The 72,089-nt window shown below is 42.3% G+C and overlaps 1 protein-coding gene and 1 non-coding gene across 2 annotated transcripts; both read left to right on the forward strand.

The window, feature by feature from the left end:
- Window positions 1-14,919: 14,919 nt before the first annotated feature.
- On the forward strand, window positions 14,920-56,590 carry ZC3H15 (zinc finger CCCH-type containing 15). The gene is made up of 10 exons (XM_088466678.1): window positions 14,920-15,106; window positions 20,195-20,266; window positions 22,308-22,419; window positions 37,895-38,047; window positions 38,131-38,222; window positions 40,518-40,700; window positions 41,099-41,245; window positions 41,352-41,453; window positions 52,196-52,322; window positions 55,759-56,590. Exons 1-10 carry the CDS (start codon window positions 15,032-15,034, stop codon window positions 55,941-55,943), a joined length of 1,248 nt encoding a protein of 415 aa, XP_088322804.1. The 5' UTR covers window positions 14,920-15,031; the 3' UTR covers window positions 55,944-56,590.
- LOC148534472 (U1 spliceosomal RNA) lies at window positions 29,652-29,816 on the forward strand. Its single transcript, XR_015877655.1, has one exon. It is a non-coding gene; the product is annotated as a U1 spliceosomal RNA (small nuclear RNA).
- Window positions 56,591-72,089: the final 15,499 nt, after the last annotated feature.

The following is a 72,089-nucleotide window of genomic DNA, read 5'->3' on the forward strand; positions in this document are numbered from 1 at the left end:
GAGACCTGCTAACACCTGCAAAAGGGGACAGGAAGGCTCCCATCTGATACCCCCCAGCCTGTGCTGCAGCAAGCAACAGTGCACCCGTCACTGCTGCTGGACAGTGTGCTGGGACCTGAGACACCTATCCCAGGGACCACCAGTACAGGGAGCCACACACTGGTAACCGCCTATGTCGTTTGTTGTGATTATGCATCACAACAAACGACTGCTCACCAGCATACAGTATGCTGCTGCAGAGGTGGCTGAAACTCTGTGATTCTGTCTGACACTGACCCACCACCTGGAGCCGTGGAACAAAATTTATATATTAGGTATAATGGTATATGAGCATCTGTGACTGATTCGGTGCTGCCAAGGCTAAAAGCCACAGCGAAACGCATGCAAATGTCCTGCTGTATATCCGATGCCTCATGTACAAATTGTGAATACTACATATATATGTTTGTACCTATGAACTAATGGTAGGAGAACTATACCTGCGTCTTGACATTGCAAGAACCTGGGGCTTGGTAGCACTAAATCAGGCACAGACTCTCTTATTCATTTATACCTGATATGTAAATTATCATACACCTCTAGGCCCCATTGAATCATTGTCATATATGCTTTCCAGGTGTGGGTATATTTGTTTTGTGGGGGGGCGCCAAACTCTAAACTGCCTCCGGGCAACTGGAATAAACTTACGCCACTGATTGGCAGGTTGAAAAGATTGTAAACAGTCATATAAGGCCTGGGAGAAGATACTGGGGTTACCTATGAACCCATGGGAAACCCGTGTTCATGTGTGGTGTTCTTTACTTTGCAGTACTTACTTACGTGTCCCACTTGGTGACAGTTCAAACATAATTTTGAATGGGGTGGATGAAAAGATTGTTGTGGGATTTGAGCAAGAGGGAAAGGTGTAGGGTATGGGTAAGGATAGGGAGGGTAAGGATATTGTGGGGGATATGAGTATGGGACCTGTGGTTGTGTATGATGTGGTGAGGATGTGTAATTGTTCAGGTGCAGGTGTGTAGATTGGCTGTGATGTTATTGTCATTCCTTCCAGAGCTTGGATACTGACAGCCATTAGTTTTTCGCTCTCGGTCTCTCTCTTCTTTGTGATATTTTTATCATGTTCTATGGCAGACTCTATGAGGTTATCTATTGTAAGTCCCCTCCAGCCAGGCTGTGAGGTCTGAGCCCGAGTCTTTAAGTCGTCTCTCAGACCGTCCATGAGTACCGTGACTATCATTCCCCTGTGGTGAGTGCTATCTTTAATATCTTCTATCCCAGTGTACTGGGTGATAGCCTGCAGAGCCCGATCGCAATAATCCTCTGCAGATTCACTCTCCTTTTGCTTAATTGTGAAAATTTTGTTCCAGTTAACTACTACTGGAAAATATATACCCAATTGAGTTACAATGCGGGAACCTTGGTTTACTTGGTCTGTTAAGGGAACGTCACCATCCAATACACAATCTGTGATAAATTTTGTCACATCGGTATTGCGTGGGAGACAGGCCCTTAACGCCACACGCCAATCTATATTAGTTGGCTCACGAGAACTACCCAAATTTCTCAAAAATCTCTGACATTTGGCTAGTTCCTTTTTGGGATCGGGGAAATCATTTATGATAGAATTTAGTTCTGCTCTTGTCCAGGGACAATGCATTACTACTTCCCTCGTGGGCACTACACCGTTCGCATCTGCATTTCCATTCGGTACAGTTATCGTCCGAATGGGATGCAGACGGTAGCGTTGCTACCTCTGACCTTGTTACCTAGCTGGGGGTTTAATCTGCTGCTGCTACATATGGTATTAACAACTTCCTCTACGGGTGCAGAGTGTGTTAACACTTCCCTTGCTGTTACCGATGGAGATGGCGGCACCACCCGTGATTCTGGTGATGCAGCATCTATCATTTGCACAGCATGGGAAATGGCAGACATTACAATAGGCTCATCATCCACATCATAAACATTTTCTTTATGGTTGCTTAAGAGAGGGTACAAATTGCTTGTTACATTTTTATGGGTATTTTTGGTAACTGTACTTGTACCTCCATCCACATAAGGTGGGGGAGGTGAGCGTGAACTGCTGGCAATACTCTCCACAACACTACCTTGCTGCACGTGCGCGCCATTTTGCGGCTCACCCGTATTGCAATTTAGCGTCGCGGATGTATTTTCTGGCAATGCTCTCGCGACGCTAGTTTGCGTCGCTTGCACATTTTTAAGCCACGCATCCCCTTCATGCTGCCACAATTTTAAACATTCACAATATTTGACCTTTTTCTCTCGGGAGCGCATCAAACTGATGTGATCCCGGACATTATCTAATACATCCTTATCAAAACTACCAATTCTGAGAAACGGTCTAACATCCTTCATCGTCATTTTAAACCATACATCACAATACCTTATTGCATAAGTACCGTACTTAGTAAGTATAATACGACGGGCCAATCCAATCGGAGCTTTCATTAGCAGCACATCATTGTCTAACATCTCTACTGTTTGCATGGCTCCCATTCTGAGACAAAATCCTACGCTTTTCAATAAAGATTTAAACTGGTGAAAGACAATCTAGATACTCTCACTTACCTACGGAAGAAATTTCTAGATGCCCCCGCTCACCTACGGAAGAAATTGTAGATGCCCCCGCTCACCTACGGAAGAAATTCTAGATGCCTCCGCTCACCTACGGAAGAAATTCTAGATGCCTCCGCTCACCTATTATCTCTCAGCTCACAATCACACTTAGTGCGGCTCAACTACAATGCTCAAATATTATTGAACACTGCAGTCACACTGAGAGCCGGTCCCTAACAAAAATAACAAACCATACACCTGCTCTGTGTACTGAATGGTAAGCTGCTTACCGAGCGACTAGACTAACCCTTGCACCTAGCCCTTAAGGATCATACGATAACCTTAACTGTCCAACACATACTCACTGTTACACACTTTTTCCTGCGCAGAAAAATAAACGTTAACCCAGATATTGATAACAATTGAAAAAGGTAAACCTCAACGGCTTTGTTTAAACACGTGGCAGTAGAACCGGAAGTACGTATACACTATTGTGCGACCAGCCGCATACACAATAATGCGACTACCACACAACTGTATAATGACTTTTTAACTACGTATGCAAAAGTGCGTCTTTGCTGTGCGCAAAGCTGCGACTCAGCCGCGTATTCAATACTGCGGCACCCCTTTTAAACATTAGGTTCTATCAACAAAGGAAAACAAACTTTTTCCTTTCTTGTCCCTGGATTCTAGTCAGCTTCCTTTGCTTACACGAAAACGGATAGCGATTTTTCAGCACAAAGCGGTTGCAGGAAAACCCTGCATGTGGCCACTCCACCCTTTGCTGAGATATTGATAGCCGTATGTGCCGTGTGAGTAGGTAAGTGACTTCACTCGATGAGCCCCCAACTGACGATATTAAAATGAACCTCTATATACCCCTGCCTGTACCTTCTAAAATCCTTCCTATAAACCTCTAAGGATGACGCTAATTTGTGTATGCAGTCATACAATAAATAGAGACTCCAGACTCAGAACATGTGGTCCGAAGCACAAAGTATTATTCAAGTAAAGTACAGTCAGTTACATGCTATGATCTGTGTACAATTTAGCACAAAGGAATTATACAGACCCAAGTACAGTATACATACGCAGCGCCTCTGGACCAGATCCCGGCATTCACAAAGAAAACCTCCGTCAATCAGCATTCAGCAAGAAGACTAAAGACCCAGTGTTTGAGCACACATGTTTATACCCCCCCAGAATAGACAGGACAATAGAGAAGTTTCTTGCTTATGCCATTGGTTCCCAGGGGAGAAGCATATGTTACAGAGCATTTAACAGGCTGGTTCAAATAGACTCGCCCAGCCTCTAACAACTGAGGGTCTTTTCCCTCCCGCCTCCCCATGCTGCATCCTAACAGTTGTTCATAAAATATACATTTTGTTGCTTGTAGTCTCTGCGGTCCATAAGTTGGGAATGCATGATGCGATCTCCACACCGATAGTACCGGAATTCTGTTGAAAGAGTACGCATCAGTTCGAAACCAAACACGGCTGTCATAACATGTATAGAACCTTAGTTATCAAATATCTTTATTTCACAGAATTTAAACTAATTGAACCAACTTAAATCATATACTTTAAAGCTTATTAAACCTTATGTGTGAATATGTAATGTGTGAGTATTCAGGGTTTGATATAAAGATGTATTAATGTGTGTATGAGGAAGGGTGCACTTAACTCTCACTAAGTGAACATCTTAGCAGTGTGACATGCTGAGCCAGATAGTTCCACATGCCCACTCTGTCAGCAGTCCCCCCCACCTTTCCCAGGCTTCAAAAGAAAAACTCGTTATTCTCCCAGTCTCTTGTGTGAAATGCAAATAGCCCAGCTACAAGAGACAGACCTAAGATGACTCTCTAGTCTTTGAAGTCATGTCATTGCAGGAAGCTTGCTAATGTAAGGTGTGTATTCGAGCCAGACCACCTGTAGTGAGTCCAGACACAAGGTGGTTCTTAATCCATCAATAATGTGTCTCTGGTTGGGGACATAAAACTACTATTATACATACACCGCGGATCTTGGAAGATCATGTGAAAGGTGTGGGGATGCACCAGTCTTATAAAAGCAGTCTTGAAGGGGAATTTAGACTTTACATTATCTGAGGTGTTTTTTTTTTAAATAACATTTCAATAATACATTCTATGCATGGCTAAATATAATACATTAAATGATGGTATTTCGTAGCTCAGGGTTGTAATGCAGTTCTATTTTTACCTCGGTATTCATACTGGCCACTATCATAATTTCATTCTTTCGTTTTACTCTATTTTTTACATTTTCCACACTTCAACACAATAGGAACACACCGGACGCATATGCCAATTATTATGATGACAATCAGTATAAGGATTAAGAATTTGCCTATGCTGGCGATCACTTCCTGGACCCATTCCCCTAGACCTGAGAACCATTTCACTGGGTTCAGCCATGACACCCATCCTTCTATCTTTTCCCCTACTTCAGCCACTGAAGCGTTATGGTTCTTACGAAATTCCCACTTTAGCTGCAGAATTTCATCCATCTTCCGGTCTATCACCTCCTTAGGGTCGCTGGTATCATTGGTGACATAGGTGCAACATTTTACTCCAAATTGGGTGGCTAACATTATGCAATACCCTCCAGTAACAGCAGTTAAATAATTCAACGCTAGCCTGTGTTGCACCACTTCTTTCTTGTATGCTTGCAATTCTCTCCCTGTATACCTGAATGTGTGTTGTACATCTCGGTGATATTATCTATCAATTTAGCAAGTTCCAAAATATATCTAAATTTTAATGTACCCCGAGCAATTCTGGTGGGATCCAGTGCGACTAAAACTTGAAAGCCAGTTGTCTCACTAATTAACTGAGTGGCATTATGGCTATACATAGTGTTTCAAATGACAATAACATAGTCAGTCACTTGCCTTAATGCTGACGCTGTGTGAATGGACAGACATGACACTTGGCTCTCTCCCTACACTTTTCAGCTGGACCACTAAGGAAGAGGACTCTGGGCCTGATTCAGAACCGGACGCTCTGACCAGAGCGCTCGCTCTGAATCAGTGCCCTCCTCCATTAAAATGGAGCATCCTCCTGGATGCTCGTATAGCTGTGGGTGACCACCCACAGCATATACGAGCATCCAAAAAGATGGTCGCGATGGTCTTGACCATCTCGACCATCGGACTTGTGACGGAGACCCTGCGGTAGGGTCTCCCTGCCACAAGCCCTGGAGTGATTTTGGCTTTATCAGAGCCAAAATCACTCCCACTGACATCACTAGTGATGTCAGTGGGGCCGGCTTCAGACGGTAGGCGTTCCCATGGGAACGCCTCCGTCTGGCAGGCACGCCCCCGGCACGCCCACCAAAGGGGGCGTGCTGTCAGTCACCATCGACAGCACGCCCCCTTTGGTGCGAGACCCGGAGCGACAGCCTGGTTGTCGCAGTCCGGGTCTCGCGCATGCGCACGACGGAGCTCCCTCCGTCGTGCGCATGTGCAGTGGGGAACATTGACCCACTTGCGAGCGTACTGCTGCTTGCGAGTGGGTCTGAATGACCCCCTCTGTGTGTGTGTGTGGGGGGGGAGGGTTGGGGGTGCAGCGAGAGGGGAGTTAAACAACAGGGGTGGAAGCTGATGGGAGAGGAACAGGAAGGAAGCAGGAGAGGTGAGAACTGATTACTGTCGGTGGCGGTGCTGGAGTTGGGTGCAGTGGGACGCAGGCCCAGGAGGAGGAGCACTGGCCCGTGAGAGTCACAGGGGGGATTTCAATTGTTCTGCCGGCAGCTTTTTTTTTTACGACGCCCGACAGAGCAATTAAATTGTTGCTCTGTCAGGGTGCGATAGTCGCCGGCGTCAGCATTTCTGCACGCACTCAGGAGGGTGTGAGCAGAAATGTGTCTGAAACACCTTGGTTAGGGCGCGCTAACCGCAGATAGCGCACCCTAACCAGAAATTAAGAAGGGTTTAGCCGTTTTAGATGGCTAAACCTCGTCTTTTAGGCGGCAAAGAGGGCGATAATTAATGAGCGCCCAGAACAATTGAATATCAAACTGGGCGTTCATTAATTATCACGCCAAAAAAAAACATATGAATCTTCCCCTCAGTGTAACCCGGAGTTTGACTTGGGAAGGAAGGGAGAAGGGTTTCAGTGGGCGGGGCTTTGGCTTTACAATACACCTCCATCCACCCTCCTAAAAGAGACTCATTTGGCATGTTTATCCCAGAATTCTTAGAATTCTGTGGAGATCATCCTAATATCCTCTGTTCTGATTCTTACAGATAAGCAAACCCTTGTTTTGTGTACGTTATTTCCAGTGTGTTTTGTATTATAATAAATGTTCACATTTTGTACTGTAGAAGCCATTTTGGAATAAGAATCCATTTTGTATGCCATGTATGCATGAAGGGTGGGTGCACAGGACAGGATGGAGTTAATTCATTGTACAGACCCTGTTATAAGTGCACAGAAAAGCATATGTACATATATGGTAAGGTATGCGATTCCAATGTTTAAACAGAGCTATAGTCTCACTGCAGATAATGCATACCACATGTGTTAGACGGAATCTATAAATATGGGCTGTTCTGTTAAAAATAAAGCAGAGATGGAGATGCGTGTGGTGCATACAGCTGTGTCCCGTGTCTTCTTCCTTACACACATGAACATATGTAGCCTTTAGCAAACAAGACTCTGAGGGTGACCAATAAAGAACTAATTTGCTGGCCATAGCTAGTGAGGAGAATTAACAACATGGAGGTCCCACCGAGATGCCCAGCAGTGTTGACTACCACTGGACAGAGCAAGTGAGATTGTGCTCAGGGGACAGAGTTGCCAGGACACTTTTCCGGGTGAGTAAACACAAATGTGCTGGTCTCCTGGTAGCTGTGTCCCCATTGCAGTTGATGGTCTGTCCTGCTGGAATCAATCCTTGGGTAATTATTGGTCACCCTAAAGGTGTTGTTATTTAAACATGTTATAATCTGTTATATGTTCAGTGAATGATAGGTGAATGTTTAAAGTCTTGTTTGTCTGTTTGTTATGTACCAAACCTGTCCTAATTGTGTTTTTAGAGTAACTTTGATTTAGCCACTGATTTAACTTTAGAAGAGAGCCCCATACAGTGATTTGTTTATGAAATAGAAGAATGCAATGAAATTCCATTAGATTTAGAAAGGTACATCAGAGAAGGATTGGATACATTTACAGAAATGTGTTTTCATGTATTAGTGTATGAAAGAACAGAAAGGGAGACTCTGTCAGGCAGTGTGTTCAGAAATAGGAGGAACGTTACATCCAGTCAATAGTGTTAATAACTGAGGCAGGAAAAGTCAGGGCGTGGATGTGCTTATAGATAAACATTTGATGATATTATTCTTGTGCACGAGAATAGTAATAGTAAGAGGGGGGACCATTAGGTCTGATTTTAGTCATAAGGGACTTTGACTAAGAATGTTCTAGCGAAGCTTTATGGGAATCATAAAGCAGGATATTTGATGAATGTTTAAAAAAGCTGACATCCATAGACTGACTGGTTTAAACCTCACAAAATGAGATATGAGAAGCAGAGGTTAATAAATATAACCTAGATGACACACTGAAAGGTCTGATTGAGAAATGTAATAAACGTGAATAAGAATATAGAAATGACCCCCAGATGCCCACTTACTTAATTATCACTGAAGAGGAATGTTGTTTTATATAACTAGTGTTTTGTTTGTTTTGTTTTTCTTTTCTTCTCAAAATGTATATTTCATTTGTATTGTGAAGGCATGCTGTGATAGAGGTGCTTTGCTGATGACAATGGAATGCAGGATGTCACAGAAAATGGCTGCCGTGCTGTAACTGAATGTTTGCTTGTGAATGAGATGGGCCCATATGCATGTGATAAAAGAGAGTTGAGTGAACTTGAGAAAGTAGAGTTGTGTGGAACAATTGTGTTGATCAGATGTGACGTGTGTGAATGATTGTGCGTAGTGAAGGTGTACTGGGAATTGTGGAGAAGTTGTGAAGGAATTGAAAGGGTTAATGTGATAGTGCGAGTGAGTTGCCATTTTTTTCATGGGGACGCCCATAAATAAAAAATGTGCATTGCAAGATTGGAAAAAGGATTGATGTTGAATGCATTAATAACAAAATGCTTTATTTGTTATTTTCTAGGAAGATGGATATTGTTTCTGTAACTTGTGAGATCAAGAGCCATATTGTAATTCTAAAAGAATCAGTAATTATTTTTGATTGCTGCAGAAGGGATTAATAATAGTAAAAGTGATGTAAAATTTCCCTAACAAAATGTTTTATCAGTTCATGATTTCTTTAAACTGTTGAATGATGCATGCTTACAAATTAAAATGTTAATGGTTTTAGACAACCAACAAGAACATAATTTTACAAATCTAAGAATATAGGTAGAATAGGGGCTGTTTAGATATGACTGGAATGAATTAATTAGAAGGAGCCATAGGAATGCATATTGCCAATACAGTTGCGCAGGTCAAGTAAGCTTTAAATGAAAAGGAAAAAATCCAATAATCCACTCCAGATGTTCCAAGTTCTGGAGTGTAAGGGAATGTGGTAATATACCCATTATAGAAGAGAAATTATCCTCAGTTGTATAATATCATGAGAAACTGTTAAAATAGACATAGATTAAGGGATTGATGGATTGATAGGTACTTTCACCCTTGGAAATGTCAGGATGTTGAAACTTTATTTTGTTTACAGGCATGTAACTAGAATTACACTGACACTACTTAAAACATACCAGGATGTTTTTTTGTATGCTTCTATCTGATTTGGTTAAGATACTCAGATCAATATTAAAGTTTAGGATTAAATAAAATAAACAGAAACAATTTTTTTTTGTTTCAAAGCTCCAACCCAACCTAACCAAAAGGGTATGTCTGGACCCCAAGGGGGGAGGGGGGGGGGCAGGGAAAAAGTCATACAAAAAGTGTCTGTACTAAAGATATTTAAACAATTGAGAGGATTTTTAGGTCTTATTGTATTGTACTTAAAAGGTGATAGACAGCAGGAATTTAAAAGTACCGTAACTTAGTTCTTGTGTTAGCTCTGCTACATTACAGCAGTTAGGTAAGATTGAATCCAGATGTCACTTTGTTTCTCATGTATTCAAGAGGAGGGAGGAAATGTACTGTGGGGGATGATGCTGGCATATGAGAGAAGATCCAGCAGCACAGCATATGCAAATTGGAAGGGTCCGAGTCTGCACATCCCTAATGCAAATACTATATGTAGTTCAGCTAGCAACCACAGGGGACTAGTGAGACACAGGAAGATGAAAATTATGATTACTTTTTTTTATTTTTCATCTTTCTTTAATGATAATGATTGTTTTGAATTAATGTAATCTTTTTCAATAAGTTATGTTATTGTAAATTATAGATAGATTATACATAGTTTGTATTAGATTTTTTGTTTGCTGCTTTTCAAATGCCGACAAATTTAGTTTTAAGTAAGGTCAAAAGCACATATCAGAGAACCTACCCCAGAAGAGGAACTGCTCCAGCAATCCAAGTTGGCCAAACAGGCTACAGTAATATACCTATCTGATATTTTGATATTGGCGACCAGAAACAGCAGAAACATTGAACCTGATTTTGTTAAAAGTTGCAGTTACAGGTTCCTCAGAAATATGACTTGGAAAGACTTGCACGACTTCGGGTGATGGATGGATGGTTGAGCACCACCTCTGTCTGCCACGTGCACTATTCTCAGTCTGAGCCCAAATACTTCATGGAAGCACTCATAAGAGATGCTATGGTAAAAATAGCCAAGAAGCACTGGATAGCCCCAAGCTTCAGTTGGGCTGCATAAGCCTATCCCTAATCGTTGCACAGCCCAGGAAAAGTGATCACGGTACTAGAAGAAGAATGAAAGGAGTACCTTACAGATGTTATTCCTTCCAGAAACGAAAGATTGATTTTATATAGTTCGTTAAGTGTTGGGTATGTTCTGTGCTCAGAACTGTTGTCAAATTGACTATGGTTTTGAATGGTAGCAAATACAATAGAAACACAATAGAAACAATATGAACAATAGGAAAAAGGAAAATAAATGACAGAAGTAATTCGTACATGTGAGGTAATAGAGTGTGACAAAGGTACACATTTTATTAAAGACATTTTTAGAATGTATCTTGGAGAATCTGAGAATAAATAGGACCCAAAGCAATGAGAGTGTAAAGACTGAATTATACAGTCAAATTGAACTATAAAAAGTTTGTTAGAATGTTTATTTTTTAATATGATTGTTAGTCAAGAACAGTCCCAGGGTGAAACGTAGGATGATAGCTTATAGAATACTATTTAGTATAGCTGCTAGAACAAGATGTGATTTCCTACAAGTGTTACAATATGAGCATAGTAACTTGATTCAATATGTGATGCATATATAATAGAAACTAACCAAAGTCCACCACCAGGTGTTCTCTTATGTTCTAGATCCCAATTCAAAAGCAGCACCTAGAAACTGCAACCAGGTGATTGGGTCGTGATAAAGAAGCATCTAAGGAGAAGTCCTAGGACCCAGTTACAAGGTCCTTATCAAGTTCTCCTAACTACTCCAATGGCAGTAAAGGCAGCAGAAAAGAAAATTTGGATTCGCCTCACACTGCAAGATCATTATATAAGGGGAGTTGGAGTAATTTGAAGTTATGACTAGATATATATGTTGCTAGGCCTTAAGCCAGACAAAGGCTTGTGAGGATGTACTGTATACTATGATTTGTTCTTGTTATAGTTTTGTTTCTAGTTCTATCAATATCCAGACCTAGTGTAAAGAATGGTCACAATATAGAAGTTTTAGCCAGACTATTTAATACTGTTATAGATGAAATATTTGATGTGTTTGAAATAATGACTAATTAATTGAAATTCCAGGTGAAGGTTTTGGGACAGTTTAGGCTGATCCTTGAGTATCTCACAGCTACACAGGGAAGTGTGTAAAATAGTGAGACCTGTTTGCTGTAATTATATAGCTGATAATTTATCTGACCCAATATATGTATACTTAGAGAAAGTTAAGAAATTGAATGACCAGTTTAGGAAGATACATAATGATCCAGAGTATAATATTGATAGTAATGGATAGTTTACACGGTTGAATATGTTAAGTTGGTTCAAGGGAACAGAAGAATATTTTTCAAGTATTTTCATGTTAATAGCTAAAGGATTGAAATTAATAGTCATTTACCTGATTGTCAGGATAGATATATGACTAATAAGGAAAATACTTACACTTGATTACTGTTCTAGGTTTAAAGCGTCTAAAGAAATGTCAAAGACAACTATGATCCTGCTACATGGACATACCCAGAACTTTTGTGCAATTTGAAAGACAAGAGAACCATTGGTTTGCAGAGACTTATGTGAACAATGTATGGAAATAATTGAAGGCTTTTGCAAGAATACAGATGAAAAGAAGATACAGGACTATAGGAACTGAGGGACTCATCACCTATGTGGTCTTGAATGGGCTCTGCCCCATGCAGCTACCTCGTTAGGAGGGATAACTTGTTGTGTGAAGTAGGGACCAGATACATAGGGGGTGGGCCATGGCTAGGTAAGCTAGAAAGACAGTATTATGTAAAATTTGAATCAAAAGGAGGGAATATGTAGAAGCCATTTTGGAATAAGAATCCATTTTGTATGCCATGTATGCATGAAGGGTTGGTGCACAGGACAGGATGGAGTTAATTCATTGTACAGACCCTGTTATAAGTGCACAGAAAAGCATATGTACATATATGGTAAGGTATGCGATTCCAATGTTTAAACAGAGCTATAGTCTCACTGCAGATAATGCATACCACATGTGTTAGACGGAATCTATAAATGTGGGCTGTTCTGTTAAAAATAAAGCAGAGATGGAGATGCGTGTGGTGCATACAGCTGTGTCCCGTGTCTTCTTCCTTACACACATGAACATATGTAGCCTTTAGCAAACAAGACTCTGAGGGTGACCAATAAAGAACTAATTTGCTGGCCATAGCTAGTGAGGAGAATTAACAGTACAAACATACTGCACTATTTATACTGAGGTTGAATGCTTATGAAGAGTGAAGCAGAGGTTGCATGACTCCCACTCCAGTATGCATTACATATGGGAAGGATAGATCTCTGCTGATATGCTATTTATTAGGGTCCCTTTGGTACACATATTTTGTTTATTGGTCTAAAATTGGAAACTTCAATTACTACACTATGAGGCGTTTGCTCTCTCCTTTACTTATCTTAGATTTTCTCGCCGTACTACCTATCAGCATATGGAATGCTTTGCACTTCGGCATACAAAAGTGTGAAGCATTCTGGAACTTGCTCTCCGCAGCTTACACTATCTTAAGATGACGTAAGCCACTGTAGCGTATGGCCTACACATCGCAATTCTAGCCAGGAGAGGGTTCCATAGGAAACCTCCCCCAGTAATGGCTGCCGTGTATGCGTGGTCAGTAGACCACACAAGCACAGGATGCCCAGCTCAGGAGTGAAGAGACTGCTGACGCGGTCATTTCACTCCCAGCACATTGCAGGGATGGGCTCCTTTCAAAGCCTCTGTCCCTGCGGGTGCCCTTTAGTACATTCGGCCTCTATGACTTTATCCTGCAATGCGATCCTGGGTGCTAATATCGCACAAAGATCTAATTTTAAAATCAGGACACGGATGAAAAATTTGTGACATTTAATAGGCTTCAGATATTAGCAGGTGCACCGAGAGGGGGCTGGAGCAGGTACTACTTACACGGGCCCGGGCCTGTTCAAGGAGCCTGGTGGGGGACCGGTTTCTGCAGCCCAAACCCCCACCGCCCGATGCCGGTACTTTTACTTTGGGTTGTCACGCTGTCTGCTGGGCTAGGGAGAGAGGCTGCTGTAGCAGCAGTCAGTCCTCTCTCTCCATGCATTATGTGCAGGGGCTTCAAGAGCTGCGCCGGGCCCAGGGGGAGAAGGGTGCATGTCCTCATTGTGGGAGGTGTGGCCACGTCCCCTTAGGGCTTAAAAAAAAATTTAACATTTTTTTTTGCTAAATGGAGTATTTCTAATAGGTCAATAAATACACTGACTCCACAATGTTAGTGATAATATATTAATAGAGAATATGGGGGTGCATTTTTCAAATGCATTAAGCTCTAAATCCTGCAAAATTGGATGATTTTCAGGATTTTGGGCAGTTATTGTACCTATTTATCAAAGCCTCGCTGCAATCAGTAGCCTGATTGCTGATCAGTAGCAATCAGGAACATTCAGCATTTATTTGCAGAAGATGCCTCATGCAGTATTAGCATAAGACACAACAGCAATGCTAACAGCGTACAACTGTGAATCAGGCCCTCTGTACCATAACTAAGTGCATGCTATGTGGCGGTCTGTTTCATAACAAAGTGCATGCTCTGTGGCAATCATTCTGTACCCTAACTAGCATACAAACCCGATGGTTTGCGTACATCTCTGATGGTGGGTGCCTGCGCAGGACCCTTTCTGCACATGTGCATAACGGGTCCTGCATCGTTGCATGCAGTGACTCCTAGGCCACAGCCTGATTGCCATTTGGGGGCAATGCCAGCCTTTGTTACTGAAAACGGGGGCATGTTTTTGGGGAGTGCTGAGACCAGGGTCTGCGTCTCTGGGGGCAAACCACAATTGGCAGACTCATCACAGCAGGGGATGTGACATCGACATAGATGGGCAGTGTGGGGGGTATAGCAGCATGATCACGTTAATGTTCCCTGCTATACAGTGCAGATAATACAGGCATTGTAAAGCAAGGGGCAGGGCTACAGCAATGCAATTTGGCTGGAATTGAGTCACTTGCATTATGCTCAGTAAGTGGACGGCTACTTGGGGGGCGGATGGTTCCAAGAGAGTAGGCAAGTATGGAGTAGTCCTTGGGTATCAAATGGCCGATGGTCTTGCAGACGATCCGATGCTGCGTACATCTCTGAATCAGGTTCATGATCCAATCAGATCTGCAATGCTGTCAGGAGGTATCTTTATTTTCAGATGCCTCCTGTTGCATTAGCATTTTAGCAATGCGCATCGATGCTGTGTCCATCTCTGAATCAGACCCTAAGTTTATGCTCTATGGTGGCCTGTACCATAACTAAGTTCATGCTGTGTTGGAGTCGGCACCATAACTAAGTGCATGCTTTGTGGCAGTCAGTCTGTACCTCTGTACCATAACTAACTGCATTAAGTGCATGCTCTGCGGTGGTCTGACTCTGTACCATACCTACCTGTCTAGTCTGTATCATAGGTGGCCTCATGACTACCTCTGTGGAACTACATGTCCCATGATGCTGGGAAACGCACTGCATGACGGGAAATGGAGTCTAGCGGCCACACTGCCGGTTACCACTCTCGCGGGGCTGGGAGCGATGACGTCTTTGTCACCTCTCTAGCCGTAAAGCGAGGAGCTGCTGCCGAGTGAGGCCGAGGCCGAGCTGCGTGCGCCGGGATGCCGCCTAAGAAAGCACAGGCGCCGACAACCACCAAAAAGACCGATCAGAAGAAGAAGGAGAAGATTATCGAGGTGACCCCAGCTGTTCCCACACGTTACCCCAATGTTCCTCTCCCACAGCACTGGCGCCTCATATCACATACACCACCGTGTCCCCGAGCCGTGGCCTGACCACTGCCCCATCCAGGGTCTACCTATATACCCTGCTGCCAGATGTGCTATGTGCTGGGGAACCCATCCAGCGATCGCACAACCTGTGCCCGTAGCTTATCTCTTCCTGAGAGGGACTGTGCGGGTGGGGAGTTGTATTTTTTGAGCAAGGACATAAGTTCAGAAAGAGACTGGTTGGGATCCATGTGGCACAGCTGTGCTGGTGCTGGCACTTTGGGTCAACTTAATTAGGAGCGAGTTTGTTTTATGAAACTCTCATACATCGCATGAATGCGTCTCCCCGAGAAACTGGTTGTGCAAATTTTCTACGAAATGTGACCTAGGAGAGGTGCATGAAAAAATAGGGACACCATCCAGAACCCCCCAAAAAGTGGCAACTGAGATAGCAGGACCATATAGCAGGATGTTAGTGGCCTTTAGCAAAGTACTGTAGGTCTTAAAAAGGTGTCGTGTGATTTTTGCAGGTTTTGTTAATGGTTTAAAATGTGTTATTAAAGCAAGTGTTTTTCATCAAAATTAAGTCTTTTCAGCATTTTGGGGTGCAGAAAAAAAGTGTACAGTAATTTGAGTGTTTTTATTCCAACTTTTTACAAAACTTGTATAAACACTTTTTTATCTCTTATCTCCACATGGGATGCGGTGAGCATCCCAACAAGCGGGATGGTGTCTGCTGGAACCCCGGCATCGGAATCCCGAGCACCGAAACAACACCGGCGCCGAAATCCCGACATGACTCTGGATGCCGACATCAGGATTCCGGCAGACGGCATCCCGATCGTAAGGACACCGCGGAAAGGTGAGTATCAGCTGTAGCGGGGGGGGGGGGCGCTTAGGTTTAGGCGCCCCGGGGGGTGTTAGCGTTAGGCTACGGGAGGTTAGATGCAGGGGAGGGGAGGGGTTAGGTTCAGGCATCACCAGGGGGGTTTAGGGTTAGGCACTAAGGGGGGAGGGTTAGGTTTAGGCACTTACTGGGGGATTAAGGTGCAGCACCGGGAGGGTTAGTATTAGGGTACAGGAAAAGAGGGTTAGGGGTTAAATAGGACAGGGGAACAGTACATGCCGTTCCCCTGTCGGTATTTGAATCTTCGGGATGCCGCTATCAGTGTACTGACAGCCAGCATCCCGTTTCATACAGATTCCACTCCACATACCTGTTCCACATCATTTAGCCCATTATTGAGCTGTTTAGAGAAATTCACCTGAAAACTGACATGTCTTTATTGCCCAAATTATGCTATTTAAGCTTCTCCAAGTGCATGATTATTCTTTGGGGTGGGTGTAAAATTTGTTCTGAACTATATACAGGGATTTTTTTTTACCTTTTCACCTGCCAGGGGTGTGCACAGAATAAAATCAATGCAAATTCAGAATTTAATTGCTAATTGAATTCTGTGAACGGCTCGCAGGACCCCACTCGCACTTAATAGAGTGGATCCCTTTGTGTTTTTCTATGACTTTCTTCCACTTGACAAAGAAGACAGTTTGTGTAATTCATTGTTGTTTCCTGTGATATTCTGTAATTGTTCATATGCATTAGAGTACCCCTCCATGCAATTGATAACGCTCATGCATAGCTTATGGATAGCGGCAGCACAAGTATTGGGGTGCTCAAGCACCCACAGAGCGGCTTCATGTATTCATAGATACAAGTCTTCTTTTCTAATGTATTGAATGAATAATGCTTACTGTTTATCAAGGTGATCTCAGAATATGTTTAATTATTTAGAATAGCACATATCTCTATTGTTTATACTGTATGCACCCATACAGTATAAGTCCCATTTCTGAGGGAGACAGCGATTGATCCGAAGACTAAACTGTGCCTGTGAGTAAGTGTGGCTATATACCGCACTTAGAGTAGTGCAAGACTCGGATTTCATAGGGCTGTGTACAAAAATCCATGAGTGTGGTAAGAGTTTGGACTGCAAGAAGGACGAGTTCAGCTGCCATTGCAGGCGTTTCTACTCCATTGCAGTGGCAACCTGCCCCCCTCACATGTCATTGAATCAACCCCTCTATTATACCGCTTTTACACCGAAATTCCGGGTCTGACCCGGAGTTGGAACAGTTCCAACCTGGATCAGACCCTGAATCTCCCTGGCGCCAACCAAGGATATTCCCGAGTCGGCGCCGTTCACACTGGAGCACCCGGCTTTTCTGGCGTTTAAGTGGACGCTTGGAGATGATGTCATCTCCAAGCGCCACTGCAGCTGGGTCATCGTGACCCGGAGCGCGCCGTTCACACTGCAGGGTTTCACGGGTTACTCCTGTGTTAAATCCTGCAAGTTACCTGGCTAGGATTGCCGGGTCACTTGAACCGGCGATCCAACCCTCTCCCCTTTTACACCAAGGAGCTACCCGGGTTAACCCTGCAATAACCTGGGTTTTAGCTCTGGTGTAAAAGGGGTATTAGTAATGTGAGCTGCTTGGGGAGCCTGTAAATGCTGGCAACACACATTGTGATATTGTTGCTTTAATAGGCTAATGTGAGAGCACAAAACCACAGTATGTCTATTAATACTGTAAAACATGACCGTACTGCTGTCAGGCATGTTGTATAATACTGGCAGAAGATGACCCTGTATTTCGTCTTCAGGCCTCTGTGATTCCGGAAATGATTCACCTGGGCAGATTGTGTCCAGTGATTGCAATGATTGTGTCGCTTGGTTTTCCTGCCAAGTGGCAGATCTGAAGCTTGTTCTGTCACAATTGATAAGGAGAGTTGCATAAAGCAGTGGTTGTGTATGCCAGCCTAAAATGTTTCTACCAGACAACTTTAATGATTAACATAAATATTACGGTTTGTGTTTAGTCAGACATTGATTTAATCGCCACCACGTTTAGAAGAGCAAAAACGATTGGGTGTAACCACTTTTCTAAAGTACCTCTAGGCCAAAATTAAAAAGTTCATAGAAAATTTATGCCAAGTGTCTTCTGCTTATTATTTTCTTTATTGCCAGTTATTTATATAGCGCACACATATTCCACAACGCTTTACAGAGAATATTTGGCCATTCACATCAGTAGAGCTGATCTATATTCCCTAACACACACACACAATTTGTTGGGAGCCAATTAACCTACCAGTACATTTTTGGAGTGTGGGAGGTAACCGGATTACCCGGAGGAAACTCATGCAAACACAGAGAGATTATACAAACTCCACACAGGAATCAAACCCACGATTGCAGTAATGCTAACCATTACACCGTCTGTGTTGCACCTGATTGTGTTGGCTGCAGATTTTGTCCAATCAGATTTGTGGTATGTTCTGATTAAACTACAGTTATATTTTGTTTTTGGAAAAAAACGACTTTTGGTTAATAATAAATTATGTCAAAGTTGTATGTATCTTTTGATTTTGTATATAATTTGCAGTAGATATTCTTCTTTTGTAGCAGTTTAGTGTAATCAGTTTCGGATATTATTAAAAAAAAAAAAAAAAGATGAAACACTGCAGAAAATCTCTGTAGTTAAATTAGCATAGATAAGTAGACCATTTTCTTCACATTACATGAGTCATTATGTTGCTCTGAAGGGAAGAGTTTAAAGGATTTGAAAATGTTCTCCCTTTTCAGTTAAGCCTTCTGTGGTGTCCTCGCCTCACCCATATACCCAAGTGGTTTGCAGCAGATACAGTATATAGCTGTTGTCAGATGTGGTTGGTGTGTGTTGTGTTGCTCCCGATTGGGTTGGCTCCCAGCAGTATGGGAAGTATGAAACTACTTTACGGCACTCTGCTTTTCCAGGGGTACTGAAGTTTTTAGGCAACATTGGGGACCCCATCCATATGGTTATGTCAAGTGGGGGTCCAGTCTAGGTAGCATTTGGTGTTACATAATGCTCTAAATACTAATTTACACACAACAAGCCCAAGGTAGCTTGGGCATGCTGTGTGTAATTTAGTATTTAGAGCAGTATGTTTTACTTTAGAGGGTTTTTGTTTCTGAAAGAAATACTGACTGTTAAGCATTTTTCCAGAAGTGTGCGTGCAAGACCAAGTAAGAAATGATTACGGTAGTTTTATTCATTTACACGAGGAAAAATGAATGTTACGTTTAGAAGAAACCGAGATGTTTACAGTTAAAGGTAATGCTGAGTACACACAGAACAATATGAATGATACATCGTTGAACGTTATCGTTCATATCGTTGAAATGTATCTTTCTGTGTGTACGCACCTTAAGTCTGACATGAATTGGACGTAGCACTTTTATCCACAAAATATATCAAACATACAACCAACATTTAAAATAACCTTGTTACTATGATCCCTAGGTCATAACACCTTCATCCATTAAAAAAAGTTTTTTTCTAAAATTTGTTTACCTTCATCCTCTCGCCTTCACTTAGAAGATATCTGATGTGTTTTAAGCTGCATACACACGGTACGATCTGTACCACCAACGACTTGAAAGATATCTTTCAGTGAAGTCATCCTGCCACATCTCTGAACAGGCAAAGTTGACGATATAGTGCAAGTTGGCCTACATGTGCGAACAATCATAGATATCATTATCGTTCATGCGGGAACATGCATCGTTGGTCGTTCACTGCATAAAAAGGAACGATATATATCGTTGATCATTTTCGTTCATATCGTTCATAGGTATCTTATCGTGTGTATGCACCATTCATTGCTGAATTGTCCTGTTTACACATTTTGAATGTCGAAATTTGACTTTGACTGATACTTTCTTTATTGCTTATGTTCAGTAAGCATATTCAAGACAAGTCCTAGTGATTTAAGCAGTATGTGATCTGGCAATTTCCATATACATTGGTAGTGATCAGAATCTGCATTTTCCTCCTCCCCTGACATCTGAATGTTCCTGAAGTCATGTAAACCAGGCACTGGTTTAGTGCACACACATGCTGCAATTCAGTCAGTTAGTTCTGAATTAAACTTTCTGGCAGTTTAAATTGCAGCATACGTGTCAGAAAATGATTAATCTTCTGAATAATGTTTTCATTTGCCTTTTCTTGAAGGACAAGACATTTGGACTTAAGAACAAGAAAGGTGCCAAGCAGCAAAAATTCATCAAAAATGTTACTCAACAGGTGAAGTTTGGGCCGCAAAATCCTCGTACGATTGCTATTTGTTTTACTAAAGCTGCTATCCCTTGAAATAGTTTTTTTTTATCGTGACTCACTCTGGTTTACTGTAAAATAATACACGGTGGTGGTTTTTTTTTTTTCTTTCTTTTTAGTATTTTTCTGCTATCAATTGCTTACAGGTGCTAAGTGTCTTCATGTTACTACAGTTTGAGTCTCCCATATCCAAATATTCCAAAATACGGAATAATTTTGACATGACTGAAATAGTGAAACCTTTGAATTTTGATGGTTCAATGTATACAAACTTTGTCTAAGGTGCAAATTATTAAAAATTGCATAAAATTACCTTCAGGCTGTGTGTATATGTAACATAAATTAATTTCATTTCTGTACACAAACTTTGCTTGAGCCACAAAATTATTGAAAATATTATATAAAATTACCTGTAGGCTGTGTGTATAAGGTGTAATAAAACACATACATGCATTCTGTGTGTATATTGGGGTTTCATTCCCAAGATATTTTATTATGATATGCAAATATTCCAAAATACGGAATATTACGTTATCCAAAATACCCCTGGTCCCAAGAGTTTAGATATGGGAGACTCAACCTGTACTATAATAATCACAGTCCTATGATGTAGTGACCAGAGAAAATGTGGAACAACCCTGCAGTAAGCATGCTAAATCGCAGTGCAAGCCGCCTATCCTATTTTATATTCTCTACCATCTATAGTAGGGATAGGCAATAAGCGGCCCCTCCAGTTGTTTTAAAACTACACATCCCAGCATGTCCTGCAACAGATCTATAGGGTCTATGGGCCGTATTCAATTGCCGGCGAAAAGTTCTCGCCAGTGACGTAATTTCGCCAGGTGAGAACTTTTCCCTGTATTCCATTGCAAAGACTTTTTGCCGGTGCGAAAAGTCTGCGCCCTGTGAATGGAGGGGGAAAAAAGTGCAGAATTGGAGGTTTGGGGTGCAAAGTTGCGGGAACACCCCTGCAGCCTTGGGACAGTCCCCCAAAGCTAAACTGCGTCAAAAAAAAGTTTAAAAATTGCTTTTAAACACCCCAAAAAGTACTGTCGTTTTGGGGGCAAAAAAAAAAACAAAGTTGGGGGACAAACTTAAAAATTAGCTAAATAGACTCCAGGGGGTCCCCCAAGTATTTTTGATTGAAGGTGCGATTTTTTACGTTTTTTTTTAAAAACACACTAGGCTGATTTTTAACCATGCTTGCAACCATTTTCATGTACCCCAAATTTGCTGGGACTACTTATTTTTGCCCCAAAAAACTGCTAAATTATATTCTTCACTACTTGTGTAAAGACGCAAAATAGCACCAATTTAGAGCATTTAAGCACCCCAAATACCTTCAGCAGGGCTATTCGGGGGTAACCATAGTGATTACCCATTTCAGTGCATCCTTTGGGTGGTGTTGGGGTGATTTCCCCAAATCTGATGAGACTTTTCGCCGATTTGTTTCGCCGGGAAGCGTTCTCACGTCCTTTGCAATTGAATAGGGCGAATCACGGTGACGAGTGCAGTACTTTTACGGAACCTAAACTAGCAATGATGACTCCGTTTTTTTTTTCCCGGCAATTGAATATGGCCCTATAACTCAAAAAAACAGGGAAGGTGTCCTGCGCTTAAATACCACACTGATACCTACCGTATATACTCCAGTATAAGTCGACCCGAATATAAGCCGAGGTACCATATTTTACCACAAAAAACTGGGAAAACTTATTGACTCGAGTATAAGCCTAGGGTGGGAAATGCAGCAGCTACTGGTAGTAATCCCTCCCCTGGTACTGCCCCCAGTAGTAATATTCCCCCTCTGGTAGTGCCCCCAATAGTAATACCCCCCCTGGTAGTGCCCCCAGTATCAATTCCCCCCCCCCCGCCCCGTAAAGGGAGATGTAATAAAAAAAAAAAAAAAAAACTTGCCTGAAACCCTGCTCCTGGTCCCGACGCTAATCATAAAAGAATGGGATCCATTTTGTACTGAGCTATTCTGACATTGATGGACTCTATTATTTAGGTAGCGCCGACAGAAACTGAAAAGAAGAGCAAAAAGGATGACAAAAAGAAGGAACTGCAAGAACTCAATGACCTATTTAAACCGGTAGTAGCTGCACAAAAGGTCAGCAAAGGTAGATACACATTGCATACTTTAACCATTGAGACTTAAATATAATCATGTGCAGGCATGTATACGGTAGCAGTCCATATCTCGTTTGGTTTGTTTTGTCTTCTCTTCCCTTTTCTAAAGACCTAATAGTACCCAATATAATACACTGGTTAGTGTTTTTTACATACTTAACATACTTGCAGTCTAAGGTTTACTTTTGCTAATTAAACACCCTACCTGTCTCTTATAGTTTTTGTTTCTCAAACTTTTTATTTTGTATAAGCTCAGTTTAAATGGTATGTGCTTTTTATAGCCCCACCGATTTGCAACATTACCTTCAGTGGGTTTGGAATCCAGTTATGTTAGGAAAATTAGGTCAGGTGGAGTCTGTTCTTTTATGGTAGTGCGTGTAGATCTTGTTTAGAGGCAAAGTGTAATAATAAGCTTGGGATCTTCAATTACTATTGCATCATTGTTGTTGGTATTATTTAATGTCACATGTACATTGACCTTTTCAGTGCTACCCACATATATTCCATGTGTAGACCTCTCTCTTCCCCAGAGAATCTACTTGGTCTGTAGCTGATGCTGTCTGGTCCATCTGCACCAATTTGATCTGGCTTTATATGTAATGCTCCCAGATGTGTAAAATCTAAATTTTTGTGTATATCATTTAACATAGCTTTCATGACCAGTGTTGTCTGTAATGCCCATGGCTGCAGAAATTAAATGGCTGTATGTACCAGAAAAAAAAAAAAGAAAAAAAAAAAAAAATATATAATTCAAAGGTTTTTGTTTATTTAAATTATTTTCAATATAGTAGATTAATACTGAAGACATCAAAGCTATGAAGGAACACATATGGAATTATGTTGTAAACAAATAAAAATATGTTTTGTAGTTTAGATTCCTCAAAGTAGCCCCCGTTTTGCTTGGATGACAGCTTTGCACACTCTTGGCATTCTCTCAATCAGCTTCATGAGGTAGTCTCATGGAATGGTTTTCCAACAGTCTTGAAGGAGTTCCCAGAGGTGCTGAGCACTTGTTGGCTGCTTTTCCTTCACTCTGCGGTCCAACTGATCCCAAACCAGCTCAATTGGGTTTAGGTCGGGTAATTGTGGAGGCCAGGTCATGTGACGCAGCACTCCATCACTTTCCTTCTTGGTCAAGTAGCCCTTACATAGCCTGGAGGTTGTTTGGGGTCATTGCCTTGTTGAAAAACAAATGATGGTCCCAGTAAGCGCAAACCAGATGGTATTGCATGGCGCTGCAGAATGCTGTGGTAGCCATGCCTTGAATTTTAAATAAATCGCCAACTGTGTCACCAGCAAAACACCCTCACACCATCACACCTCCTCCTCCATCCTTCACAGTGGGAACCACACATGCAGAAACCATCTGCTCAACTTCTCTGTGTCTCACACAGACACGGCGGTTGGAACCAAAAATCTAAAATTTGGACTCATCAGACCAAAGTACAGATTTCCACTGGTCTATTGTCCATTCCTTGTGTTTCTTGGCCCAAACAATTTTCTTCTTCTTGTTGTTCATCCTCCGTAAAGGCTACTTCGCATTAATACGACCATGAAGGCCTGATTCACACAGTCTCCTCTGAACAGTTAATGTTGAGATTTGTCTGCTACCTGAACTCTGTGAAGACTTTGTGGTCTGTCATCTGAGGTACGGTTAAGTAGCGGTTTCTGAGGCTGGTAACTCTAATGAACTTATCCTCTGCAGCAGAGGTAACTCTTGGTCTTCCTTTCCTGGGGCGGTCCTCATGAGAGCCAGTTTCATCATAGCATTTGATGGTTTTTGCAACTGGACTTGAGGATACATTCAAAGTTCTTGAAATTTTCCGTATCAACTGACCTTCATGTCTTAAAGTAATGTAAAGACTGTCGTTTCTTTTTACTAAGTTGAGTGGTTGGTGCCATAATATGGATTACAATAGTAGTCAAATAGTGGTGTCCACTGTGTACTAACCCTACCTCTGCACAACACAACTGATGGTCTCAAACACATTAAAAAGGCAAGTAATTCCACAGATTGACTCTTGACAAGGCACACCTATTAATTCAAAACCTTTCTAGGAGACTACCTCATGAAGCTGATTGAGAGAATGCCAAGAGTGTGCAAAGCGGTCATCAAAGCAAAAGGGTGCTACTTTGAGGAATCTAAAAAATAAAACATTTTGATTTGTTTAACAGTTTTTTTGTTTAAAACATAATTCCATATGTGTTCTTTCATAGTTTTGATGTCTTCAGTATTGACCTACTATGTTGAAAATAATTTAAATAAACAAAAACCATTGGATGAGAAGGTGTGTCCAAACTTTTGACTGGTACTTGCCTGACCCTCCCCCCCGCAGCTGTCCGTGCCTGGCTTATCTTTGATTGGTATGCCGGGCTCCCGGCGTAGGTAAAATGACAGGCGTCGGGATTTCAACGCCTGTCATTAGACACCTGCTGGGATTAGAGCGTCGGCAAGCCAGCGGTCAGCATTTCAACCATCTGTTTTTCCTGACTGCATCTCGAATTGAGCTCTGAGATTAGGACTATTTCAGAAAGGGACAATGAGCCTAAATTAAGAATATCTCCACTCAAAATGGAATGTCCTGCATTAGGAAGTATCCCCCTCAGGTAGAGTTGGTTCTTGCCCCCTGTGTGGTATAATGTGAACTGGAGGCAGTGTGTGGCATAATGTGTATTGGCAGCACTACAATGTGGCGGATTGTGAACGGAGGGTAATACAATGTGACATATGTATGGTATAATGTGAACTATGGAACGTCTAAGGGACATAAAATGAACTGCGGCCATAGGATCGGGAATGGAATGAACAACCACAATGGAGAGAGGTGTCTCTCTGGAAGTATTGGGGAGACGCCGCACAAATGTTGCTATGGGGCCCACAAAGTTCTGGTATACGCCCCTGAGGAGATCTAAAGAGGAAGTGCCACCATTTATACAGTCTACCTGAGTCATTGATTGCAGAGGTTGCAACAATGTACTAAGTAATTTTTTAAATAATGTGGAACAAGTGTGTTGGATATTATTCTCAATAAATTGTGTTTATTTTCCCACAAAGAGAGGACAAGTGGTTGAAACCCAAGTGTTAAAGTTGTTGCAACACCCCAATGTCAGGATCAGGGAACAATATTTTAGTCCACCTGTTCCAGAGGCCCAGTAAAGGCTATATTTCATAAATGTACTGCTTGGTTAGTCTTGATTTTTGTATTGGATGTACTTATTTGTATTTGATATATTTGATTTCTACTTTTATGTATCTGAATCTGTGTTTGTATGTTTGTCAACTTTTATTCACAAGTATTCCAAACATTGAGCCATGTTAACATGTTCCAAATTGTGTAATTTTGTCCTTTTAAATATTAGTAGTAGTAAAAGTAGTAGTAATTGCATTAGTAGGTAGCAAACATTTTGTAATAAGCAAACTTTACCATGCTCATTACCCACTTGGTGATTGTGTTACTTTATTCAAAAATGTGCCCAGGTTACACAAATTGTCCTACTTTTACCAAGTTTATGCTCTGGATGTCACCATCTTGCAATAAAATTGTAAAAATCTACAGTTAATTCTGGAAGCTGAAGTTATCGGTTTTGTGTACACACACATAGGGCTCGATTCAATTTGATTCCTAATAGTCGCTATTTAGCGCTGCAAGTCACTTGAGAATTGCTTTCCAGTCCAATTGTGTGGTACCAAAGCACAAAAAGTTATTTATGTAAAGAAAAAGTAACACGGTGAAAGATTTAACAATTAGAGCAAAAAGCAATCAATAATAGTACAAGCCGATAAATACGCATGTGCACTGGTCCCAGTATACAGTCATCAATCCAGAAGCCTGTGGTCATCAAAGAGGATGTATGTACACTGGAGTCGGGTCACTGCTTATATACCTTACAGAGGTCTACGTTAACTAATGAACTAGTTTACAGGTTTCCATTGGTTCTTGCTTCTGGATTGTCTGGTCATTGGTTGATTCATACGGTGTCATCAGGGGCATGGCTCAGTTCTCCCAACGGTCTCTTTGTGTAGTTTCCCGCCGAACAACTGGTTAAAACTAGCTACAACACTGCATATAGATACTAACATTCATTGCAATAACTCCCTAACATCCATAACTAGCGGACGCAAGATGCGACTCCTTTGCTGATAGAAACGGGAGTCTGCAATTAAACAGGGATTTAGTATAATACCAAACATGACATGTCCACTATGCTCTAAACCTAAGATATCATTTAAGTTCATTTTACATCATAATTATTAGTCAATATTACCTTTAATAACACTGGTTATTAACTATTGTGAATGGGAACCATCTTGCACATATGCGTCCGCATATGTGCGTCTGTGTGTTGAAATAGCAAATAAATACAAATGAGCATCCGTGTGTGAGTATTGGGTGTATGCATATGAGCGTTCGTGTATCCATGTATATAAGTATATATACATTTATGTGTGTGTGCATCAGTGTATGTGTTGTGAATACGCAGTTTAGGGCATCGGATTGCGCGACGCAAAGTAGCGTCATGGTTTTACTCCACATCAGACTATAGACGACCAGATCGTCCGATAATAATTGTGTGCGATCATATTCAATTATTTGACTTTGAGAAATTGAACGCGAATTAAATAGCGCTGGGAGGGAGCTCCCGGAGCTATTTAATTTAGAGGGCTGTTAGGTCGGAGGATGTCCGTTCTCCCGCCCCTTGCTCCTTAAACAAGATGTTTAGTTGCGAGAACGGGCATTCTCCGACTAAACTGCCCAGCGCAATGCTATTTCCGCGGTGCTAAGGGCAGAAAACAGCATTGCGTCTGTACTTTTGTCGGATTTCTGCTTGCACCCCTGGAGGGGTGCGAGAAGAAGTCCTTAACAGTGCGCTCACTTGAATAGCTCCGGGAGCTCCCTCCCGGCGCTATTTCATTTGCGTTCAATTGATTTGAGCCCATAGTAACATGTCTCATGAATGGTAATTCCATTACGGACTCTGAAAGTAGGCTGATTTATCAAAGATGACTTACACAAGATAGTACATTTTGTTTTATGATTTGTTCATATTAGTGTTGGCAGTCGTATAAGAAATAGTTTTTCTCCTTCATCCACTAGGGGACACTGGAGTTCAAGACAGTGGGGTATAGACGGTGGTAGAGTAGAGCCTGGCACTTTAAATAATTCAGAAGTGTGACTGGCTCCTCCCCCTCTATGCCCCATCAGCCCCAGTTTTAGAAATGTGCCCGAGAAGAGCCGGTCACATAGGGCTGAGCTCCAGCCCACACTTAGTAATTTTACTTTTATTTTAACTTTATTTATTTTCATAGCTTCAACAAGCATTGAGGACAGGCTGACAGAGTGCTGCGTCTGTCAGCCTGCTACATGGAGGCATCAGGAGGACCCGCCACCACTAATAAAGAGTGCGTGTCCGGGTCCCAGGCACCCTGGCAGTAGCTCAGGGAGGGACACGCCACAGCTTAATATAGAAGCTGTGTCCGTGCTTCCCTATGCCTAGCCGCAGTCCTGATGCCAGCAGCTGGTAAGTATAGCTCTGTTCCCCTGACTAGCGGGGGACTGAGTTAGATCTGCGGCCCCTCCGCCCCCTCCCAGGCTCATACAGTCCTGGATTCCTGTTATAACGCCACTAGCGTTATTACAAGGGGCGGAGCTACCGCGCATATAGTGCGGATACCCATCAAGGGAGATTGTTCAGACAGTCTGTAATTACATAGGTGCGCTGTGCACTGCCCTGCTACGAGCTGCTGGCGCATCTCTTAACATCCCTGCACTGCTGAGTCAGCGCTGGCTCACTTAAAAGAGTCTGACAGCGCTGTGTGACTGCTGCCGATGTGATCTCCTCCTCCCTCTGCTCTATGCCATAGTGGTGAGCAGCAGGGGTTAGTTTATTGCCGGTTAAGACCGGATGCAGTTAGCGCCGGGGCTCTACTCCCGGCAGTGAGGGGGCGTGGCTTAGGTCCGGCAGCCGTTACTGCTCCCGGGGAGCAGGCACCGCATATTTTTTCTAGCCTCTCAGTTGGCGCGCACTACAGCGCAGGCATATGCAGAGACTGTCACTGTACAGAATACAGGCAGTCTGTAACTTTGCAGAGGCAGCTGTTTGCAGTGCAGGGAGAGGCGTAGAAGTTTGTGCCTGAAGACGCTGCACTCACTGTACCGCTGCTGGAGTTAGTTCCAAGCACATTTGTCTACCTATGACATAATGCAATATGGGTAGCTTTGTATACATGCCTACATGAGTTAAGTGTATGTATGAGTATATATGTGTATATATATGGGGCTTTCCTGCTTATATATACTGTCTGTTAAAACCAGTTTTGTTCTATTGATGTTTCCAATGATAAAGCGCGGCGGAATACGCTGCGATATATAAGAACTGTTAATAAATATATAGATGAAGAGGACCTATGTGTATAGTCTCCCCTGTGCATAGCTGTAGAATCTAGATAGAACCTAGTTTGGTCTCTATTATAGTACAATGCTGAGGCATACTGAGCTGATTACAAATTATGCACGCAGTGTAGCAGTCTTCCTGCTTACTTAGTCACGCAGCGGAATGGTCCATATAGAACTTGGCTCATCTCTGTAGTTCCTATATGGTGGTCAGATTCCAGCAATGAACTTGTTAGTACTTTATCTAGCAGTAATGTACTTCTATTCTGTAGGGGAGAGCACTTCAAAACTGTCGACCCCACAACTATCCTAACTGCTGCTCTACGTCATTGTGATGTCACTGTGTAGAGATAGTTGCGACTATTTTACAATTGTCTATCTCAAGATGGCTGCTGGAGTCTGTTTGATTAGGAAATTAATCAGTACTCACTAATGTCAGATGTTATTGAAGCAGTACCTCTACATATCATGGGACCCGCCGCCCCTATTATAGAGTGAGTGTCTGGACCCCTGACACTAGCTCAGGGAGGAACATGCCGCAGCCTAATACAGAGGCTGTGTCCATGTCACTTTGCCCTCCACATGACAAATATGCCTGTATACGTTAAATATAATGCAGTATACTTCATTGATCTGAGGTTGTCCTTTTGATCCCCACTTTGAAAAGGTGGGTTCAACTGGAGCTCAAATGGCTCACCTGATAAGGCAAGGGCAGAAGGCTCCCAGGATCTATACCAGTCTGGGACAGCGCGCTGCTAAAATATCAGGCCTACAGAGGATGGACACACGGCACATCAGCAGTCTCCCTGCGTGGAGGTAAGCCACAGTTCATACTTACCTGGCAGGGGAGATACCATGATTACAAAGGTGATTCTCCCAGGGCGAGGCGCATCCATTGCACTCTGGGTGTGCTGACCCCCGATGATTTCTCAAAATGCGGAAATCTCGACTGCATAATTTGTGGAAGTGGGGGACTGCGTTCACGCTTTCTCCTGGATAAATTATCGTTACCTGTGACCTTGTATGAGGGTACATGTATGTATGTATGTGTATATATATATATATATGTATATATATATGTATGTATGTATCGCTTCTTATCCTTGCCATAAAGGCAGGGGTAGGATTTGTTCTTATCAGTTTTATATCTGATACCTTGCATATTTTAAAAAGAAAGATACTGCAATTGGAGGCTGGACTCTCCTGCTGCGGTGGGTTGGTACAACAACTTCTATTTACACCTACTATGTATGAATGTATTTGTTATATGTGTGGGTATGCCTATGCTTCCGCAATCATTAGGTTACCTCTAATTCCACAGATGGGAAGCCAGCTGGGATTACCAGAAGCTGTAGGCTATAATATATTATATTGGCTCTATAGACTAGAGTCATGTTCTGCAGTTTACATTGTGATAGTCACAATTCCCTAAGGCATGGCTTCTAATATGGACCATATACTTGTCTGGGAGCCTTCTGGTAGTCCACACATGTATATAAGATAGGCACTTACACCCTTCTGGGTTTACAGTTTTGTTCCTGTCAGTTTATATCTACGGCGCCCCCTTTTCGGGGGAGTTATTATTATTACAATGTATGTGTATATAGGTGTATGTATATATACTCGCTTTGACAAAGGGGCACGTATCCCCCGAAACGTCGGCCTGTTTGTTTCAACATAGTTTAGATATACCTTTTTGATCACTATTTAAGTCTCGGAGTGCCGCTATTTGTGGTTCCTACTATGTATATATTTATATATTATATAGAGCATAATGATCTCCTGGTGCAGGAGTCTGACAAGTATACTTACTATGTTGACTTCTCATGCAACTATTTGTCTAAGTGTACGTGTGTATGTATACCAATATATTCATATTCCTCGTATGACTACTTCCTAATAATTGGGAAACACCTGGTTTTTTTTATAGCCCTAACGGGTTTTCTTTACAGATGTATCCCTTCTTACTTGGGATAATTATTGCATTCTATGTCTATGTACAGGTACCTTTCTCTGTATAGGTTCCTGTACTCCATATTATTGTTTAGTCGCATATCTCAATAAAATGAGGCTATAAAGTGGCCCCTGGGTACATTCCTATCAGTACATAAAAATCCAGATTCTATTCCATCCTCAGGGCTTACTTTGTTAAATGACAACAGACCACACTTCTGCTCCTGTGCCTGAAGGTCTAGGGCCACCCGCCGAATAGGCAGGGTCAGGCCTGGCTTGATTAGATTGGTGGGTATCCAGTAAATCATGGGCCCTGCGGTTCAAGTTTAATCCCTCATTGTGAACACTATGATTGTCAAGGGTCACTGGTGGGATCCATCATCAAATATGTAATATTGCTATGTGTATCTTGACCAGTACAGGGTCTTATTTAATTCTTTCACTATCCCGCCTCTTGACTAATACGCACTTAACCATTATAAGTGTTAATGTACTAATACTTACTCTAGCAGACCGTGCTTGGGGTATATGTATAATCTATATAAGGATACACATCCCTAATGGAACAAGCTCAGGTATAGAGTCCTGTAGTACGACCTTCTTGTTACCACTAACATTTTGCTAGTTTTCTACAGTCTCTCCTACGGCAACATCGCCAGACTGAAGACTGTGCTATGGAGCATTGGTTTTTAGCCCACTGAAGCTACTCTCTATTCCCGATGTGACGGGTTGCTGTGAGATGGAGAAGGTCAGTGACATTCTACATAGTTTCTAGAGGGCTTCTGATTGCTCACAGGTAAGCGGTACCCCACTATTGCCTTGTAAGATGCTCCGATTTCATGCAACCTGACACGACATAGCCGTTATTCTCCCTTATGCATCCTAGCTGCAGACTTAGTAGCCATCCACTCTTTTTAGCAGTAGGCTCTACACTTTAGAGCTTTCCTGGCGTGCATAGCAAGTCACTTTATTCTTCTGTTGGGGTTATAATGGACTGTGACTGTAGCGCCTTGGGGGTTATGCACTTCTTTATATTAAAGCGTGACAGTCATTATGTTCCACGCAGGGGGCCTGGTTGGTTTTCCTGTTCAGTACTGTGAATATTTTCATCACACTGACAGGTACCTGATGGGTACCTCTATGGTTGTCCTAGTTCTGTAGCCTTGCTGTATGGTTGCTTCCCTATATTGGTAGCTCTCACTGGGTGACTGTTGCATCCGTGCTCTTTAACTGCTAGGGTAACTGGGTTGTTTTTATACTATGTTCAGGACAGCAGTTGATACTGCCTACGCACTTCCATCATGTTGGATGTTGTTTGGAGTTTGTTGCTGTGGGTTTCTTTTCAGGTCGGCACAGTGGCTTGGGCTGTAAGGTCTCCACCTGGGATGCCCCATACACTAATTCGAGACCCACCACAGGCAGTAGTAACCACTCAATAGGCAGACAACTGATGGGCTGCCAGACATTCTGCCAGTGGTCTGGTATGGGGATTTACAGCTGCAAGGTTTCAGTTGCTGTTTTTCCCTCTGTTTCTGAGTTGATTGTACTGCTGTCTGATGCTCTGAAAGGAATTGTGGTCTCGATTCTTTCAGAGCTGCCTCTGCCTCATTGGGATCTCTATCCTTATTGGAGACTTCTATGGTTTCACTCTGGTTGCCAACCTTGTAGTAGTTGGACCTCAAGAATGGTCCAGGGCGACTGTTCGGTCTTGTCTTTTGCTCCCTGTATACTCTTGTTAGGAGTCTGTGGACAGGATCAACTCTGTATCTGTAGATTGGTATTGTTATATGTATAACTATATGAGTTATGTCCAGCAGTGCTGGGATTCTGCTGTCTCCAAATTATACAGCTTCTCATGTTCAACTCTGTTCGTGCTTGGTCTGTTTCGGCTGAGCTTACGGTGTTCAGCTTTCATCTGCGGTTGTTCTCTTGCTAGCAGTATTCCATTCGATTTACGCTGTAAGGTGTGGATTTTCTATGGCTGTTTAGCAAGGAGCCTTGATTGTCTCCTCTGCTCTACAACACTTGATCTTCAGCTCTTGCCTTTCCATTAGGCCTACGGTTCTTGGTGATCCCGGTTTTCGGTTTTGCCAAGGGTTCGGCAAGTTCTCCGCGCTTCCCACCCGGGAGGTTGGCTTTGGGACGTCCCCACTGTCTTGAACTCCAGTGTCCCCTAGTGGATGAAGGAGAAAACAGGATTTTGGTACTTACCGATAAATCCCTTTCTCCGATTCCACAGGGGACACTGGACGCCCGCCCAGCGCTGCGTACCTGCCATTTTGTTTGGTTTCTTATAAGGTTGTGTGACTGCATGTGTTCCCTGCAGTTTGTTCCTCTGTTCTCCCTCATTCGGTCTTGTTCCGTTCTGTGGTCTCCTCCTTCTCCTCGTTTTCCTATGGTCCTCCGTCTCCTCTCGGGCTCAGTTCTTAAACTGGGGCTGATGGGGCATAGAGGGGGAGGAGCCAGTCACACTTCTGAATTATTTAAAGTGCCAGGCTCTACTCTACCACCGTCTATACCCCACTGTCTTGAACTCCAGTGTCCCCTGTGGAATCAGAGAAAGGGATTTATCGGTAAGTACCAAAATCCTGTTATTACTGTAAAAAGGTGATTCTGTTACTGGTGGATTTGCCCTATAGTCAAATTTATTGAGTATAGTATGGCTTGGTTGTAAACGTTCTCTAATTTTATTTTGTAAGGGTCCATTAGTAATCATTGTGTTACCCTATTTTATTCTTGATTCAGAGCATTATATTTACAGTCAGGTGCATAAATATTGGGACATTGACAGAATTTTCATATTTTGGCCTCTATTCACCACCACAATGGCTTTGAAATGAAACAAACAAGATGTGTTTTAACTGCAAACTTTCAGATTTAATTTGAGGGTAATTACATCCAAATCAGGTGAACGTTGTAGGAATTACAACGGTTTCTATATGTGCCTCCCACTTTTTAAGGGGCCAAAAGTAATGGGACAAACTAAACAATCCTAAATCTAACTTCACTTTTTAATACTTTGTTGCAAATCCTTTGCAGGCAATTACAGCCTGAAGTCTGGAACGCATAGACATCACCAGACGCTGGGTTTCATCCCTGGTGATGCTCTGCCAGGCCTCTACTGCAAATGTCTTCAGTTCCTGCTTGTTCTTGGGGCATTTTCACTTCAGTTTTGTCTTCATCAAGTGAAATGCATGCTCAATAGGATTCAGGTCAGGGGATTGATTTGACCATTGCATAACATTCCACTTTTTAGCCTTAAAAAACTCTTTGGTTGCTTTTGCAGTATGCTTCGGGTCATTGTCCATCTGCACTGTGAAGCGCCGTCCAATGAGTTCTGAAGCATTTGACTGAATATGAGCATATAATATTGCCCGAAACACTTCAGAATTCATTCTGCTGCTTTTGTCAGCAGTCACATAATAAATATAAGGGAACCAGTTCCATTGGCAGCCATACATGCCCACGCCATGACACTACCACCACCATGCTTCACTGATGAGGTGGTATGTTTTGGATCATGAGCATTTCCTTTCCTTCTCCATACTCTTCTCTTCCCATTACTAGGGTACAAGTTGATCTTTGTCTCATCTGTCCATACTAATCTGGTCTTCCTGGTTTTTGTGGCTCATCAATGGTTTACATCTTGTGGTGAACCCTCTATATTCAGTCTTGTGAAGTCTTCTCTTGATTGTTGACTTTGACACATATACACCTACCTCCTGGAGAGTGTTCTTGATTTGGCCAACTGTTGTGAAGGGGTTTTTCTTCACCAGGGAAATAATTCTTATGTCATTCACCACTGTTGTTTTCCATGGTCTTCCGGGGCTTTTGGTGTTGCTGAGCTCTCCGGTGCGTTCTTTCTGTTTAAGAATGTTCGAAACAGTTGATTTGGCCACACCTAATGTTTTTGCTATCCCTCTGATGGGTTTGTTTTGATTTTTCAGCCTAATGATGGTTTGCTTCACTGATAGTGACAGCTCTTTGGATCTCATATTGAGAGTCGACAGCAACTGATTCCAAATGCAAATGTCACACCTAGATTCAACTCCAGACCTTTTACCTGCTTAATTGATAATGAAATAACGAGGGAATAGCCCGAACCTGTCCATGATATAGCTTTTGAGTTGATAGTCCCATTACTTTTGGCCCCTTAAAAAGTGGGAGGCACATATAGAAACCGTTGTAATTCCTACACCGTTCACATGATTTGGATGTAATTACCCTCAAATTAAATCTGAAAGTCTGCAGTTAAAGCACATCTTGTTTGTTTCGTTTCATAGCCATTGTGGTGGTGAATAGAGGCCAAAATATGAAAATTCTGTCAATGTCCCAATATTTATGCACCTGACTGTAATTGTGAAAACACTCAAACCTTTGTGTGTGTTCTTATAAAGCAAAGGATAAGGCAGGAGACAAATAGTACATGGTGCTCTAGAGCATTGAAGTGGTCAGGCCTGTGGGGCACGGTTTGTTCTTGATTTCAAAGTACTTTTGCTACACTCTCAATGGGGGGAATTCAATTCAGTGCGATGGAGAATAGCTGCGGGAGAGAGCTCCCGCAGCTATTCAATTCAACCCGCTGTTTGGGTGGGCAAAGGATTTCTTCTCGCACCCCCATAGGGATGCGAGGAGAAATCCGACAAAAGTCCCGGGCACACAGCTGTTCACCGGCTTAGTGCCGTGCTAACAGCCGTGCGCCCGTCACTTTATTTGGAGAATGTCGGTTACTGCGCCTTAACATCCACGTTAGGTTGCTATAACCGCCATTCTCTGACTTACCTGCTTCCCGACAAGGCACACAGCGCATTGAATTGAATAGCTGCTGGAGCTCCCTCCCCGTTGCTATTTATCGCGCTGAATTGAATTCCCCCCAATATGTGTTACAAGTGTAGGAAGCTACAGTCAATTTTAATTAGCCTTTAGAGTGCTACCAAACACATTGTGAACAAATAAGTGAAATCTAACATGTTGGATTTCACCAATCCTGAGACGCTGGCTTGCAGGAACGCAGCAATCCATCGCTAATGTATGGTCCCTGTTAGGCTAATTCTCGGTTGCTTTCTTTTCATGTTCAGCTTCTAAATCTCCTATTTGTTTAGCTGAACATGGAATTGTTTTAGGCTCTTTTTCTTAACCTTCACTGGAAACCATGGTGGCTGTTGCTCAAATTTACAATGCCTGATGGAGTTGTGCCTTGATACAAGGATATGTAGCTGTCTGTATAAATGTTGTTTCACTGTTAAAATGAACTGACGTGTTGGTGTCCAAGATTTAACAATACTGGCTACTGTGTGGATGAGAACCTTCTTGGCTGAGTTTGGTTAGCTAAATGGAAACAACAAGACTAGCACTGACAGCTTTATTTGGTAATTACATTACACAACAGTGGTTAAAGACGCGTCTTTCAAGAAACATGGACATGCAACCACAAAAGTTGGTAGATGTGATGGTTTTCTAGAAAACGGTGACCACAAATGTCTGACGAACGACATTCTTATGCTACTAATTTGATGGTGGAAATTAAGTGGCTACAAGTGTTTAAAACTTGATTTTTTTGCTAAATCCACACACAGAGCACCTTATACTCGTTAAATGCCGCTTATCCAAAGCAATGAGTTTGAAGGTAAAAAAAATAAATTTGTATGAAATAACCAATCTTGGGATGTTCTACTGAATAGCAACATACACAGGAGCCAAAACTGCATAGTGACTGTGTGAGCTCTGCTTGGTTCCAACTAAGCCATAGGTCGTTCCCCTTTTTGAATCTGGTAGAGGTAGCAGAGAGAATGCCTGACATGTTTGCGCCAATCGTTAAAGAGATCCCACACTGAATGTGCACATGACAGTGCAGCATACCACCCCAACCCCAGTAATCAGAATGTCCTCCTGTTAGTCTTCTATGTAGAAATACGCACAAGATTGTTTTTAAAGTGTACCTTGGTTTTGTGAGGGGTCATGGATGTCCTGTAGATGTGTTAATGTGGTCATAAAGTCAGAATACGATTTATTTAATCTGAAACGGTCCCAGTTTATGGAACCATATACTGCCCAAAATCATGGCTGTTGAGATGCACACCAGAGTAGAGAGCAGTTTGTTGCATTAGTTGAGTTTCCTAGAAGCACCAGAGCGTGACACCCCAGGCAGGAAAGAGAAACTGCACGGGTTGTTACAGGTGCAGGGTGCTAGATTGAACACTAGTTACAGCTGTCCTCACTACACCAGCTCTTTCAGATTTCTCTACTCTTATTTCTTATTGTCTCATTAATGAGGTGTCTCCTTACTTGAAAACCCTGTTTGTCTTCCAGTAACACAGTATGTTAAATGTTAGGGAAATTAATAAAGAATAAAAACTTGTCAGAAAATGCCAAGCAAGGCATTGTTGGCAAGCTGGTAGTTGTTGCGGCGCTATTCATGTCAAGGTCTGGATTTCACTAGAAGACTTTCTCTTTCATACCTCACCAACCACCGGCATCCCGAAGGTAAGTAGCTGGGTTAGGGAGAGGGTTAGGCACTGGGAGGGGGAGAGTGGGTTTAGGCCCTGGGGAGATTTGGGATGCTGGAGTTGGGATTTTGACTGCTGGAATCCTGTACCCAACCCATGCTAATGCCTACTCAACAGAATTAACATGGGTACATACAGAGTATTGCTTTAACTATTCTAGATGTCATGGTTTTCTAATAAAGTTTAGAAAATTAAAGATAAAATATGACTGCTATGGGTTACAGCGTTAAGTCATTAAGCATTCCTCTGTGTTCTCCAGACCCTGATAACAACACATTTAGTTTCATGAGTCTTTAGGGGTGTTTTCCAAATTGGGGATATGCTGTACAACTATTTGATTTCTGCATCTCATTGTGCTAGTCCGTATCACTGTCCTTGGAACTGGCCCTGTAAAATCATTCTGCATCTGACCTTGTTGATCCTACTAAAAATCTATGTTCTGCAAATCGTTAATGGTCACTTTAGAGCACAACTTATTACCTGTAGGACTTGGTTTTTCTTCTAAAATTTTGCTCCACTTGGCTTATTTTGTGTGTATATCTTGAGTGAGCTTTCTATTCACATGTTTGTGCATGTCTTTTTATTTAACATAATTTCCATTTTGATATACTTAGGTGCTGATCCAAAATCTGTAGTATGTGCGTTCTACAAGCAAGGCCAATGCACTAAAGGAGATAAGTGCAAATTCTCCCACGATCTGTCTTTAGAAAGGAAGTGTGAAAAGAGGAGTGTTTATGTTGATGGCAGAGATGATGAACTTGAAAAAGGTGAGCTGTTTCTGCATTTGCAAAAATATTATGTGACTGGCACAGATGATCATGCAATCTCATGTCTGGATTTCTGTTTACAGATACAATGGACAATTGGGACGAGAAAAAGTTGGAAGAGGTGGTGAACAAAAAGCATGGTGAAGCAGAGAAGAAGAAGCCTAAAACTCAAATAGTATGTTGTCTATAGATATATTGTCTTTTGTAGGAGGGGTAACATATTGCTAGTTTGATTGGAGAAGGTGGGTACACATGGATCAGTTGGGTGCATTCCGCTCTCAGTGTAGGCTAGACATAGGAATGATTCTGTGCTTAATGACAAAAACAGACTTTTATATTTGAGGTACGAGATAGTCTTATGTCCTTTTAAACCACAGTAAATAATCTGAAGAACAAAATATGGTAGCGCCTGTTTCCAAAACTGTAATATTTAATATATAACTGTAATATGAAATATATAGTTCTAGCTCATTTAATAAATGATAGATATATAAAAAATAAAACAATCCTGTTATCATAGCCCAATTCATTTGAACAAAAGCTTTAATGTGCTCATCAATATCAAATAAGCTAACCAATCACAAATCAGGTGAATATATATTAAACATGTCCACTGTCATATAAATGCTCAGTCTGTGCTAGGCAAAAGGTAGTATCAAGCTCAAATGAATGGTACACATACTAAGTGTCCCCAAGCTGATGATAAACTGTGTATATAGTGTCCAAATATTGTTTAGCGGAGCTCCCACCAATATATAGGCTGATTGGTATATGGTTTAATAGGAGCTCTACGCTATTCAACATTTGTCAGGCTGGAGAGCAGTAGTTTAAATTGCAGCTGGTAGTATGGACTCCAATTGCTAAGCTCCAGTGTATTTAGAGTATCAGGTCTCTCCTGCTATTTAATGCAGGACAGATCTTATGCGGTGCTGCTATTTAGTGCAGGAGAGCTCTGATGTGGCGCTACTATTTAGTGCAGGAGAGATCTGATGCGGCGCTGCTATTTAGTGCAGGAGAACTCTGATGTGGTGCTGCTATTTAGTGCAGGAGAACTCTGATGTGGTGCTGCTATTTAGTGCAGGAGAGCTCTGTAGCTGCGCTGCTATTTAGTGCAGGAGAGCTCTGATGTGGTGCTGCTATTTAGTGCAGGAGAGCTCTGTAGCTGCGCTGCTATTTAGTGCAGGAGAGATCTGATGTGGTGCTGCTATTTAGTGCAGGAGAGCTCTGTAGCTGCGTTGCTATTTAGTGCAGGAGAGCTCTGTAGCGGCGCTGCTATTTAGTGCAGGAGAGCTCTGATGTGGCGCTGCTATTTAGTGCATGAGAGCTCTGATGTGGCGCTGCTATTTAGTGCAGGAGAGCTCTGATGTGGTGCTGCTATTTAGTGCAGGAGAGCTCTGTAGCTGCGCTGCTATTTAGTGCAGGAGAGCTCTGTAGCTGCGCTGCTATTTAGTGCAGGAGAGCTCTGTAGCTGCACTGCTATTTAGTGCAGGAGAGATCTGATGCGGCGCTGCTATTTAGTGCAGGAGAGATCTGATGCGGTTCTGCTATTTAGTGCAGGAGAGCTCTGATGTGGCGCTGCTATTTAGTGCAGGAGAGCTCTGTAGCTGCGCTGCTATTTAGTGCAGGAGCGATCTGATGTGGCGCTGCTATTTAGTGCAGGAGAGCTCTGTAGCTGCGCTGCTATTTAGTGCAGGAGAGCTCTGTAGCTGCGCTGCTATTTAGTGCAGGAGAACTCTGATGCGGCGCTGCTATTTAGTGCAGGAGAGCTCTGATGCGGCGCTGCTATTTAGTGCAGGAGAGCTCTGTAGCTGCGCTGCTATTTAGTGCAGGAGAGCTCTGTAGCTGCGCTGCTATTTAGTGCAGGAGAGCTCTGTAGCTGCGCTGCTATTTAGTGCAGGAGAGCTCTGTAGCTGCGCTGCTATTTAGTGCAGGAGAGCTCTGTAGCTGCGCTGCTATTTAGTGCAGGAGAGCTCTGTAGCTGCGCTGCTATTTAGCGCAGGAGAGCTCTGTAGCTGCGCTGCTATTTAGTGCTCCTGACAGTTTTCATATGTCGGGAAGTTTGTTCAATTCAATATTACAAGTGAAACCTTTTTAAGGCCTAATTGAGACTCTGTGTTAGGCATGCTCACCAGGTTTTTTCATGACATTTCCTGCTTGTCATTATAATTTGGCTTTAATAGAGCCGAAATTTACTTTGATGTTCACCAGGATCTAGATTTGTTTAGCTACCAAAAAAATAAATGTAATTTTTTTAGGCAAATGATAAAATTATTACTTCTGAATAGATTATTTCAATAATAAGATGTATAAATAACAATATGTTTTACAAAGTTGTTTTCAGATAGTTCTGGATGTATTTAGTGTTAAATGTCTAAAACTTAAATGAACAACATAAAGCAAATGTGTGGATTTGTGTATTACATTATGTAGAAATAATAGCCTTTTAATTCTTTTGTTTTTATTATTCCAGGTTTGCAAATTCTTTCTTGATGCAATAGAAAACAACAAATATGGATGGTTTTGGGTATGCCCTGGTGGAGGCGACATCTGCATGTATCGTCATGCTCTGCCTGCTGGATTTGTACTAAAGAAAGATAAACAAAAAGAAGAAAAGGATGATGAAGTTTCATTAGAGGATTTGATTGAAAAGGAGGTATGTATAGCCATCTACAGCACACCCTCAGGAGGCAAGACACCTCGGAAGAAAAAAGTAGTCTCTTCCTTATTCAACTTATCTTTGTAAAGAGCCCACTCTGCAAAGTAACAGTGCATACCATACAGTCTATCATTTGCTTAATGTATCGTTGCAACAGGAATAAAACGCCCCAATCACAGGAGCTCACATTCCAAAATGTAAAGGGTATTTTGATCTGGTCTAAAGCAGAGGAGGAAAGCTCAGTAGCTTTTTACTTATTCTGAAAAAAAATGGTGATAATTCTGTGTATTGCATGGTAAGAAAGCTGATTGCCCTAATCAAGGGGATATTGCAGTCTAATTTAGCTGTAAATGAAACCTTGACCTAACGATTACCTTGCTTTTATGTAATTGTAGCGTGCAGCACTTGGACCAAATGTTACCAGGATCACCTTAGAATCATTTCTTTCTTGGAAAAAAAGAAAGAGGCAAGAACGAATAATAAAAGCTGAAGAAGAAATGGAAAGAAGAAAGGCAGATTTTAAAGCAGGAAAATCATTAGGGGTACACAATAATTTAATAATTTTTTTTGTTCAAATTGACATTTACATTTTTCCTATTTTTGTATGGAATATGGCAGTGAGCATGTTTGTGTTTTCTCTCCTGTTAGATCAGTGGTCGTGAAGTATTTGAATTTCGACCTGAGCTTGTGAATGACGACGATGAAGAAGCAGATGACACTCAATATACAGCTGAAGTAGATGAGGATGAGGTCAGTTGTATTTGCCATGACATACATCCCAACATTTAGTCACGTAAAATCTGGACAATGTAAACTCTGCCCCAGATCTGCTAAAACACCACCCATTTTCAAACTTAAAAATGCCCCTTTAAAGTAGGGATGTGCAGGCTCGGATAGGTTCGAGTTTGCACGTTGAGTTCGGATTTTTCCCTCCAAAAAAACGGAACTCAGAAAGAGGCAAAACGTCATCTTACATGGACGAACATCATCATTCCTGGACAAAAGTTCAGTGCAGTCACTACATGGGTTGGGGAACGACTGCATGATTACAATGTTGTAGTCGTACTGCCGTTACCCCATCGCCTAGTGGATGTATACCTTAAATCCATACATATGTGTTTTAAATATGTACAAATATTTCTAAAATTAAATAAGTCAAGTTGCAAAACAGCAGGTATAAACATGCAAATATTTATAATACTGATCAGCCATAACAATAAAACCACCTGCCTAATATTGTGTAGGTCCCCCTCATGCTGTCAAAACAGCTCTGACCTATTGCAGCATGGACTCCACAAGACCTCTGAAGGTGTCCTATGGTATCTGGCACTAAGCACTTTACGTCCTGTAGAGCTTGGGTACACACTGAGCGATGTGTACCCAGCTAATATGTAGGGCCGACATATCGGATCCTGGGTACACATCAGAACGAGGTAATGAACGACAGAACAATACCTCGTTCCGTCCTTCATTACCTGCAACTGGGCAGCTTGTGATATTGTTGCAGCGCGGCCGACCAGACGATGTAGCCAGCGCCCGCGAGAGCTCACATTTTGGCCGTACACACTGAGCTATGCGGTTCATATGTCGTTCCGATTTGGCCGGCATATCGTCTGTGTGTACTCAGCTTAAGTTGCGAGGTTTGGACTCTATGGCTCGGACTTGTTTTTTTCAACACCTTCTTGTTGCTCAAACCATTCCTGAACAGTTTTTGCGGTGTGACAGGGTGCATTATCCTACTGAATAAGACCATGAAGGGGTGTACTTGTCTGCAACAAGGTTTAGGTAAGTGGCACTTGTCAGAGTAATATCCACATGAATGCCAGGACCCAAGGTTTCCCAGCAGAACATTGCCCATAGCATCACATTGCCTGTGCCAGCTTGCCTTCTTCCCATGGTGCATCCTGGTGCTATCTCCTTCCCAAGTAACCGACACACATGCACCTGGCGGTCCAGAAAAACGTGAATCATCGGCCCAGGCCATTTTTCCCATAGCGCCATGGTCCAGTTCTGACACACTCATGCCCGTTGTGGGCTTTTTCAGCGGTGGACAAGGTTCAGTATGGGCACCCTGACCTTTCTGCAGCTACTCAGGCCCATATGCAGCAAGCTGTGATGCACTGTATGTTCTGATAGCTTTCTATAATTGTCGGCTTTAACATTTTTGAGCAATTTGTGCTACAGTAGCTATTCTGTTGGATAGGACTGACAGGCTAGCCTTTGCTCCCCACCCCATGCTCTGACCCAGTCATCTAGCTGTCACAATTTGGCCCTTGTCAAAGTTGCTCAGATCCTTACGCTTGCTATTTTTCCTTCTTCACATCAACTTCAAGAACTGAGTGTTCAAGGGGCGTGGCCTGGCATCCATTGGAGACAGACACGCAGTCTTGGAGCTCTGTCCCTGTTTGTGGTTTTTTTGCCCCACTGGATGGCTATTTCGAGCCCCCGGCTCTTCTAAAGTGTCCCACCTGTGCCCCCCTACGCTACCCGGTGGTGGTTAGTGGCATGCATGGAGCCGGAAGAGATCTCCTCTCTTGCGGGTTGCGGCCCACTGCCACATGTGAAGCCGGGGCCTAATTTTTGGGTGCCTGCCGAAGACTGCTGCGCCGCTGAAGGTAAGTTCCAGCTACATGGCCCTGCTTGCTGCGAAGGGCTGATTGTTCCCCCGCCGGACGCCCCGGCTCTCTGACTTGCTTGGAGTGCAAGGCAAGTACTGGGGTTTGCGTGATCCAGCTAGTATTGCTGAAGAGAGGGAGTTGGGGAGGCCATAACTCTGCTACAACCCCTTACAGCCTATATATATAGTCAGGTGCATAAATATTGGGACATTGACAAAATTTTCATATTTTGGCCTCTATTCACTACCACAATGGCTTTGAATTGAAACAAACAAGATGTGCTTTAACTGCAGACTTTCATATTTAATTTGAGGGTAATTACATCCAAATCAGATGAACGGTGTAGGAATTACAACGGTTTCTATATGTGCCTCCCTCTTTTTAAGGGGCCTAAAGTAATGGGACAAACTAAACAATCTTAAATCTAACGTTCACTTTTTAATACTTTGTTGCAAATCCTTTGCAGGCAATTGCAGCCTGAAGCCTGGAACGCATAGACATCACCAGACGCTGGGTTTCATCCCTGGTGATGCTCTGCCAGGCCTCTACTGCAAATGTCTTTAGTTCCTGCTTGTTCTTGGGGCATTTTCCATTCAGTTTTGTCTTCATCAAATGAAATGCATGCTCATTCGGATTCAGGTCAGGGGATTGACTTGGCCATTGCATAACATTCCACTTTGTAGCCTTAAAAAACTCTGGTTGCTTTTGCAGTATGCTTCGGGTCATTGTCCATCTGCACTGTGAAACGCCTTCCAATGAGTTCTGAAGCATTTGACTGAATATGAGCATATAATAATGCCCGAAACACTTCAGAATTCATTCTGTTGCTTTTGTCAGCAGTCACATCATCAATAAATACAAGGGAACCAGTTCCATTGGCAGCCATACATGCCCACGCCATGATACTACCACCACCATGCTTCACTGATGAGGTGGTATGTTTTGGATTATGAGCAGTACCTTTCCTTCTCCATACTCTTCTCTTCCCATCACTCTGGTACAAGTTGATCTTTGTCTCATCTGTCCATAGGATGTTGTTCCAGAACTGTAATGGCTTTTTTAGATGTTGTTTGGCAAACTCTAATCTGGTCTTCCTGTTTTTGTGGCTCACCAATGGTTTACATCTTGTGGTGAACCCTCTATATTCAGTCTTGTGAAGTCTTCTCTTGATTGTTGACTTTGACACATATACACCTACCTCCTGGAGAGTGTTCTTGATTTGGCCAACTGTTGTGAAGGGGTTTTTCTTCACCAGGGAAATAATTCTTCTGTCATCCACCACAGTTGTTTTCCGTGGTCTTCCAGGTCTTTTGGTGTTTCTGAGCTCTCCGGTGCGTTCTTTCTTTTTAAGAATGTTCCAAACAGTTGATTTGGCCACACCTAATGTTTTTGCTATCTCTCTGATGGGTTTGTTTTGATTTTTCAGCCTAATGATGGCTTGCTTCAATGATAGTGACAGCTCTTTGGATCTCATATTGAGAGTCGACAGCAACTGATTCCAAATGCAAATGTCACACCTAGAAACAAGTCCAGACCTTTTACCTGCTTAATTGATAATGAAATAACTAGGGAATAGCCCACACCTGTCCATGAAATAGCTTTTGAGTTGATAGTCCCATTACTTTTGGCCCCTTAAAAAGTGGGAGGCACATATAGAAACCGTTGTAATTCCTACACCGTTCACCTGATTTGGATGTAATTACCCTCAAATTTAATCTGAAAGTCTGCAGTTAAAGCACATCTTGTTTGTTTCATTTCAAAGCCATTGTGGTGGTGAATAGAGGCCAAAATATGAAAATTCTGTCAATGTCCCAATATTTATGCACCTGACTGTATATCTATGTGTATGTATGTATATTTATATTTTCACATCTACTATGTGTAGAGATAAAGGCACTCGCCAGACTTTTGAAGTCAAAACATACTTTAAGCTTTATTAGCATGCACATAATCCATAGTTGCCAACGTTTCGGTTCCGCTCCGGAACCTTTGTCAAGGCTTCATAAGAATACAACAGGCTAAAACAGAAAGAAATAATAATAAAGAAGTGTCACATAAGGCACAGTAATGCCTCCCAAGCCCTTATCTGGTTATATATTAGAACTTTTAAAAATTATTACACAACAAAAATTGTGTTATGCTGTAACTAAAATACATCAAATCACATTTACCAAATATCAAAGAAATTCAAATGATATGACGTTGATTACACTAATTAATTCTTATGGATAGCTTATTTATTATACTAGCCTTTATTTTTAGTTCTATTTAGTTGTTTGTATGATGTCATCACACTCTAGAGTACATATACTAATATGCTCATTTGTTACATAAGTGATTATACACTCTGGCTATCATATACTCATACATGCTTTTGTTACATAAATGAGTTTGCACTCTGGTTAACATATACCAATATATGCCATTTAAGCATTTGCTACATGAGTGAAATTCAGCATTGATTTACTGATTCTCTAGACCAGATACAGGATGTCTTTCATCTCATTTGAATTTTTTTGATAAGGGCCTGGGAGACATTACTGTGCCTTATGTGACACTTCTTTGTTATTATTGCTTTCTGTTTTAGTCTGTTGTGTTCTTATGAAGCCTTGACAAAGGTTCGTAGTGGAACCGAAACGTTGGCAACTATGGATTATGTGCATGCTAATAAAACTTAAAGTATGTTTTGACTTCAAAAGTCTGGCGAGTGCCTTTATCTCAACGTATAGTAGATGTGATATCCTTTATCATTGGGTTACCCACAGTTCAGTGGAAACTATAAAGAAGCACCCCAGCAAATTACAAGATAAGGTGTGAGTGCTGGACCACAGATAATAAATAAATATATAATTTTTATTTTTTTTCATATGAAGATTTGTCAGCCTCATACTAGGAGTGTCTGCTATTTTATCCTTATCTATATTATAATTTTGGCTCTCTGCAGGGCCGGGTGTGCTTTGTGTATGGTCTGAGCTGTCATTACAATCAGTTCATATTAGTAACTCATATACCGAAGTTTCCATGGGTTACAAATAAGATGCACAGCATTGCCTGGTGGGACTATATAATACCAGTCTGATGATTTAATATTAAGGAATATAATATTAAGGAAACCTCCTATCACCCAGATGTGTCTTATGTCCTCACTGTCATACGCAGTGGAGCCTAAACCCGTATAATATTAGTCTTTCTCTAAGCGGTGGATTAACTATTTGAGGCTGACCAGAGTCTCCGAAACTAACCATGCGTCCAAGAAAAGCTAAAGTATCCAAATCTGTCTCTAAGGTCGCTTTTTTTTTAACCTACATCTCTTCCTGTTAAAAACAACAGAAAAACGCTGTCATCTGCTCAAAAAGATATTGCTACCTTTTCATCTAACATATGACCCTCCCTTACACAAATGGATTCTGCTCCGAGTTCGCCGGGGGATGGTGATGCTTTGCGGTTGGCACTATGAAGCAGTTACTAGCACAGTCCAAGAAAGACGTTGCTGCTGAATTTCGTACGACCCTCCAGGAATGCCAACAGTCCATAGATGACTTGGGCGATAGAACGGATCATCTTGAAAACAAAATGGAAGAGGTAGTGGGTTCACATAATGACCTCATTCTTCTACATGAATCCTTGCAAGCCAAGGTTACTACTCTCCGTAATAAAGTGACTGATCTGGAAGACAGGTCTAGACTAAGTAAGATTAAACTGAGAGGAGTTCCGGAAACTGTCTCGCATAGCAGTCTACAGGAATATGTGCAGGATCTGTTTCGGAAGCTTCTGCCTAATATCCGAGCTGATCTTTTAATTGACCGGATACATAGGCTTCCCAAAGCCAGAAATGCACCCGAGGGGTCCCACATAGATATTTTGATGAGAATCCATTTTTTCATACTAAAGAGGCTATATTAAAAGCTGCTAGACCTTCGGAGGATACGGCAGATGTCCTTACTTGTCTTCAACTTTTTGGGGACTTATCACAGGCAACATTGGCCAAACTACGCTCTTTTTACCCGATCACCAGCGCTCGTAGGAAAGCTAATATCCTCTACCGCTGGGGATTTCCCACCAAGCTAGTGGTAACACGGGATGGCTCCACTACCACAATTAACAACCTAGAGGAAGGAGTAAAAGCTCTTTCGAAATGTTACATTACTGGACTCTTTTCTGACCTCTTGTCCGAACGACCACCACAGAAAGATTGGTCCACTGTGAACTCTAACGCATGAGTATTGTTTTTGATTCAATCTCTTATATCTGCTATTCTATGTATAATTTGAATATACTATGAGAGTTCTGTTGAGCTTAGTTAACATTGAGTAGCGGCAATTTACATGTTGATTCACTAGATTTTTGACAAGCTGTGAGATGAGGTATAGTTCTTTTCTTATTTTACTTAATAGGATATTCATATTGTTTTTCAGTATTTTATGAGTTGGAATGGTCCTTTCAGCAAGGAGATTTTATGATTGTTGTTTGAGGCTGAGATGCCTGCTAGGAGTGACAAGTAAATTTTACTTCTTTATGTTACAATTACAGCGGGCGTTGTGACACCAGGTTAAAGTTAGGAGATATAGATAGATATATATATATATCTATATATATCTATGTGTGTGTGTGTTGATTCACTTAAAAAAAAAAAAAAGTGATGGGGGTCCAACCACTACCCCCCTAGTTCTTGTTTTAGGAGTCGCAGTTTATGGTGGCACCTGTGGGCCCCAAGCGGAGTCATTTCTGTTTACTATTCCCTTTTCCTTTTTATTGCATGTGTTTTTTCCAGTCTTCCCCCTTTTTTTTTTTTTTCCCCATGCCAGGTGTGCATTACGCATATTATTCTGTATGACCTTGATCCCAGTGAAGTGCTTCTATTTTCTTTCAGGATTTAATGGTTAGAATAATGTCTATAAACGAAAAGAACCTGAACTCACCTCAGAAGAGAAAGCTAGCTCTTAACTATTTTCATAAATATAAAGCCCAGATTGTTGCAGTACAGGAGACACATTTTCAGTGATCTGGCCAACCCCAATTAACAATTCCAGTTTTCCTCACTGTTATACGGCTAATGGTCCCAATAAAAAAGCAGGAGCAGCCATTCTTGTTTCTCAACATTGTCCTCATATCTTGTCATCTCATTATACAGACCCAAATGGAAGGTATGTAATACCAGTGGGAACATTGGACAATGTTGAAGTTACTCACTTCGTGTTACGTACCTAACACTAAACAATTAGCCTTCTGTAAGATTTTTCACTAAGCTCCAGAAGTATGCTAAGGGAGCTATTTTACTCCTGGGGGATTTCAATTTAGTTCTAGACCCAGTGATGGATAGATCAAGGTCTACAATACCTTGCTGAAGCCAATCACATGATTTTTCAAAAGGGTTTCAACAGTTATTAGCAGAATTTGACCTGTTTGACATATGGAGAGCAAAACATCCTACAGTGAGGGACGATTCCTTTTACTCCCGTGTCCACAAATCGTATTCTGGGATTGATTTGACACTGTCAGATAAGTGGATTCTGTCCTTTGTGAGTAAAATAGATATCCTCCCCATGACTTGGTCAGATCACTCCCCCCTTTTTTTTTTACTTGGAATATTGGAACTAGGAAAGTGGCCCCAGGCCCCTGGAGGTTGGGCCGTGGTGTTTTGTCTCTGCCGGAGACTCATAGACCTATACAAGAATCCCTCTCCCTTTTTCTTAGTACCAATAACCTTGAAGAAACTACATTATTTAACTTCTGGTGTTCTTTGAAGGCGGTTATAAGGGGTTCTGCTATTCAGGCAGCTGCTAGACAGAAAAGAGAATATAAAAAAAAGTTATGAGCAGGCAGAAGCTGAAGTGGCGCGATTGGAAGAGGCAAATAAAGCCGAACCTCTCAATAAACAGTTGTTCAAACAATTATTAACTGCCAGAGATGAGGTGAATATTTTTTCTCTTCAGGAGGTACAGAGTAATATCACTAAATTAAACCAAAAGTTCTACGTTTTTGGAAATCGGGCCAGCTGTTTGTTGGCTCGTAAACTGAGAGGGAACAGGGCAAGGGAACGGGTGCACAAGGTTTATAATTCCTTGGGTGCGAAAGTCTCAGACCCAGTTGAGATAGCTAATGCCTTCGCCAGTTTTTACGCTAAATTTATATAACCTTAAAGATGACTCCAACACCCTTCAATCTAGTGATGTCAATATTGAAGGTTTCCTAAAGGAAATTTCTCTTCCTAATTTGAACTCTGAGGCCTGTCTGTCTCTTGGTGCCCCTTGGTCGCTGGAGGAGGTGGAAATAGATTTGATGCAACTAGATAAGGCGCCCGGTCCAGATGGATATCCTGCAAATTTTTATAAAGTATTTAAAGCTGATTTAGCTCCAATCCTACTGTCAGTTTTTAATAAAGCTTCTGATACCGGCCAATTTCCAAAAGAAATGCTAGAAGCGCATATAATTGCCATCCCGAAATCTGGTAAAGACCCCACACTAATAGCCAATTATCGACCAATCACTTTGCTAAATTCAGATGTTAAACTGTTTGCCAAAATGGTTGCTAGTAGATTAAACCACCTTCTCCCGGCTATCATTAATCCCGACCAGGTTGGGTTTGTGATGGGCAGACAGGCTCCAGATAACACGAGGAGGGTGCTTAATATTATAGAGCATTATGACCGCCTTCAGGAACCACTATTAGTTCTGTCCCTTGATGCTGAGAAAGTATTTGACCGACTTCATTGGGGATACTTAAAGAAGGTCTTATGTCATTTTGGTTTTCAGGGAAGAATCTTAGAGTCTACACTAGCGCTATATACTCAACCTTCTGCAAAGGTGATTGTAAATGGATGTTTATCTTCTAGTTTCGATATCACGAACAGTGCCCTCTGTCCCCCTTTTGCAATTGAGCCTTTGGTTGAGATGGTTCGATTGATGCCCCATATACATGGCCCTGCACTTGGAGGTGTGTCAACAAAATTAGTTTATTCGCTGATGTTATTTTATTATGTTTACTTCGCCCAGAGAGGTCTCTTTGTGCATTACATTCTGTTTTAGAAGACTATGCCAAAATATCTTATTATAAACTGAATACTAACAAAACAGAAGTTCTACCTTTCAATATAACCAAATCTCTATCAAATAAGTTGAAAGAGCTATATAAATACTGGCTAGAGAATGTGATATTGTTCACTGTAATTATGATCCCCTGCTGAGGGCTTTTGAGACTGACCGGGGAATGGATGATGCATGAAGTGTCATGGTTGGGACGGATTGCAGCAGCAAAGATGGTCCTTCTCCCCAAATTAATGTACTTGTTTCATACTATACCTAGACCATTCCCTAAGTACATATTTAATGTTCTAAGATTATTAATACATATGTTTGGAGAGGAAACAAACCAAGAATAGCGAGGCGCACTCTGTCTCCCCCCAAAGGAGCTGGGGGAGTTGCTTTTCCAGATTTAGAAAGCGATCTTTCAGCCGGTCTCCTCAAGCCAAGCCAGAGATTGGCTTACACTTAATTCTCCCAAACCCTGGGTACTTATTGAAAGGTCATACGCTTCTCCATATCCCCTTTCGGATTTATTTTGGATTCCCCATTCGACTATTCCCCCCCAAGTCTAATTTATGTATAGCAATCCAAACCACCCTGACTGCTTGGCACAAACTGATGTCCTCTGAAGAGGAGATATCCCTACCTTTTACTTTATCTTTAGCTACGGTAGCCAAGCTGATCATTAATTTACATTTGGGGTCCTGGATGGAGGGTGGCCTTTTAACCTTGGGTGATTTGTTTATAGGAAATTATTTTGCATCATTTATTTCTCTGCAGACGCATTTTGGTCTGATGAAACAAGATTTTTTACAGATACACCACTGGTTGCAAAGCCATCTTCAATCTCCACTCAAAAAACCTTATTTCCCTCTCTTACTGCTATCCCGATTTAGATCCTCGAATCACAAAGGAGGTATTACTTGGTTATATCAATATTTGACTCGGATAAATAAAAAAGGGAAATTACCAGCCCAGGTTAAATGGGAAAAGGATCTAGACCGAATTCTCACTGAAGAGGAGTGGGATATAATTTTTTATAATTTTTCGCATTTGCTTTATTGTATCCAAGTGCATTAACCACTCAGAGATGTTCTATAAGTTGCTCCAGAGAGCATACTTCACTCCAGAGCGTCTACATAAGATATGGCCATCTATCTCTCAGTTATGCTGGAGAAACTGCGGCTGTGTGGGAGATATATTCCATATTTTTTGGTCATGCTCCCTCCTTCGACCACTGTGGAACGCAGTGTTTGCTTGATAGGTGCCATTGTAATGAATTAAATGTTATTCATTACAATGTTATGTATTAAATGTTATTCACTTCACATGTCGGAAATTCCCTTCCTAATGGTTGAAGAGTGATCAGGTTTTAAAGTCCTGGACCCCAGGCATCTAGGAGTTATTCTGCTCTTTGAACCTATGCAGCAGCCAGTTGTTGTACTCAGACCATCAGTTGCTGTCTTTGACCTGTGAATGGGGAAAAGCCGATGCTTACCAGAGATCTCTGCTAAGAGAAACAGAGTACACATGGGCACTTTATAGAGGCAGCACACTGGGAGAGGAGTTAAAAAATTTAAATTTGCTCTATTTTTTTCACATTCCACCTCTGTAAAGCATTCTTCTGCACTAGCAGTTTCTCTCTACATCAGAAAACTGAATAGAAGGAGACTGATCAAAATACAGGTGTCGTGCACATTGCTTCAGCCTTAGAATTTCGCAGAGCAACACGTGTAATAAGGTGGAGGTTGGCACTTACAGGGCTCCATACATTTTGAAGAAACTGTAGAGCAATAAGTGAAATGCATTGAGTGTGTACGTATGTTTTGATTCTTTTTTTTTCTTTTAAAGACGGACAATTCAGATATTAAAGAGATAGATCTCAGCAGATTTGTTCTTAAAGACGTTGATGACACGGGAATTACAGTCGCCAGCCTGGAGCGCTTCAGCACATATGTCTCCTCAACAGATAAAGATGGTAGGTTTATCGAACATGCGTCTTTTTCTAACATTCTTTACAGTTACTGTGTGTCCAGCTCTTAGTCCCAGCCTGGTATGTACACCCTAGGGTAGATATTGCACATATAGTTGTATACATTTGTCATGTTGAATATATGAATGTCTACATTTCTTGTTTGTGTACTTTTAAAGGGCAGTGCTGTTTTAATAAACATAGTCGTCGTCCTCAAAAGCACGTACACTCCAGCAATTTCTCTTTCACTGCAGCTATAACCAAGTAATTCTAGTCTAAGAGCATTAGCCACCTTGAAAAAGAGCCTTCACCATACAAGGCTGGAATTATGTGCTAACAAGACCAGTAACTGGGATGAGGATAGGAAACCATTAATTTTCTCTATAGCACTAGAAAAATGTAAAAACGCCTCACTTCCATTGTTGGAAAGGAGTGTTTGATAGAGGTATGTGTTTAGAGAATGGCGATCATTAAATAATGATTCCTCTACCATCCAATCTGGGTGCGCTGCTAGACCGTAAGGTTTAGAGGGGGAAGCTGAGGAGGAGGCACTAAATGATAAAACTGTTGGAGCTGCCGCTTGACATTTACACCTTACCCTTACGGACCATTTATTTTCTGCTTGCCTCTCACCCTTGCTCTCTACTCTATCGATCCCTCTTCTATTTTGATTGATTTGTACCTCAAATAACTCCAAACTGCCTCTTATAATTGTGTAAATGTATTTCTACCAGTAGTGTCCGACTTGGATTCTGTCAGACAAATACCACGTTTATAACATCTGGGTTTTTTTTTCTCCATGAAAGTGCAGTAGACTGGAAGTGAAATTATGTTGTCCTTTAAAATAGTGTTTGCAATACATGTTCAAAGCTATGCAGTTAGGATAACACACATTGCCTTCTCCAGATTCATAGACTGTCAGGTAGACAGGAAGGCCTTACAACAAAACGTTCCTGATAGTTTCTTACTATATTCATATTTTTTATATACAAGGAATGAATGAAAGCAAATAATACATCTCTTGAAATGTTGATAGAAGAAGGTACATCGGTGGAGAAAAAGTTCTTCCTCTTTGTCTTCTCAACTCAAATATGAAATGTCATGCAAGAGAAACAAATAAGTGTAGTACAGTTTTCTTCCTTCCCATGGAGTCATTCAATTACGTCTTTTATGCCAACACTAAAGATGGGTGTGAAACAATCAGCGTACCCCAACTCACACATCTAAATGTGGTGCACAGCGTGTAAAGGTATCTTTGCCACCAAGGTACATCAACCACAAGTGACCAGTGTATAAAGATTCCCTAGTATATAGTATAAGTATAGCGTACCACAAGTGCTTGCAGACCAGCAAAGAGTGTGAAAAGCCTTTTCTCTACATCTTATGAATTTTAGGCATAATCTGTAATCACCTATAAATGAATGAAAGATTTGGTCTTTTAATCATTTTTATTTTTGGACTGTGTTCTGTATTCTAATGAACATTATTTACATCGGACCCTTAGTGGTCTTGTTAGGTATTTTTAAAACAGTTTTCTCTGGATATCCCTTTTTTGGGGATTTTATTTAATAAAGTTTTTTTTTTGTTTTTTTTAATTATTATTTATTTTGGTCATATTTTCTGGACTGCACACCGAGGGTTGAGAGAATAATGTGTTGGGGATGACTAATAGAAGTATATAAAGATACCGAGAGATACTTTGAAAGAGTTATACCTACCTTGAGTAGGGCACGCCCTCCATCTTTAAATTGTGCTGATTCAAAGATACCTTTTATTTGTTTGAAACCTTCTTCACTTATATTGAGTGCGGTATGCTATACTTGTACCTTTTGGGGCCTCTTTATATACAGTATGAAAAAAAGATTGTGTGGGGATACACAACTGCACTACAAAAAAGTGGGGAGAGTGTCTTAGGAAACAATTCTGTTGTACCCCAGACCTCAAAAGAACACATGGTAAAAACACAAATGAATCTACCCATAAAGATAGTAGAAAACATAGGTGATGTTGGTGGTTTTCTGGTCAATAATCACCTTATGCAATATGGGTGTGTATGTTATTATCACATACCGTATATACTCGAGTATAAGCCGACCCGAATATAAGCCGAGGTACCTACTTTTACCCCAAAAAACTGGGAAAACTTATTGACTCGAGTATAAGCCTAGTGTGGGAAATGGCAGCAGCTGGTAGTGCCCCCAGTAGTAATCCCCCCTTTCAGTGCCTCCAGTGGTAATCCCCCCCTTTCAGTGCCTCCAGTGGTAATCCCCCCCTTTCAGTGCCTCCAGTGGTAATCCCCTCTGGTAGTGCCCCCTGCAGTAATCGCCCCCTGTAGCCCCCCCCCCTCCCCAGTAGAGAGAGATGTGATCAGAATAAAAAAAAAAAATCACTTACCTGAAACTCCTGGTCCCGCCGCTATCCGCTCCTCCGGCCGCTTTGCATGGGAGAGACGTCGTCATGACGACGTGTCTCCCATTACCCACTGCGGGAGCCGGAAGATGGCTCCCGCAGTGGGAGCAGCAGCAGCCGCTGAGAGTCTGACAGACTCTCAGCGGCTGCTGATTACAGCAAACACGCAGCTGCCGGCTCTGGCGGCTGTGTGTTTGTGCTGTGTAGCGCTGACCGAACTCCGTCCGGTCAGCGCTACACTTCACTCGAGTATAAGCCGAGGGGGTACTTTTTCAGCACAAAAAATGTGCTGAAAAAGTCGGCTTATACTCGAGTATATACGGTATATACTTTCTGTAATCACACTTGGCATATGTCAATAGATCAACACTATGATCAAACTCATTATTGATAAACATGCATAGTTTTAATGTGACTCATGAATAAAAACAAAAACCATTAAAAGCATAGAGTAAAATTACCAGGTGGCTGCTTTACCAGATGGTAGAAAAAACGGGTATTGGTGTAAAATATCAGAAAGGTAGTCCGGCTCTCCTTAATTCTGCTTCTAGCGTCCTAGTGTACACCGCACCTCCAACCTCCTGTTCTGCCTCTTTATACACTGGTCACTTGTGGTTGATGTACATTGGTGGCAAAGATACCTTTTACACGCCGTGCACTACATTTAGATGTGTGAGTTGGGGTACGCTGATTGTTTCACACCCATCTTTAGTGTGGGCATAAAAGACGTAATTGAATGACTCCATGGGAAGGAAGAAAACTGTACTACACTTATTTGTTTCTCTTGCATGACATTTCATATTTGAGTTGAGAAGACAAAGAGGAAGAACTTTTTCTCCACCAACGTACCTTCTATCAACATTACAAAGGATGTATTATTATTATTTGCTTCCATTCACTCATTGTATATAGAGCGCCCAGCTTATGAGTCCCATTGGTGAGGTTTTTATTTGGTGAATCTAAGCAGGGCAGCTCCCTTTGCGCCAATTATCAGGATCCATTTATTTGTTAATTATTCATATTTTATCTTCAGACGTAAAGCTAAATGAAGCTTCTGGAGGCGAAATCAGAAACGGAGAACATAACGATTATGAAGAACTAAGTGGAGAAGAGGATCAGGAAAATCATTTTATGGATGCTGTCCCTGTTGATGAAAATCTTTTTACTGGAGAAGATCTGGATGAACTTGAGGAACAGCTGAATACGCTTGAAGAATGAATATTGCTATTCACATGATTAGGATATTCAGACTGCCAAGCCTTTCCAGCTTTTTTTTTTTTTTTTTTAAATGAGGGAAACTTTATAGTTCCCTTACTGCTTCTAAAGTACACATCAGAAAAAAATCTAAGAACCTTCTTCTTGTGTTGTAATTTTGACCACTGTAAAGTGGTCAGACTCTTTAGGAATGACAAATAAAGATCTCATTTGGATGGACGTCCTCAATTTTATTTAAATACATTGTGTTTTATGTTTGCTGTCTGTCTTGATTTAATAAAAGCCTAAGGCAACATATTTTCAGTGTGTCTTATAACGCTAAATCTGAGATGGCATTAAGCATTACCTCTTATGTACAAAGTCCTCATCCGTTACAACAGGAATTCAGTCAGCATATTATTATTGATGTGTAGGGATGTCGCCCATTGTTATATACTGTATTACGTCATTTGAAACTGTATGTAGGCCCTGTTACTGCCCTACTTAATAGTAAAATTAACTATAACATTGCTTCCTGATACAGTCCTATTGGGTTTTAATTGGTTTTGTTGGAATAAAATATGCTCCATACCATTGTCTCCCACAGAACTGCTGACAAGTGGAGGGGACCTTTTTAAATGCAGCCGCTTAGTAAATATACCCCCTTTGTATTTCTGCTCCCATCTGTCTCATTTTGTAAGTTTGTCTGGTACTCTATATATTAGCCTTAATGCACAAATCTCATGGGCCACCTATATGATTCTGACTTCTATTCTGATGGCAACCCTATCTGTCGTGTGTGTGAATACATTAGGGGTGAGGACCTGATCGACAATAACCACCCGATCGGGCAGTCTATTTTTATATATACGTGACACTAGAATGAGCTCTAAGGGGAGGATTCTGAATTGTATTTGCAAGAAAGATGTGATTCTGTTTATCAGCTTGTTGATTGCTGAGGGCAATGGAGAGAATACACTACAGGGAGAGAACACATTGGAGAACACATAAATGGGTGAGTAATATTGCTGATTGTGATTATCTACTGTTTATGTAGTGGGTATATCTGTGTGTTCGTGCAGAACCACAGGGAGAGAGCAGTGCTTATCACACTTCCCATGTATCCAATACTTCATACCACACACCAGATTGGCTCCTGCTCTTTAGATTTCATTAGCAGTCCTGCTGGTGTTCAGATATCGCTATATAGATTTTCCCTGTCTGGACCTCCTAAGGAATGAAAAGCCAGTGTTTATTTTGCATACAGTATACTTTTAACATTTTGGGGTTTTATATACAGTAGTTCTCCATCCTTTCATGCTGATAGGACATCCATGATGCTTCATGACTTAACAATGACTGCTTGTGACATCATCTCCTAGGCAACTGAACTGTTTAGTTTACATCAGTGTCAGAGCTCAAGCTGACTGATGAATAGTCTTGTTCCTGAATTTATTTTTTTGTTGCAATCAGAAATTGTCGTCCTCTGTTGGTTTATATTTCATGAGAAGTCCTATGATGCTGTCCCAGGTGAGCATTAGTATATATTTTATTGTGGTCTCTCATTCAAACACATTTGTTGAACTAATATACTATTTTACCTTAGGGGTATTTTTATTTAGTGATGGATAAGACTAAGGGGTATATTTACTAAAGACTGATATTAATCAACATGTGTTTCTGGGACTAAATCGCACACAATTAGTTACACTTGAAAAAAAATGTCTGTTAGTAAATGTGTGATTTAGCCTCAAACACATCAATATTCATTTTTTTAGATCGATTAGAAATTTGATTAAAATCATCCTTTCGTAAGTTTACCCCCAAACCTCTGCTGTTGGTTATGTACTTTGAGAGTTTCACTGTCCGATTTGGAATAAATGAAGGGAAATTGGTAGTAAAACTGATGTAGATAAACATTATAACATACACCACATACCTCCTAAAATTCCCACAGATCAGAACAAAGTAGGCCACTCCCAAATCACCCAAACTGCTTGTTTCCCCTTCATCGTAAGATCCGGATGCGACATCAGTGAGTATGGAAGTGCAGTTCCATGCCCTGACAGTGCTGTTATTTTGTCCCAACTGTAGTATCTGGACGTCAATAGTAGAAATTTGTACGTTCACCACAGGTTACTGTTCCCACTCTGTCCGAGTGGATAGTAACTGATGTCAGGGTCCTTTCGGTAAAGGGCATCTAGCAGAAACCCAAACTGCTTGTCTCTTGCCATTATGGGATGATAGTGTCTTACTCTCATGCAGGCCATGGCTCTTGTGACTTTCAAAATATGCACAAAAGGGAAAAAATGGGATTGTTGGCATGATCCAAAGTTTTAGATCTATGTTTACTATGAAAAAAAAAGATAAGCAAAGGAACACCAGCTATATGTCTATAGTAATTTTTTTGTATTTCATGAAAATTGTAACAAAATAAAAATATAGTGATGGCAAGCTGTTGTTTTTTAGTGGCCATTTAATAATACTTTGGTGTGTAACACCGTCAATTTAATTGTAATATCTCACAACCTGCGCCTCTCCACTCTGCAGAAGATCTGTCTCTTACACGCTCATTATCTGCTCCCATTCATGATTACAGGACTTTTTTCAGGCTGTACCCACTCTGTGGAATGCAACACACAATAAGACTTTGCTCTAGTCTGAAAACCTTCAAGTGTTCCCTGAAAACTCACCTCTTTAGGCAAGCTTATCAAATTCCAGAACCACCCACATACCCTCCGTAAACTATCCTACCCAATTACATCCCCACTATAAAGTCCACACATAACGTTACATATTTTCTCTGTTTTCACTTTCACATCCTCCTGACCCTTGGCCAACATTCCTGTGTGACTGGTTCATACAGCCCACTATGAATCTCAGAAATCTGGCTGGTCCATTATGCAATATGTAGCGACTATTCTTGTACATCAATGCCTATTTCCCTATAGATTGGAAGCTTGCGAGCAGGGCCTTCTTACCTCTGTCTGTTATTATCCAATCTTTTTATTTTTTATTGCTGTTTGTACCCAATTGTAAAGCGCAACGAAGTATGCTGGCACTATATAAGTAACTGATAATAATTTGCAGATGTGGAATAATCAGTTGTATTGTTCAACGATAGAGACACTTACCCCATTAGTTGTGGTACCCAAATGAGACCTAAACCTGCTTGTTTACATAATGGTCTAGTTCTTCATTACGTAGGCCTCCCATGGCAGTAAATATTTAACACTGTACTCCGTGGTCTACATGAACAACTTGCAGGCATCAGGTACTTCCTGGTGAGTCGGCCCGATGTTTTAAAGGGGCAATCGTATAAAAGGCAAAACCAGGTTGGTATGTAGATGTTTAAGTGGCACTTGCAACTCCCTTCCCCTGATAGGGGGTGTGCAGATGCAACTGATTTACAGCGAGTGTGAGTGCATGCACGTTTAGTGCGCATCTCCAGATACTCCTGTAGGAACTATATCTTTTTGCAGCTACTCATGCCAGATACATTGTCGATGGGGAAGCCCTTGTGCAGTGCCACCCCTTCATGCTGCTGTTTCACCTAGCTTTCTTCAGGGTCCATAGGGCTCCACATGGAGACATTGGGGTGTAGGTGGTGGATGAGATTGGACACCAAACAGTTAAGCTTTTTGGACTCGCGGAATTCTCCGGTCCTCAGATACCTCGCCCCTGAGCCTAAGGCAAATCAGTTTTGCTTGGTGTCCGGCAGGACCCGGGTCACTATTTGAACAATGGGCTGCATTATGCAGCCCAAGCTTTTTTCTGATTTTAAATTTACTTTTTTTTTTTTTTTTTACAACTATAGAGCGAGTAGCATTAGACTGTCCTCTGGACATCTATGCTGCCACTCCATCAAACCTCCGCGGCACCGTGACTCCAGCCCTCGGCTTGGTACTCATTGGGGCTCCCAGGGACCTTTCTAGCGGGCCCCGCGGGTGGACCCCAGACTGCAGCCAGGACTTCAGGGGACAGATAAGGTTTGGCAGTCTTACCTCCGGTCTCGGGAGAGACCAGAGGTGCTCAGTGTGGACACCGGTACTGGCCACCAGCGTACATTTTGGAGTGGAAGTCCAGCGTGCCGGTGATTAAAAATCAGCCAGGAGAAGTCAGCTCTCCCTTTATGCTGCCCCTCTTCCAGCTCAGGGCGCCATTCCACTGTGGGCTAGCCACACTGAGCTGATACTCCTCCCACGCCCCCTCAGATCTCCAGTGGCCATTTTCTACAGGCACAGCTATCTTGGGAAACGCTGGGTCCGGTCCCCTCACATACCTCTCCTTGGAGTCGGGTTATGTAGCACTATAGCTTTCCAGACACTGCTTCTGAGTAATTGAGTGTAGTACCCTGTGCAACAATATTGTTTCTGCATTGTATGTGACTTATGGTAGCGCTGTCTGTCTGTAATTCACTTTTCTGTCAGATTAAGCCGTTCCCTTTTTTCTCACTATAACCCTAACATACCGGTGTATAGAGGGTCCACTGTGCTTCCCCAGCTATAGATTCCCATGTCCCATGTCTCATTAAAAGCTCTAAATTACCTATCCCTACGGCTTCCTCCTTAAAGGACATGACGGATAGAAAAATTGAAGCTTGTCTCAAGTCTGTCTATTCTCTTACAGGAGCTATTACTCGTCCAGCAATGGCCACCGCCTGGGTGACAAAAGCCATTGAGAGCTGGGCTGGAGCACAGGTTCTCAAACTCTGTCCTCAGGACCCCAAACAGTGCATGTTTTCCATGTCTCCACACTGATTCAAGTGAAATAATTAGCTCCATCTGTGGACCTTTTAAAATGTGTTATTGAGTAATGATTACACCTGTGCACCTGCTGGGTGACCTGTAAAACGTGAACTGTGTGGGGGTCCTGAGGACCGAGTTTGAGAACCACTGCTCTGGAGGAATCCTTTCCCTCAGATGTCTCCCAGGAAAAGCTGTCCTATATCAGCGATACAACTTCCTATTTAAGTGACGTGGCTTTGGACACTGGTCTCCTGACCTCCAAAGTATCTGCTACTTAGGTGGTAGCTCGCCGTATTCTTTGGCTTTGTTCATGGAAGGTGGACGCAAATTCTAAGAAGGCTTTAGAATCCCTGCCGTACAATGAAGAGATCATCTTTGGTCCAGAGCTGGATAAGATTGTGGCTACCTTTAACGGCGTCTAATGCTGGCCATACATGGTATGATTGATCACACGATTTGGGCAGTTTCTACAGGTTGGACACACCAAATGTTATCGGTTGGATGGTTAATCAGGTAAGAGTTGTAAGAGGACTGCTGCCAGTGGACTAGTTGGGGCTAAGTAAAGAATATGAGATGCTGCTTGTGGGCAGTAGGAGCAGCTTTGAGGGCTGGTTGTGGCCTTTATAGTCATGGCCAAGGGACTGGTGATGTGAAGCAGGCTTGGTGGCTGCTACCAGTGCCACTGGGATGACACTGGCGACTGTGTGCTTAATAGCGCACCTGGAACGCAGAGTTGCTACCAGCGCCGCCGGGATGACGCTGGCGACTGTGCTAGGTTGCGCACCTGGAACGCAGAGCTGCTACCACCGACGCCGGGATGACACTGGCGACTGTGATGGATTGCGCACCTGGAATGCAGAGCTGCTACCAGCGCCACTGGAATGACACTGGCGACAGTGTGCCAAGTTGTGTACCTGGAATGCAGATCTGCAACCAGCGCCGCTGGGATGACACTGGCAACGGTGTGCTGGATTGCGCACCTGGAAGGCTAAACTGCGACTGATGCTGCTGAGCTGACACAATTCAGCGGATGATGACACATGCTTCTGGGGTAGGAAGCGCTCCGTGCTGCCCAGATGGTACAAGCAGCACGTATGGACGAGATGCAGGTGGAGCCGCCTGGATGGAATAAACGGCTCACATGAAACACAGCAAGACTGACACAGGTACTCGACTGACATGCAGGAGACAGGAACCGGAAGTACGAACAAACTTCTATCACCGGCATGGATTGCTGGGCTGGGTGGAATTTAACAGAGACAGAATCCAATCCAAGCAACTTTCCCTTAATGACAGATTACTTTTGCACCTGGGCGGTGTCCAGAGAGGAGAATCAATAAGTGCACCTGACACTGCACAGGAGAAGCAATTAGTGCTGTGTCTCAGTAGCAACAAAGGTTGGAAGTCCAAGCAATAGGATCTGCTAACTGCAGATTCTAACACCAATCATTTGAAAATAGTTGTATTTTGAGTCCTCTGCGAACCCGATGCGCGTCCCCGTTGTCGTCTAGTTGGATCGCAGATCAGATGGTTTTGCAGAGAGATCTCAACTGATCGTGTAGGAATTGACACACGTGATGTGATTGATCAAATCGTATGGTCATGTGAAATTGTTGCATTTTAAATACAAATCGTCCTGTATCTGAAGGGAACAATTTTCAAGGGAAATCGTACAACTGATCTGACCAACTTTTGAATCTCACCGTGTATGGGCCACCTTTAGACAGCCTTTCTGCCAACAGCATATACACCTAGACCACGGATGTCCTCCTTTCGGTCCTTTTTCGTCCCCAGTGAAAAGCTAAAGGCCAGTCATTTCCCCGGCAATCTGCTTCCATAAGGACCGCCAAGCCTAGGACCAAGCAGGCCTGGGCCACCAGACTCCCTGCTTCCAAATCTACTCTATTCCTGGTTCAGAAGCCCAGTGAGTCTAATCGGCCTATCCTCAACCTCAAGTCTCTGAAAAAGTTTAACAGAGTACCCAGGTTTCGTTTGGAAACTCTGCTCTATTATTCTGGCTATGGAGCATTGGGATTTTATGGTGTGTCTGGACTTTCAGGACACTTACCTACATGTACCCATAGCACTCTCATCAGCGGTATCTTCGGGTTGCTATGCTACAGCAACATTTCCAATTTCAGGCGCTGCCTTTTGGACTTTCTACAGCTCCACAAGTTTTTACCAAGATCATAGCAGTGATGGCAGCCCACCTGCATCGTCAGGGAATCCGACTGCTCCCATACTTGGATGACCTCCTGCTCTTAGCACACTCCAGAGGTTCTTCACTGCCATCTTCAGATAACCATTGCCTTTCTGCAGAAACACGGCTGGTTAATCAACTGGAAACATTTCTGTCTGACTCCTTCACAAAGGATGTGCATCTGGGAGCTCTGCTGGATTCTCAGGTTCTTCCTGACAGCAGACAAGATCTCAGCACTGCAGGAGCTAGTGTGCAGGTTACTCCAGGGTCGCCGAGTGTCAATTCACTCAGCAGTACAAACCTTGGGGTCCAAGGTATCCACCTTCGACATGGTGTAGTTTGCCCAGTTAGACTACAGGCCCCTACAACATATAATCCTGTTCAGATGCTATGGCCTGCCTCATCTGATGAGTCTCAAACAATGATCCTCTCTCCGGAAGTTTGCCTGTCCCCTCTCCTGGTGGTTATAGGCGTCTCACTTTAACAAGAGTCCGTCCATTTGGATCCTGGACAGGGTCCTCCTCACCACGGATGCAAGCCTCCATGGTTGGGGAGCAGTGATTGGTCAGCACAGCTTCCAAGGACGCTGGACTCCAGCAGAGACTATCTTGCCAATCAATGTTCTGGAGCTCTGAGCCATCTACAGGACTCACTCTAGCTCGGGAAATCCTTCAGTGCAGATCAGTACAAGTACAGACTGACAATGCCACGGCTGTGGCATACCTTTATCATAAAGGAGGCACTCAAAGTCAGACAGTAATGACAGAAGTGTCACACATTCTCGCATGGGCAGAACGTCATCTCCCGGCCATCTCCGCTGTGCTCATCATAGGGATTCTTATTTGGGAAGTGGATTTCCTCAACAGTCATGACGTGCATGCTGGGGAATGGACTCTAAACTGGTGGGCAAGTGGGGCCTTCCAGACGTGGATCTCATGGCCTCTCGACACAATCGCAAGCTTCTGATATACGGATCCAGAACAAAGGGCGTCTACGAAGGCTGCCTCGGGATCACATCAGTGAAGTGGACCTTCCGTCTGGCGTACCTCTTTCCTCCAGTCTCCCTACTTCCTTGAGTTCTTCGGAAGATCAAGCAAGACATAGGCACTGCCCTATTGGTAGCTCCAGCTTGGCCCAGATGACATTGGTACTCCGATCTTCTGAGCCTCTCCATAGACGCTCCTCTCCTACTTCCTCAATTTCCGGACCTGTTGTCTCGGGGTCCAATGTCTACATCCGGACCTAGCCTGTCCATCTTTGATGGCGTGGCTCTTGAGACATCCTTCCTAAGGTCCAGGGGATTTTCTCGCTCTGTGGTCCAGACCATGCTCAGAGCACCCTGGCTTACTTCCCAAGGTTGTTTCTCATTTCCACATTAATGAGGAAATAGTATTCCCGGCCTTCCAATCACCAGACCTCTTGGCAGGTGAGGCCTCCTTGGGTGTGGTCTGTGCTCTCAGGATTTACGTGGACCGTACCAGTTCCATTAGGAAGGCAGATTCCCTCTTTGTCCTCTGGATTCCACAAGAAGGGCTGGCCAGCTAAGAGACAGACTATCTCACAGGCTTACTTGCAGGCTGGTCTCCTGTGTCAGCTACTGCCTCTGCTCATTCCACTCGCTCTGTGGGTCCCTCTGGGGAAGCCTGCCATGGCGCCTCTGCTGAACAGCTTTGCAAGGCGGCCATGTGGTCTTCTGTCTATACCTTTCTTAAGTTCTATGCCTTTTGATACATTTGACTTTCAGGATGCTTCATTTGGATGCCGGATTCTCTTTGCACAGTAGCATCCCACCCTTAAATAACTGCTTTGGGACATCCACAATGTCTCCTTGTGGAGCCCTATGGACCCTGAAGAAGAAAAGGAGAGTAATGGTAGACTTACCTTTCGTTAACTCTGTCTTTGAAGTTCGTAGAGTCCTCAGGGCAACCGCCCTGATGCACCTGGATTCCTAAGCACATGCTTTGTTATTACAGTTCTGGACCGGCAGTCCCAGAAGGAAAACACAAATGCCTGTCCTGCGTGTGATTTAGCAGATAAGGTTTCCCACGGGAAGTCACTACCTGTATAGCCAGCGCACAGGGACTTCAAATGATAGATTTTACTGGGGAAGCTGTAGTCCTGCAGCTTCGCACTGGTAAACACTCTCTAGCACAGTACCAGTCTTTACTGTCACCATCATTTCAAATATGTCACACACAGGATGGTGCTACCATTAAAAGGTAGGGAGGATCCAGTTGCAGGCACACCATTCTGGGTGAAAACAGAAAAGAAATATGCCCGCATTCAGTTTCATCCCTATTGTACATTGTATATTGTATACCATATGTGTATACAAAACAAAGACTTTTGCTATCAGCGCTAACAATAATATACTGCTAATATGTGTATCTAGCAAATAAAAGCATGTGGCTTTTGTTCATATTTTCATCAACAAAACTTAAGCTTGCAGTAGGTCGTCAAAGGACCCCAATTCAGCAAGTCCATATTTGTCTAACACACCTTGCAGTTAAATGCACTCCTCTCAGGTTCAGAGGGTAACATCTAGACAAGTATTTCTGTTTTGTATACATATATGGCATTAATACTGCCATGCAGATAGTACCATATGGGTAAAACTGTGCACCACCATATTTCCTTTCTTTTTTGGTTCAACATTTTGCCTACTGCCATCATGGCCTCTTCCAGTCAAGGATATACAAAGCCTAATGGGGTGTTGCTCGGGGAGGGTTAGGCTACAAGAAGGGAGGGTAAGTATACTTACCCAACCCCTGTCAGGATACCGCTGTCTGTATTGTGACGAGGCATCCCGACAGCTGGCGTTACATACCCATACCATATGATGCTGTTCCAGGTAAGTGTTAGTATATATTTTATTGTGGTATCTCCATCAACAAATTGAAGTAATAGGTGAAATTTACTGTTTTACCTTGGTGGCAATTTTATTTAGTGGTGGATAAGACCAAACCTCTGCCTTTTGGAAATGTAATTTAAGAGCATGGGCATAGCTATTGTGGGTGCAAGAAGTGCCATTGCTATGGGGCCCAGAGGCTTAGGGGGACCTGAACCCAACTCAAATTGGGTCTGGCCCATTGCCCTCACCTGAAAAGGACTCATCAGTAGTGCTCTTTGTCTCTACATCTCAGCAAAGCTCCACACTGATATGACCCATCTCCCACAATCGAATCAGTAAGCTCAGTACTCTTGGAGAGTAGGCTTTTCCTTGTTTGCAGCCTTTATGGGGAGGGGCTGCTGTAACTTAACATTTATAACATATACCACAAAATTCCTAACATCCCTACAGATCAGGCCACTCTCCAATCACCCAAACTGCTTGTCTCATGCCCTTATGGGGTGATAGCAGTCTTATGCTGCCCATCCACTAGAAGATTTTGACAGGCGATTGCACGATAAGGACGTCATTATCATGCAATCACTTGCAAATCCTCTGCAAATCGGGCACTTTAACGTCGGAATAGACCAGCGATGCGCGTGCCCGCTGGTAGTTTCCAACCTCAATCATCAGGCAAACATGCTGGTCAACCTGACGATAACGTCAGGTTCAGCATGTTGCCAGATGATTAATTGAGCCTGCACTGAATGACTGCTTATTCAGTGTAGGCTTATCACAGACATAGAAACGACTGCACGATTACAATGTCGTAATTGTGCTGTCATTTCTATGGTCTGCTAGGATGGGCAGCTTTATACTCCTGGGGACCTTGGCTCTTGTGACCCAGAAAATCTGCACAAAAGGGAAACATTGGGATTGCTGGCAGGTATGGAACCATAGTTTTAGATATTTATCTACTATGAAAAAATAGATTACAATAGACCTATAGCTGGTGTTACACTAATTTAATGAATTAATTAATTTTAATTAATACATTTTTTGTATTTCATAAACTATTTGTAACAAAAAATAATATAGTGATGGCAATCCGTTGCTTTTTAGTGACCATTTAATAATACTTTTGGTGCATCACCATTCATTTTATTTGTAAATGGGGAATATTTAATTGTATTGTCCACATAAAGAGCCACATACCTGATTAGTTTTGGTACCCAAATGAGACCTAAACCTGCTTGTTTACTTAATGGTCTAGTTATTCATTACATAGGCCTCCCATGACACTAATTATTCAACACTCCAGAATAGACTCCATAGTCTAGACTCTATAGAGTCCAGTGTTACATTGTGATAGCTTGCGACTTGCAGGCATCCGCGACTTCTTGCCGCATCCACCCAATGTTTTAAAGGGGCAATCATATAAAAGGCAATAAAGGTTGCTTTTGCCTTTTAAATGATTGCCCCTTTAAAACATTGGACAGAGTTGAAAATTCACTGATGCCTGCTTTGCTCAGGCTATTACATTTACCCCATGGACATTTTACAGACTTGGGGGCATATTCAATTAGGTGCGAAAAGTCGAAAAGGTTTCTCCTGCCGTATTCTTCACTGTCTTCGCGTGTCTTGCTGGCAAAAACTTTTCGTGCGTGGCCCCGCTTTTTTACCCTATTCAATTCCAAAGGACGTGAAAATGGGACCCGGCGAAAAGTAAACAGGCAATGTGCTGTCAGATTTGTGGAAATCAGCCTGACACCCCCCAAAAGATGCACTAACATTGGGGATCATTGTAGATGCCCCCGAATAGCCCTACTAAAGCTAGTTGGGGTACTTAAATGCTCTCATTAGCTGCTAATTGGAATCTTTGCACAAGTGGTGAAGAATAGCATTTAGCAGTTTTTTTGGGTGGAAATCAAATAACTAGTCCCAGCAAATTTGGGGTACATGAAAATGGGTGCAAGCATGGTTGCAAAAGTGAAGTTGTAAAAAACCTTAAAAATGCAACTTCAGCAAGTACCTGCAATCAAAAAAATACCTTCCCCATACTTGCAGACCCCATAAGTCTATTTCGCTAGTTTTTAAGTTTGTACCCCAACTTTGTACTTTTTTGCCCTCTTTTTCAAAGTAATTTTTTGGGGTGTTCTTTAAAAAAAATTTTAGTAATTTTTTTTTTTACGCAGTTAACTTTTGGGTACCTGTCCCAAGGGTGCAGGGTGGTTTCCCCACCTTTGCACCCCAAAACTGCAATTCTGCATTTTTTTTTTTGCCTGGTTTCATAGGCAAATCTTTTTCGCCTATACCAATACATTTGAGTTTCCGCACCAGCGAAATGCCACCACAATTGAATACAGGGAAGAGTTTTTGCCTGCCAAAATGACGTCACCGGCGAAACTAATTGAATATGCCCCTTAGGGGCGGCAGTACCAATAGTGTCTCTGAGTAACAAATGTCTTGTTCTTGAAATACCATTTGGGAGTTCTCACAGAGCAGCACCTGTTGTCAGTATTCTTTAGTCAACAATTACGGTGGTTGCATTTTCAAAGAGAAGTAGTCATAATGTCGACCGTTATGATGTTGACATTGAACATGCTGGCTTCTGTAAAATATCGACATGTTTGCAATGTCAACGTGAAATGTAAACATTCTGCAGAGGGTTAGGCAACGGGAGGGGAGGATTATACCCCTTTCAGAGTAGCCGCAAAATCCCGGGTTATTGCATGTGAACACGCAGCAACCTGGGATTTTACTTAGTCTAAAGGGGTCCTTTTAAAAAAAAACAAAAAAAAAACCTGGGTCGAGTGACCCGGCATTTCAATCTGGGTAGTGACAATGGTTAAACCCGGGATCTACCCGGGTCGTGGGGCAGTGCAAACTGGTAACTTGGGCCATCTGACCTGGGACTCATTTATAGCAAAGGAAGAGCGGGCGCTTGGAGATGATCTCATCAGCAATGCACCGACAGGGCCGACTTGGAAAGGGATCTCAGTCGGGTTGGACTCTGCATTTTGATCAGAAAAGGGTATTAGTGTTAGGCTGGGTACACACTAGATGATGTCTAGTGTGTATGACATCGGTGGTATCCGGTGGGGGTGTCGGCATTGGCAAGTGCATACACACTTGCTGATGCCGGCACTGACTGTACGACGGTGGGGGCCATGCTGCATTCAGCAGCATGGACTCCGCTAACAACATCGCCCGTCGGACCTGCATGCAGATTCGACAGGATGCAGCTAAGTGCGCATCGTCAGCAACATAGTGGGTACACATCGGCCGATGTGTATGATATGTCAGTCCGATCCGCCAGATCGGTCGACATATTGTCTAGTGCAGTGACCTCTGTCCTCACGGCACACTAACAGTCCTGGTTTTGGTGATATCCATGCTAGAGCACAGATGGTTCAATCAAAATAACTGAGGTACTAATTAAGTTGCCTGTGCTCAAGTATGGCTATCCTTAAAACCTGGACTGTTAGTGTGCCTTGAGGACCGTGGTTGGGAACCCCTTGTCTAGCGTGTACCCAGCTTTAGTCCTACTTACTGCCGAAAGTGCGCAGGATCTGCCATAAGTCATCAGGGCATCACCACTGGAGCCGCTGTAACCGCCTTTCCAGGTAAGTCCTCACTAGATCACCAGGTTCATTTTGTCAGCATTCTAATCATGTCACCATTTCATTAGTGTCAACATTATTAATGTTAGCAAAATATAGCACACCCTTTTTAAATAATAGCTGTAGTTTGAGCTGAGTGTCTAGTGAAGCCTTACATGAAAACTCTGTGACTAGTTGGATATTTTGCATGATATTTATAATTTGCTCCTTTTCACATCATCTTGGATGGATCTCTTTAAATCAGAGGTTCTAAAACTTGGTCCTCAGGACCCCACACAGTTCACGTTTTTCAAGTCACCCAGCATATGTACGGGTGTATTTACAGTGCATCTGGAAAGTATTCATAGCACGTCACTTTTTCCACATTTTGTTGTTACAGCCTTATTCCAAAATGGAATAATTTCTTTTTTCTCCTCAAAATTCTACACACAATACCCCATAATGACGAGTAAAAAGTGTTTTTTTTGAGATTTTTACAAATTTAATTAAAAAAATTAAAAAGTTACCAGATTTTCATTCCAACCAATAAACTAGTTTGATGGTAGGACAGAAAATCTTTAAGTGTGTACCCAGCCTGAATCACATCTCTATATTCTGAGAACCATAGCGGACACAGCCGTGGCTATTCCAGGCCTAAATGCTGATCCTGCAATTAGTACTTATATAAGTGAGATATAAGAAGATCCAATCTCAATTGTTTTATACATAATGTCCTTAAAAGTACTGACAACAGATCTCTGGAGGCGAGGCATCCAAGATGGCCGCATCTTACTGAGGCTCCTCTTCATCTCTATTAAAGTAAGTATATTAAGTATGCCCTAAGTGTTTTTTTATTGCAGCTATTTGCGGCAGGAGGTTTTTCACGTTTTTTTCAGCTCACTTTAGTGAGTTTAAAATATGCTGACCCCCATTTTCAAGTACCCCAAACCTGATGGGCATAGTTATTTTCCCCCAAAAAATCTTCTAAATGCTCTTCTGCAGCACTTTCTTCAAAGCCGCATTTATTCACCTGCGGCTATTAGAAACCCCAACTTCCTTCAGTAGTTAAAAATGGGGGCCCATAGTCTACACATCTTTAGGGGGGGGTCCCTAGAATATTTCTCAAAAAATCCCGGTTTTTTTAACCTGTAAAAATGTACAAAAAAAATGACATAAGGTCCCCCCCCAAAAGCCAAACCAGCCCCAGGCTTGCCAGCTAGTGGTGGTTTCTAAAAATACGGGGAACAAAATGTGTAGGGTTCCACCGTATTTTAGAAACCAACACCAGGCTGCAGGGACTAGTTCTGGTTTTAAATATAGAGGCCAAAAATGACATGAGGTACCCCCTATATTTAAGACCAACACCAGACCCAACTGACCGGGGTGTAATGCCACAGCCCGGAGACCCAATCACCGGGGCTCCAGGTCCAAAGCATTACACCCCAAGTCGGTCAGCGCAAGCCGGTGATCTCGGGGGAGTCGGGGACCCCCAAAAAAGGTGCCCCCCCTCTCCCGAGCACCACAGGCTTACGCTGAAGCCTGAGGCTCTTCCCCATACCCCTTGCTTGGTGGGTATGGGGGTAATAGGGGGGCCAAATAATGTAACACTATTGTACTTTACAGTGGAACTACAAGTGCCAGCATGCCTGCCATTTTGCACTTGTGGAACTATAAGTGCCAGCAGACATGCTGACCTTATGTCATTTTTTTTGTAAATTTTTACAAATTTTTTTTTACAGGTTAAAAAAAACGGGAATTTTCGGGAAATATTCTAGGAACCCCCCTAAAGATGTGTAGACATGGGGTATCACTATGGGTACCCTCATTTTTATCTCCTGTTGGAAGTCGGGATTTCTAATAGCCGTGCCAGGAAAAAAAATATTTAAAAACCCGACTTTCTTTTGCAGGCAAAAACAGGGGTACCCATAGTGATCCCCCATGTCTGGACATCTTTAGGGGGGTCCCAGGCATATTTCCCGAAAATTCCCGTTTTTTTTTTGTAAATGGGGTCAAGGGTCATTTTAAAAGAACAGGGATAATTTTTTAATTAACTATAGCAAGTGAAATAAAGTTTAGTTTTGGGGTTTAGGGGTGCAGGCTTATAATAATTAGCCTGTATTTTTGGCAAAGCCCCCTTAAAACGAAATGGTGCTAAAAAAAAATTAAAAAAAATTGGGACACCCCAAAAAAAATAAATTTGGGGGTGACAAATAAAAATGCAAAACAAAAAGCCAAACTAACGAAATTAATACTGGTGGGGTCCCCAAGTATGTGGCAGGTGTTTTTTTTTATTGCGCAGAGTAGCGGCAGGTGTATTATTTGCAGAATTTATAAAATTAACCTTAGGGACTTAAAAATATGCTAGAACCCATTTTCATGTACCCCAAATTTGATGGGACCACTTTTAAAAACGAAAAAAAAAAAGCTAAACGCTCTTCTGCATCACTTCTTCAATGTCGGGAAAAAAAACACCAGCCACGGCTATTTAAAAACCCCGACTTTCTTCTGCAGGCAAAAATGGGGGTACCCATAGTGATCCCCGAGGTCTGGACATCTTTAGGGGGGTCCTACAATTTTTTAAAAAAATTCCCGTTTGTTTTCGCCGATCAAAGTATCGCCGGGTGCCATTTTCGCCTACTTTCAAATTGAATACGGGGATACGCGGGCACGCGTGCAATACTCTAACGCCTGGAAAACAGGCGAAGCCAGCATTAAGTCCGGGTCGCGTTAAGTTAACGCGGCTCGGCTCAAATTGAATACGGGCCTATATGTCATTATTTTGCAAGTGGT

The sequence above is a fragment of the Taudactylus pleione genome, unplaced genomic scaffold (assembly GCF_031769625.1).
Source record: "Taudactylus pleione unplaced genomic scaffold, aTauple2 ptg000066l, whole genome shotgun sequence".
NCBI lineage: Eukaryota > Metazoa > Chordata > Amphibia > Anura > Myobatrachidae > Taudactylus > Taudactylus pleione.

Bases quoted from the DNA above. Each gene is read 5' to 3' on its own strand.
- ZC3H15 (XM_088466678.1), top strand. From the start codon at position 15,032: ATGCCGCCTAAGAAAGCACAGGCGCCGACAACCACCAAAAAGACCGAT. The intron at 40,701-41,098 runs GTATGTATAGCC...ATGTAATTGTAG, and splicing joins AGGATTTGATTGAAAAGGAG to CGTGCAGCACTTGGACCAAA. The intron at 41,246-41,351 runs GTACACAATAAT...CTCTCCTGTTAG, and splicing joins AAGCAGGAAAATCATTAGGG to ATCAGTGGTCGTGAAGTATT.